The 61,828-nt window shown below is 57.4% G+C and overlaps 5 protein-coding genes and 2 pseudogenes across 5 annotated transcripts; all 7 read left to right on the top strand.

The window, feature by feature from the left end:
* Positions 1 to 10,369: 10,369 nt before the first annotated feature.
* LOC144948148 (histone H1.4-like) lies at positions 10,370 to 12,170 on the top strand. The gene is made up of 2 exons (XM_078877577.1): positions 10,370 to 10,388; positions 11,539 to 12,170. Exons 1-2 carry the CDS (start codon positions 10,370 to 10,372, stop codon positions 12,168 to 12,170), a joined length of 651 nt encoding a protein of 216 aa, XP_078733703.1.
* A 1,167-nt stretch (positions 12,171 to 13,337) lies between these two features.
* On the top strand, positions 13,338 to 13,649 carry LOC144948147 (histone H4). The gene has a single exon (XM_078877576.1). The coding sequence runs from the start codon at positions 13,338 to 13,340 to the stop codon at positions 13,647 to 13,649; it is 312 nt and encodes a 103-aa protein (XP_078733702.1).
* A 712-nt stretch (positions 13,650 to 14,361) lies between these two features.
* LOC144947990 (histone H2B type 3-B) lies at positions 14,362 to 14,763 on the top strand. The gene has a single exon (XM_078877418.1). The coding sequence runs from the start codon at positions 14,362 to 14,364 to the stop codon at positions 14,761 to 14,763; it is 402 nt and encodes a 133-aa protein (XP_078733544.1).
* Positions 14,764 to 23,990: 9,227 nt separating this feature from the next.
* On the top strand, positions 23,991 to 24,400 carry LOC144947989 (histone H3-like; annotated as a pseudogene).
* A 74-nt stretch (positions 24,401 to 24,474) lies between these two features.
* On the top strand, positions 24,475 to 25,672 carry LOC144947988 (histone H2A-like). Its single transcript, XM_078877417.1, has 2 exons — positions 24,475 to 24,496; positions 25,212 to 25,672. Exons 1-2 carry the CDS (start codon positions 24,475 to 24,477, stop codon positions 25,670 to 25,672), a joined length of 483 nt encoding a protein of 160 aa, XP_078733543.1.
* Positions 25,673 to 51,860: 26,188 nt separating this feature from the next.
* LOC144947969 (histone H3-like) lies at positions 51,861 to 53,508 on the top strand (annotated as a pseudogene).
* Positions 53,509 to 54,405: 897 nt separating this feature from the next.
* On the top strand, positions 54,406 to 54,786 carry LOC144948146 (histone H2A-like). The gene has a single exon (XM_078877575.1). It carries the CDS (start codon positions 54,406 to 54,408, stop codon positions 54,784 to 54,786), a length of 381 nt encoding a protein of 126 aa, XP_078733701.1.
* The last annotated feature ends 7,042 nt before the right edge of the window (positions 54,787 to 61,828 follow it).

Below are 61,828 nucleotides of genomic sequence, written 5' to 3'. Positions count from 1 at the left end.
GAGGCCCTACGTGGGTGCGTGTTTATGTGGGGGGGGTGATGGGGGGCAGTGCGGCGGTGGAAGCCGGGCGGCTCCCTGGCTCGGCCGAGCGGCCCCGTCGCTGTGGCACCACATAGCCCCCCGGGGTGCCAGTCCCCGTCCCGGGTTGACTGGAGCACCTCGCCTGGGTTGCCCCCACGAGGTATCGCCGCGGGGTCCGCGGGATTCGCCCGGCCCTTGTGGCTGGCCTCGGGGGTGGCGGCTCCGTCTCCTGGGGCTCCGGCGGTGGTCTCCTCCTCCATTTCAACGGCTCCCCTCGGTCTCCGGCACCTGCGGGCTGGGGGACAAACTCAGAGGCGGTGGGGTTTAAGGGTCGCCGTCCTCGTCGCCCCCGGCCCCGCCCGGGGCCCCTCGGAGCCCGGGGCTCCGTGGGGCCCATATACTGCGCGAGGCCCCCGGGCACGGGGGGTGGGGGGACCCCGGGGTTTCGGGGTACTTGGACGGCGGGGCTCCCCCCCTCGGGGGCTGCTCGCCACGGCTTCAGTCGGCGGATGTTGACCACCATCTCCCGGCCCCTCTCTCCTCCCTGAATCAGCACCGTCCATGGTGAGATCTGCCGTCTCACAATCCAGGGTCCTCGCCAGTAGGTGGTCAGCTTCCCCACCTGTCCGGCACCGACGCGGGGAGTGTACAGCCACACCTCGGAGCCCGCAGTGTAGAAGGGGGGCTCCATACGGGGTCGGGCGCCCTGCTCTTGCCGCTGGTGCGCGGCCTCTCTGTGCGGGTAGGCTCGGCCCCTGGCCTCTCGCAGGGTCTCCAGCAAGTGCTCCATGGGGTGGCTCCCTTCCTCCCGTTGCGGCGGAGGGACACCGAACAGCAGATCTGCGGGCAGGCGAGACTCGCGACCAAACATCATTAGGAACGGGGTCTGTCCTGTAGATGTGTGAACGGCGGTGGTGTAGGCGAACAGGGCATAGGGGAGGTGTTCGTCCCAGTCCTGTTGATTCGCGGCCGCCATGCGTTTAAGCTTCCCGGCCAGAGTCTGGTTCATCCTCTCTACCATCCCGTTCGCCTGGGGGTGATATGCCGTGGTTCGGTCCTTCTGGATCCCGAACTCTCGGCACAGCGCCTGGAATAGTTCGGCCTCGAATTCACTACCCTGGTCGGTAATGACTCGTTCGGGGATCCCGCACTTAAATACGTAGTTTTCCACGAAGGCCCGGGCCACTACGAGGGCTGTTTTATCCGGGATAGCCACCGCCACGGGGTAGCGGGTGAAGTACTCCACCGCTACAAGAATATATCGGTTGCCCCGGTGGGATCGTGGAAAGGGCCCCTGCAGGTCGATTCCGACCAACTGATTCGTCCGACTGACTCGGAACGGCCTCAGGGGTACCTGGTACCTCGCCGGCTTTTGCCCACACTGCTGACAGGCCCGGCAGCCCTGCACCCAGGCGGCCACATCTTGCGCTAATTTAGGCCAAAGATACTGGCGACGCAGAGTCTCCCGGGTGCGCCGTTCCCCATCATGGCCCCCGAGCGGGTGGTCGTGTACCAGTCGTAGTAGTTGGGGTCGCACATGGGCGGGAACGCAGATGCACCCCGGCTGCCCAGCGTCGGCCAGTTCCCTCACCACCCCGTTTTCTACACACAACCGGGCATACAAACCGCTCCAGGGCCCTGGTAGTGCATCCTTCCTCTCTCGCAGTGCCGCCTCCACCGCCGCCAGATCCGGATCCCGCTGCTGGGTTTGTCGCAGCTGCTCGTCGTCCAAGCCCGGGAAGGCGCAGCCGACATCCTCTTGGATCCGCCCGGTTGGGGTGGGATGATCCGTCTGTCCCCGGGCTCCTTCTGCAGGGGTTCCTGCGGCGCACACTGCACTCTCTCTCGGGGGGGGGAGTTTAGTTTCCGCGCGCTCCTTGGGTTCTGCTGCCTGGCGGCAGCGTCCCCCCGTGAAGCACGGGCAGGCGTCTCCCTCCCTCGTCTCAGCGCGCACCGCGGGCCGTCTTGACAAGGCGTCCGCGTTCGCGTGTGTTCGCCCCGCTCGGTACTCGATCTGCAGGTTGTACTCCTGCAGCTGTGCCAGCCATCGAGCCATCTGCCCCCGCGGTTCCTTGAATGTAAGGAGGAACTGCAGTGCATAATGATCGGTGCGCACACGACATTTCCTGCCGTACAAGTACGGTCGGAACTGTTTACACGCGAAAATTACAGCATACAGTTCCTGACGGGTTACACAATAGTTCAGTTCGGCCCCGCTCAGGGTCCGACTGGCGTATGCGATGACCCGCTCCGTCCCACCCTGCACTTGCGACAGCACCGCGCCCAGCCCACTGCTGCAGGCGTCAGTGTCCAAAATAAAATCGGTGGTGAAATCTGGGAAAGCCAAGGTGGGGGTGTGGGTGAGGTGGTCTTTGAGTGTGGTGAAAGCCGTCTGGCAGGCCTCCGACCACTGATAGGGGTTCTTAGGGGAGGTGAGTTGGGTGAGGGGGCGTGCAATCTCACTGAATCCCTTTACAAATCGACGGTAATAAGTGGCGAGTCCCAAGAATGACCTGATCTCCGTCAGGTTCCTCGGCCGCGGCCAATCCACTACGGCACGCACCTTCTCGGGATCGGTGCTCACCCCTGCCTCGCTGACTCGGTGTCCGAGGTACCCCACCTCGCGTTGCGCAATGTAACACTTACGTGGCTTGAGCTTGAGATGGGCTGCTCGCAGTCGCTGGAATACTTCCCGCAGCCTGGACCAGTGTTCGGACAGCGACCTACTGAACACTATTACGTCGTCCAGGTAAATCAGGCACTGTTCCCACTGCAAGCCCCGCATCACCAACTCCATCAACCGCTGGAACGTCGCGGGCGCGTTAGTGAGTCCGAACGGCAACACTCGAAACTCAAACAGGCCCATCGGGGTGGTGAATGCTGTTTTTGGCCGATCCTCCTCCGTCATCTCCACCTGCCAGTAACCGGACGCCAGATCGAGGGTGGAAAAATACCGCGCTCCTGCGAGACTGTCGAAGGTGTCGTCGATGCGTGGGATGGGAAAAGCGTCGCCGAGGGTGACTGCGTTCAATTTTCGGTAATCAACGCAGAACCGAGTCGATCCGTCCTTTTTCGTTACCAGTACCACCGGGGCAGACCAAGGGCTCGCGGAGGGCTGGATTATGTTATCGCGTAGCATATCCGTGACTGCCTCTTTGATCTGGGTCCGTTCAGGCGCGCCCACTCGGTATGCGGGAAGTTTGATGGGTCGGGCTGCACCTGTGTCAATTTGGTGCTTGACCAGGTCGGTCCGGCCCACGTCCGAATCGTGCTCACTGAACACGTCGGCGTACTCCCGCAATAACCCGCGCAGCTGATCGGCCTCCCCCTTAGGTAAGGCTGCCCAAGGCACATGTAACGCATCCTGCAGGGGAACAATCTCGGCTCGGGGGGTCGGGCCGACCCGCCAGGCCAGATCCTGGCTGTCCTCGGGGCGGCCAGGGTCCTCCGCCCAGAGTGCGAACACCGAGTCGTTCGAGTGGCGAGCGTGCAGGGGGTGTACGGTGGCTACCGGGGTGCGTCGTCGTATCATTGCCGGGGTACTGTGTGGGTTAAACACACGTATAAACAGCCGGCCCCCATCTGCGTTTACCAGTGTGGCTGATGTGGTGCCACAGCGACGGGGCCGCTCGGCCGAGCCAGGGAACCGCCCGGCTTCCACCGCCGCACTGCCCCCCATCACCCCCCCCCCACATAAACACGCACCCACGTAGGGCCTCGTGGTCGGGTCACCTACCCTGAGTTTTCACCCGAGGGCCCCCTAGGGGGGTTACCCCACGGTTTCTCAGGGCCAGGGAATTGGACAGGACCCTTCCCAGGCCAAGTAACACTGCGGCGCCGTGGGCGGATTTGAGATCGCACGACCACGGCGAGCTCAGAGAGCCCCGCAGTTAGAAACGCATACAAACACGGGTCAGCAAGGCAGATAGCTGGGATCAGGACCCGGGACGACTGATTGGTCGAAAGTTCAAAGGCCGGCGGGATCGCAAAAGTGCGGGAAATCCTAGGCTCAGGATTGGTCGAGAGACCAAGGCGGTCGGGACGGGGGCGCCTAGCCTTTGATGTGAATAGTTTAAAAGAAAACGCAGGGGCAGTAGGGAAGTCTCTTCTTCTGGAGTTTGGACACGGGGTCAGCGACGAAGGAGTCATCGGGCGAGCCGCTAGATTGTCTGCAGGACGATCTGAGCGCCGCAAGGTCACCAAGGACTACAGACGGTATCGTGTTGCGCGCCTTACAACACCTCAGAGCGGAGAGTAGGATCCGTGGGAGAGGGTTAGTTCGGGGTAAGGACGAGTAGGAAAGCGGTTTGGCAGAGAGCGCAGCATAGAATAGGGCTACACGGCACCAGAGTGTGGGTTAGAAGCGCCTTGCTGGCTCGCACACACACACGGGTGGCTCGGTTGGTTAGCAAGGGCTAATAAAATCTCGAGCGTAGTAACAAAACCGTGTTGTTGGGTGTTTTTGGAACGTGGTATTAGCGTGCACTGCATTCGCGAGTGTGTGGTCGTTCTATGCATAAAGGCCGTGGTCTCTGTACGATTGTGCGGGTACGGAGGTGTGTGCGTTAACGCCCGGGGGGAGCACTTTTGTGTGTTGGCGTGACTACGCAGCCGTGTGAGAGGAGAATCGTCCTTGTACGATATTTGTGTTGACGTGCACGCGCGAGTGGGGGAGGGGACGAGTCGTCGTGTCGGCGTGTGCCCCGCTTGCGTGTGCTCGTTACTTGCGTAAAGTGCGGCGCGGTGGTGGACCCCTGACCCCCGACCCCACGGCTCGAGCGCGTAATCGGCTGCGCATTGTTGTACGGTTTGTCTCGCGCGCACGGCGGCGGCGGCTTGAGTCGTTGTGTCGGCGTGTGCCCCGCTTGCGTGTGCTCGTTACTTGCGTAAGCTCTCGGCGTGCGTAATCGGCGTACACCAGGTGCGCAATCGTAACGTGAGCGGCCAGCGCGGCGCAGAGCGGCGCAAGAGTGGGTATCGCGTGTGGAGCTGTATGTGTGTGCGCGCACGTTCACGACGTGTGTAACACAGGTGCGCGATCCTAACGTGAGTGGTCAGTGTTGGGTGAGTGCCATGCAGAGCTGTGTGTGGGTGTGCGCGTACGTGGTTAACCATGCCTGCTACGCGGACCCGCGGTGGAGGGGAATCCTCGGGTGACGGCTCCCACACCATGGGTGAGGAGCCTAGCGGCGGTTCGCTTAGCAGCGGGGGGGCGATTGATGATGTTAGTCCGGCCATTAGTATTATCGAGGGAGGGATCTCGGGGGCTAGCGACCCCCACACTGACCCTACCACCCCGTATCGCGATGCCAACTCCGGGTGAGGAGTCAGCATTACCTCGCCCGATGGTCGGTGGGTTGGGTCGGTGGAGAGGGTTGCCACTGGCACCAGCATCTCGGCGAGAGGCCCGATGGTGACGGCCGACACCAGCGTAGCGGCCACGGGTGTGAAGCGTGGGCGATTCGGCTCCTGTCCTAGGAACGGAATCCGCTCCCCGCTGCCCTCCACCGTAGCGCATCGTTGCCGGGGCTGTACGTTAAGTCCCAACTTTTCCAGGAGGTCCGTTCCTGCAATGCACTCGTGGCACAACACACTCGAAACGTAGAATTCCTGTGTGCACACCTGGTTTCCTAGACGGACCTCGAGGGAGACCTTCCCCAGCAACCCCATCCCGGCTCCGCTTGCCGTGTGCAGCGCGCGATCCGGGGCCTGCAGGCAGCCCACGTCCACCCCGAGCATGCTGCAGTGCGCGGCGCTCATGAGAGAGGCCACGGCGCCCGTGTCCAACAGGATCCGGGTGCGCTGCCCGTTCACCTGGCCTTCCACCAGCGACGTGGCTCCCGTTATCCCTGCCACCAGCTCCCTCAGCCAATCGCCCGAGGTCCCTGCGCCCTTGGGTGTTGTCGTTGTAACCTGTTTATGGATCACTCGCTCGCCATTATTATTACAGCTGGTTTGGGTCGGGTCCACGTCGATTTCATCCCCCGGTGGTCCCCTCTCTAGGGGGGGCTTAGTGTTTGACCTATGCATCGGCCTCGCACGGGCGAGCTGAGGGCAGTCCCTCATGAGATGCCCTCGACGGTCGCACACATAACACGTCCTGGGAGGAGTGGCGGCTCTGTGGCGAACTTTCTGCCCACTCCCTCCTCCCCCCGTGCGCTGTTGCTCATACTCTGCTTCTAGTCGGGCTATCCTTCCAGTTAGCCCTCCTACCGCGGAGTCTAGGTCCCCCATTTCGGATCGGATGGTCTCAACGGAGGATTGCACCTGGGTTACCTGGCCGGCTATATCTCCCATGCCGGTCTGTAACCCAGCTACCCAACCCGGGGTTGTCTCGCGGGACACGGGAGGTTCTCTTTCCCGGCCCCTTACCGTCCTCGCGAGCTCCTGTTCCTCCTCCTCGTCTTCCGAGAGCAGGCTCGCAATGGCGCGCTCTCGTCCCAGCCCCCGGAGCTGCGCGCGTTCGCTGTGAATTCTTTCACACTTACGTGCGCGCTCGACAAGGGTGTTAAAGGGAAGACGTGGGCAGCTCATGTCTGGCTGCCACCACGCCGTGCGAGACAGGTACCGCTGGATTTTCTCGGCAGCCAGTTCCTCAATAACCTCAGTTGCGTACCCCGGGCGTGCGATCTTTGTTAACTCGCGCACATCCTCGGCGTAATCACGGAGATCTTCGCCAGGTTGGCGACGGCGCGCCTCTAAGGCCGATTTTGCTTCCTCCTCGTCACGTGTGCCAAAACGCTGATCGAGTCGGCGCATCAGCTCCTCTAGCTGTGTCTGTGCGCTCGCGGGTAACGCTTCTACAAAATCGGCTGCCCGCCCATCAAGATTCATATTAAGTTGACGTACTGCCTGCGCGTCCGTCCATCCATTAATTTCCTTGGCCCCTAAGATATTTCGGGCGAATGCCTTCCACGAAGGGGCCCCCCGGCCGGTAAATATCAGTCTTATTTTAGCGTGAGGTAACGCGGGGGTCCGTACCGCTTCCGACACCAATTTGTGGGGGTCGCTAGCCCCCGAGATCCCTCCCTCGATAATACTAACGGCCGGACTAACATCATCAATCGCCCCCCCGCTGCTAAGCGAACCGCCGCTAGGCTCCTCACCCAGGGTGTGGGAGCCGTCACCCGAGGATTCCCCTCCACCGCGGGTCCGCGTAGCAGGCATGGATAACCACGCACGCGCACACCCACACACAGCTCTGCACGGCACTCACCCAACCCTGACCACTCACGTTAGGATCGCGCACCTGTGTTACACACGTCGTGAACGTGCGCGCACACACGCATACAGCTCCACACGCGATACCCACTCCTGCGCCGCTCTGCGCCGCGCTGGCCGCCCACGTTACGATCGCGCACCTTGGGCACGCCGATTACGCACGCCGAGAGCTTACGCAAGTAACGAGCGCACGCAAGCGGGGCACACGCCGACACGACGACTCGTCCCCTCCCCCACTCGCGCGTGCACGTCAACACAAATATCGTACAAGGACGATTCTCCTCTCACACGGCTGCGTAGTCACGCCAACACACCAAAAGTGCTCTCCCCGGGCGTTAACGCACACACCTCCGTACCCGCACAATCGTACAGAGACCACGACCTTTATGCGTACAACGACCACACACTCGCGACTGCAGTGCACGCTAATACCACGTTCCAAAAACACCCAACAACACGGTTTTGTTACTACGCTCGAGATTTTATTAGCCCTTGCTAACCAACCGAGCCACCCGTGTGTGTGTGCGGGACAGCAAGACGCTTCTAACCCACACTCTGGTGCCGTGTAGCCCTATTCTATGCTGCGCTCTCTGCTAAACCGCTTTCCTACTCGTCCTTACCCCGAACTAACCCTCTCCTACGGATCCTACCCTCCGCTCTGAGGTGTTGTAAGGCGCGCAACACGATACCGTCTGTAGTCCTTGGTGACCTTGCGGCGCTCAGATCGTCCTGCAGACAATCTAGCGGCTCGCCCGATGACTCCTTCGTCGCTGACCCCGTCCAAACTCCAGAAGAAGAGAGTTCCCTACTGCCCCTGCGTTTTCTTTTAAACTATTCACATCAAAGGCTAGGAGCCCCCGTCCCGACCGCCTTGGTCTCTCGACCAATCCTGAGCCTAGGATTTCCCGCTCTTTTGCGATCCCGCCGGCCTTTGAACTTTCGACCAATCAGTCGTCCCGGGTCCTGATCCCAGCTATCTGCCTTGCTGACCCGTGTTTGTGTTTGTATGCGTTTCTAACTGCGGGGCTCTCTGAGCTCGCCGTGGTCGTGCGATCTCAAATCCGCCCACGGCGCCGCAGTGTTACTTGGCCTGGGAAGGGTCCTGTCCAATTCCCTGGCCCTGAGAAACCGTGGGGTAACCCCCCTAGGGGGCCCTCGGGTGAAAACTCAGGGTAGGTGACCCGACCACGAGGCCCTACGTGGGTGCGGGTGCGTGTTTATGTGGGGGGGGTGATGGGGGGCAGTGCGGCGGTGGAAGCCGGGCGGCTCCCTGGCTCGGCCGAGCGGCCCCGTCGCTGTGGCACCACATAATGCTGTTTTTGGCCGATCCTCCTCCGTCATCTCCACCTGCCAGTAACCGGACGCCAGATCGAGGGTGGAAAAATACCGCGCTCCTGCGAGACTGTCGAAGGTGTCGTCGATGCGTGGGATGGGAAAAGCGTCGCCGAGGGTGACTGCGTTCAATTTTCGGTAATCAACGCAGAACCGTGTTGTATTACATTACATTTCGATATTTTACTAGGTTATTTAATTTTAGTGTGTCTTTCTCCTGATTTTCAGGCTTGCTTGCTGTGCCATCGTACTCGCAGCACCACGTTTTCTTTTGGACCACTCATTGATATGCTAATTTTTTCTAACCCCCCTCCCTCTCTCTGCCTCCGCCCCCCCTCTGTCTATTTAAGGCCACCCCACAGAGACGATCACCCCTCTCTGTCACCTGTGTTGCTCTCGCTATGTATGTATCTTGTGATATCTGTCTGCTAATATGTCTGTCTATAGTTTTCTGGTTAGATATTATGTCGCTATTTCATTATACCTGATGATGATTGCTTGTGTTGCAATCGAAACGTCGTATTCTATTATTTAATTTAATTTATTATTTTATCTTTAGACGTGACTTAACCGAAAGAACCAAATAATAATTCCTGCAGTCACGAAAGTTCTAAAATTAAGATTGAACCACTTCTACGGGGAAGTTTTAAGCTTATCTTTTTTCTCTCTCTCTGGCGACTTGTTTTCTCTGCCTGTGTCCTCTTTAGAATGTTCACACTTAAATTCTAACTTAGCAATCTTTGAAATACGTAATCAACCAGGCTATGCGTTAATTGTGTGTTGACCGACCCTCTGTGTTGTATTACATTACATTTCGATATTTTACTAGGTTATTTAATTTTAGTGTGTCTTTCTCCTGATTTTCAGGCTTGCTTGCTGTGCCATCGTACTCGCAGCACCACGTTTTCTTTTGGCCCACTCATTGATATGCTAATTTTTTCTAACCCCCCTCCCTCTCTCTGCCTCCGCCCCCCCTCTGTCTATTTAAGGCCACCCCACAGAGACGATCACCCCTCTCTGTCACCTGTGTTGCTCTCGCTATGTATGTATCTTGTAATATCTGTCTGCTAATATGTCTGTCTATAGTTTTCTGGTTAGATATTATGTCGCTATTTCATTATACCTGATGATGATTGCTTGTGTTGCAATCGAAACGTCGTATTCTATTATTTAATTTAATTTATTATTTTATCTTTAGACGTGACTTAACCGAAAGAACCAAATAATAATTCCTGCAGTCACGAAAGTTCTAAAATTAAGATAGAAACATTTAAATTTAAAGCTTTTACATGAATCATTAAAACATTTAAATTAAAAATTAACTCACAGCGCCCTAAAGCATACAGCTAGGCCTAAAGCCTAGAACTAGGCCTCAATCTCTCCCTTCGTATCGTCCGATTAGGTGTAGCAACATCGCCCCCTACTGCAAACACTTGGCAGGACCCTACAAAAACCTTTTGACTCAGTGGGGCTTTCCTGGCTTAACAAGTGTAATAATACATTATGTTTATATTATTTGGTTATTCGTTCCTACCAGCCCACCCCGCAGGGTCCTGTTTAATAAGGACACCGTCGTCGAGTTGCCCTCGTCCCAAATTGCTCGCAATTAAAGGAATGCTCTGCTCATTCCAGATACCCTTTATGTCTAATTTAGGAACGGTATTTGAGCAGCATTCCAACATTGCATCAATCATGGAACATGGTTTAGAATAAATTGGGATGCCTATTGGAAGAAAGAATCGTGTTTTTTAAAGAATAAAACTCGCTCTTTTTGAGCGGTCAGAAAAGGGATCAAATGAGCACATCAGCTCAGGGTTGTGGCCGGTGTTAGCTGATAGTAAGCAAAAACGTACTGGTAAACGCTGGGGATGTCAACACTCGGTAAAGTATAATATTACTTGTCAAATAAGATGGTACAAATATGTGTAGTTAAATATTTTTTACATGGTTAATAACATCTTTCCAATGATTACTCATTCGTGTTACTTAGTGCAGTAAATACGTGTTACTTATTGCAGTAAAAACAACCCATCGGATGAACCATCCTGCGCTCCTAGAATATCAACTCTGTCGGTGCATTAAACGTAAGATTATATATTTTCTTTAAACATTCGACTGCAGAGTCACTTGAGTTGAATTTGAGTGGTGATGATTGTGCACCGTGCCTCGATCTTGTTCAAGGCGCGCGACCCTTCTGCAGTGCGTGAGCTACTCACCTCTTGCCACGTAAAATGTTAAACTTTCTATTTAATGTCGGTTAATTTTGAGTAATTTTCTTCAGTTTGTTGTCCATCTGAAAATCCATATATTTATTCATTTCAAAGTTCGATTAAAACGTCCAGTTAAAAGTTCGGTGACAAGGGACTGTTGACATGGCGCGCAGTCCTCACCATAGCGCGAGAGGAGGAATCGCGAGCGCGCGAGGCAAAACTTAAATAGAAAATATTTCGTTGGAATTAAATATGAGTAGTCTGTTGAAGCATCTTGTCTTGCAAAAAATTCGAGTGCGTTTTAAATAGTGTTCATCAGTAACACTTTTGAAAACCGACAATCGTCATATCATGCCCTGACCGAACAATGTCTCCCAAATGTTGGTTGTTCACTTGTTTTGAATTATAATTTATATCGTGAGCATTGTCGTATATTGCATAAGTAACGTACATTAAAGAAGTGATCTTCGTGATAATGTATCAACTAGATGCATGTAAGTATGAACGTTACGGGAGTAATCGAGCCCAAAGGCAGGCGTGATAAACACAGTGAGTATGGTGGCAACTCCCTCACCAGAGCTGAGTTCTGGATGATCTCAGCGACGTCCGCATTCAGTACGCCGCTTCTATAATAACCTCGGGCCTGGAGAACACTCGTTTCGAATTCGTGAGAGCGCTGATTTCGATTTCAAAGAGGCGAGGCGATAAAAGCGACGTCTTGAGATGGCGGAAACTGCTCCTGCTCAACCACCAGCTGCGGCTACTTCAGCGCCTAAAAGCCCCAAGAAGAAGCGCGCCGCTCCAAAGGCCAAGAAGGTCGGCCCCAGCGTGTCCGAGCTCATCCTCAAGGCTCTGGCCAGCAGCAAGGAGAGGAACGGCGTGTCTCTTCCTGCGCTCAAAAAGTCGCTTGCTGCCGGAGGATACGACGTGGAGAAGAACAATGCCCGCGTGAAGTTGGCCATCAAGAAGCTCGTGGCCAAAGACGCCGTGGCGCAAGTGAAGGGCAGCGGCGCGTCTGGCTCTTTCAAACTCAACAAGGAAAAGGCTGCCGCAAAGGCGAAGCCCAAGTCGTCAACGGCAAAGCCCGCAGCTAAAAAGCCCGCGGCAGCCAAGAAGGTGAAGAAGCCCGCGGCAGCCAAGAAGACCGCGCCCAAGAAGTCTCCCAAGAAAGCAAAGAAGCCCGCGGCTGCCAAGGCGGCCAAGAGCCCCAAAAAGGTGAAGTCGGTTGTTAAGCCCAAGAAGGCGGCGAAGAGCCCAGCCAAGCCCAAGGCTGCGAAGCCCAAGGTCGCTAAGCCCAAGACCGTCAAGGCCAAGGCCGCTAAACCCAAGGTGGCCAAGCCCAAGAAGGCCGCGGCCAAGCCCAAGAAGACTGCGCCAAAGAAGTGAATTCGATCGGACGACGCTCGATTCACTCCACCTCAACGGCTCTTTTCAGAGCCACCCACTTAGTTAAAAAAGTGAACCAGATGCTGCTGCGCTTCCATTAGTTCATCGGTAACACATGACAGTGTATTACGTTGCTGTTGAATGCGTGCCATATTCTGTAAGTCAAACCCATTTACGGCGTGGCGATGGTTGCTCGCCTTGCCTCGGCCCTGATCAAGGAGCTCGACGCTTGGTGCAGTTCAATCGTGAGGATTTGTGTAGATTGGATAAGTTACGTACATTCGCCAAATTAACTGTATAACGTTTTACCCACTCGATGTGTTTTAAGCATTGATGTGATGGGAGTAATCGAGCCCGAAAGCAGGGATCACAAACACAGTCGAGGCGGGTGGCATCTCCCTCACTCGAACTGAGTGCAGAGTAATCTCAGCGACGTCAGCATTCTCGCTGGCGATTCTAATCTAAATCCAGATTCAAAATCGATGCATTCTTGACGAACCTCCAATTTTGATTATGTGTTGCACCTCTTCATTCCGTCATCATGTTACTGGTGCCAAATATGGAATTTAGTCTAAAAATGTATTGATTCCAGACAGCTTTACTCAATTTGCCTTCATTCGCTCGTTCTCGCCTTTTCACTTTGTTTTTGTTTTGTAAACATTGCGGTGCACCATCTAAACTTCTCTATTAAAATTAATTTATATACGTAAATATCGCATTGTTTACAATGTCTTTCTTACTTTGGGAGAACTAGTTGGTGACGTTCACTCAACTATTGTGTTGGAAGCCGTTTAGCTTCACACGATTATAAAGTTAGTTCATCTTGTTCACTTGAAAACAAGACCTTACACCGATTATTCACTCCACGTGCAACCTTGCAACAGATCGCGTTCCTCTCGCGTTCGCTGCGGGTGTGCCAATATCATTACAGAGTGCTTCGAAGAAGGGTCATTGCCCAAAACGTCGCATATTATACATGTCAAGGAAGTGTTATTGACGACAGTGGAGGGTTTTCTTCGTCACAGAGGTTAAATGTCTAAGGTTTAAGGCGGAGCCATCGCGGAGGGCAGGGGTGGTCGGTGACGTCACCACGCTTCGGGTATAAAGGCGGCTGCTGCTGCAAGCTGAGCGCGCAGTCTCTCGCGAGCTTTGTCAGAAGTAGTCGGAATGTCTGGACGCGGTAAAGGCGGTAAGGGGCTCGGCAAGGGAGGCGCAAAACGCCATCGCAAGGTGCTGCGCGACAACATCCAGGGCATCACCAAGCCCGCCATCCGCCGCCTCGCTCGCCGCGGCGGTGTGAAGCGCATCTCGGGCCTCATCTACGAGGAGACCCGCGGCGTCCTGAAGGTCTTCCTTGAGAACGTCATCCGCGACGCCGTCACCTACACGGAGCACGCCAAGCGCAAGACCGTCACCGCCATGGACGTGGTCTACGCCCTCAAGCGCCAGGGCCGCACTCTCTACGGCTTCGGAGGCTGAGCGCCCATCTCTCGCACACTAAGCCAACCCAAAGGCTCTTTTCAGAGCCACCCACCTCTTCGAAACTGCTTGCGCCAGTGTTGCCAAACACTTTCTAAATGGAGCACATGTCCTGGGTTGTTGCGCGCCAATTCCTCGTGAGCGTGGTGGACGTTTGCTTGTTGAGTTGGCGAATCTTCATCTGCTTGCACATGAATGAAAGAAATCAAGGTATTCGCGACACGTCACATTTAACAAGGCGTGATTCTTGAACGCGTTAATACAGTACCCATTTCTGGTATTTCACCGAGCGCTTGTATTTTTCCAAATTGCGTTCATAAAACGCCCGTGCGCCGTATTAGACGAGTGGTGAAACAATCCCTCGTAAGAAACAAAAAAACCCACGCTCAAAACACAATATACTGTATTGGGTATTCTCGTCATCCTTTTTAAAACAAAGGCAATGCCATGGCTGCAATTCACTAATATACATGTTTGGACATTACATTGTGTTATATTTGCAGTAAAAATCGATATTAAAGTGAACATCGCGTCCGCGTTTCTCATTGGACGCTGATGGAGAGGGATGGTACTAAAAGAGCCACTCAGCAGCGCCGCGCACTACGATCCTCTGATTTGCATCTCGCCTCCTATAAAAGGAGCTCAACGCGCGACCGACATCCACATTCGCTTCCCGTCTGTTCTGACCTGAAGCTGCCTACGACGCGTCGACATGCCCGATCCTCCCGCATCAAAGAGCGCTGGGCCGGCCAAGGTTCCTGCTCCCAAGAAGGGCTCCAAGAAGGCTGTGACCAAGGCTACGCGCAAGGATGGCAAGAAGCGACGCCACCGCAGGAAGGAGAGCTACGCCATTTACATCTACAAGGTGATGAAGCAGGTGCACCCCGATACCGGCATCTCGTCCAAGGCAATGAGCATCATGAACTCGTTCGTCAACGACATCTTCGAGCGCATCGCTTCCGAGGCGTCCCGCCTGGCGCACTACAACAAGCGCTCCACCATCACTTCTCGGGAGATCCAGACCGCAGTGCGACTGCTGCTTCCCGGCGAGCTGGCCAAGCACGCCGTGTCGGAGGGCACCAAGGCCGTCACCAAGTACACAAGCTCCAAGTGAAGCCTCGACTCCACCATTAATTACAAAGGCTCTTTTCAGAGCCACCCACCTCTCCGAACCTGCTTGTACCAGTCCTAGCAGGAGTACAAAACGAAACTTCCAACAAAGCCCCGGTTCACGCGGGGACATTGTTCGCTCATTGAGTGAAGTGGAGAGATCGAACGCATTTTAACATGTTTCCACGTGAATAAAAGCGATAACAATATTCATGGCACATCATATTCACCAGCAGGCATTTCTTGGACTTGTTTGTCCATTGATTTCATCTGCAGCCCATTCAGATATTACATTGGATATTTGGAGCCAAAACCTTGCAATGCAATATATTTAATTCGTGGTTGTATTTTCGGGCAGGAACTAACATTTTGCACGTGTACATATATGTAAAAGTAAGCGCCTAGCATGGATGACTAGTGCAGTATAATTGATGATCATCATCTCAATGCCAAGAGAATAGATATCTATCCCTGTGATCACCTCTTTCCGACATTTTTACGTATTGCTGTTTCCAATGAAGTGCAGTTTCTTCACACTTTATTTAGATCATGCAGAGCACTGTAGAGTTGTTTTCGGAAAGGTGTTTGCTTGAGAAAATAACATCCGTTAAAGACATCGACGGCGCTCAAAGGGTACTGTGGGGGTCGCTAGCCCCCGAGATCCCTCCCTCGATAATACTAACGGCCGGACTAACCTCATCAATCGCCCCCCCGCTGCTAAGCGAACCGCCGCTAGGCTCCTCACCCAGGGTGTGGGAGCCGTCACCCGAGGGTTCCCCTCCCCCGCGGGTCCGCGTAGCAGGCATGGATAACCACGCACGCGCACACCCACACACAGCTCTGCACGGCACTCACCCAACCCTGACCACTCACGTTAGGATCGCGCACCTGTGTTACACACGTCGTGAACGTGCGCGCACACACGCATACAGCTCCACACGCGATACCCACTCCTGCGCCGCTCTGCGCCGCGCTGGCCGCCCACGTTACGATCGCGCACCTTGGGCACGCCGATTACGCACGCCGAGAGCTTACGCAAGTAACGAGCGCACGCAAGCGGGGCACACGCCGACACGACGACTCGTCCCCTCCCCCACTCGCGCGTGCACGTCAACACAAATATCGTACAAGGACGATTCTCCTCTCACACGGCTGCGTAGTCACGCCAACACACCAAAAGTGCTCTCCCCGGGCGTTAACGCACACACCTCCGTACCCGCACAATCGTACAGAGACCACGGCCTTTATGCGTACAACGACCACACACTCGCGAATGCAGTGCACGCTAATACCACGTTCCAAAAACACCCAACAACACGGTTTTGTTACTACGCTCGAGATTTTATTAGCCCTTGCTAACCAACCGAGCCACCCGTGTGTGTGTGCGGGACAGCAAGGCGCTTCTAACCCACACTCTGGTGCCGTGTAGCCCTATTCTATGCTGCGCTCTCTGCTAAACCGCTTTCCTACTCGTCCTTACCCCGAACTAACCCTCTCCTACGGATCCTACCCTCCGCTCTGAGGTGTTGTAAGGCGCGCAACACGATACCGTCTGTAGTCCTTGGTGACCTTGCGGCGCTCAGATCGTCCTGCAGACAATCTAGCGGCTCGCCCGATGACTCCTTCGTCGCTGACCCCGTGTCCAAACTCCAGAAGAAGAGAGTTCCCTACTGCCCCTGCGTTTTCTTTTAAACTATTCACATCAAAGGCTAGGCGCCCCCGTCCCGACCGCCTTGGTCTCTCGACCAATCCTGAGCCTAGGATTTCCCGCTCTTTTGCGATCCCGCCGGCCTTTGAACTTTCGACCAATCAGTCGTCCCGGCTCCTGATCCCAGCTATCTGCCTTGCTGACCCGTGTTTGTGTTTGTATGCGTTTCTAACTGCGGGGCTCTCTGAGCTCGCCGTGGTCGTGCGATCTCAAATCCGCCCACGGCGCCGCAGTGTTACTTGGCCTGGGAAGGGTCCTGTCCAATTCCCTGGCCCTGAGAAACCGTGGGGTAACCCCCCTAGGGGGCCCTCGGGTGAAAACTCAGGGTAGGTGACCCGACCACGAGGCCCTACGTGGGTGCGGGTGCGTGTTTATGTGGGGGGGGTGATGGGGGGCAGTGCGGCGGTGGAAGCCGGGCGGCTCCCTGGCTCGGCCGAGCGGCCCCGTCGCTGTGGCACCACATAGCCCCCCGGGGTGCCAGTCCCCGTCCCGGGTTGACTGGAGCACCTCGCCTGGGTTGCCCCCACGAGGTATCGCCGCGGGGTCCGCGGGATTCGCCCGGCCCTTGTGGCTGGCCTCGGGGGTGGCGGCTCCGTCTCCTGGGGCTCCGGCGGTGGTCTCCTCCTCCATTCCAACGGCTCCCCTCGGTCTCTGGCACCTGCGGGCTGGGGAACAAACTCAGAGGCGGTGGGGTTTAAGGGTCGCCGTCCTCGTCGCCCCCGGCCCCGTCCGGGGCCCCTCGGAGCCCGGGGCTCCGTGGGGCCCATATACTGCGCGAGGCCCCCGGGCACGGGGGGTAGGGGGACCCCGGGGTTTCGGGGTACTTGGACGGCGGGGCTCCCCCCCTCGGGGGCTGCTCGCCACGGCTTCAGTCGGCGGATGTTGACCACCATCTCCCGGCCCCTCTCTCCTCCCTGAATCAGCACCGTCCATGGTGAGATCTGCCGTCTCACAATCCAGGGTCCTCGCCAGTAGGTGGTCAGCTTCCCCACCTGTCCGGCACCGACGCGGGGAGTGTACAGCCACACCTCGGAGCCCGCAGTGTAGAAGGGGGGCTCCATACGGGGTCGGGCGCCCTGCTCTTGCCGCTGGTGCGCGGCCTCTCCGTGCGGGTAGGCTCGGCCCCTGGCCCCTCGCAGGGTCTCCAGCAAGTGCTCCACGGGGTGGCTCCCTTCCTCCCGTTGCGGCGGAGGGACACCGAACAGCAGATCTGCGGGCAGGCGAGACTCGCGACCAAACATCATTAGGAACGGGGTCTGTCCTGTAGATGTGTGAACGGCGGTGGTGTAGGCGAACAGGGCATAGGGGAGGTGTTCGTCCCAGTCCTGTTGATTCGCGGCCGCCATGCGTTTAAGCTTCCCGGCCAGAGTCTGGTTCATCCTCTCTACCATCCCGTTCGCCTGGGGGTGATATGCCGTGGTTCGGTCCTTCTGGATCCCGAACTCTCGGCACAGCGCCTGGAATAGTTCGGCCTCGAATTCACTACCCTGGTCGGTAATGACTCGTTCGGGGATCCCGCACTTAAGTACGTAGTTTTCCACGAAGGCCCGGGCCACTACGAGGGCTGTTTTATCCGGGATAGCCACCGCCACGGGGTAGCGGGTGAAGTACTCCACCGCTACAAGAATATATCGGTTGCCCCGGTGGGATCGTGGAAAGGGCCCTTGCAGGTCGATTCCGACCAACTGATTCGTCCGACTGACTCGGAACGGCCTCAGGGGTACCTGGTACCTCGCCGGCTTTTGCCCACACTGCTGACAGGCCCGGCAGCCCTGCACCCAGGCGGCCACATCTTGCGCCAATTTAGGCCAGAGATACTGGCGACGCAGAGTCTCCAGGGTGCGCCGTTCCCCATCATGGCCCCCGAGCGGGTGGTCGTGTACCAGTCGTAGCAGCTGGGGTCGCACCTGGGCAGGAACACAGATACACCCCGGCTGGCCGGCCTCGGTTAACTCCCGTACCACTCCGTTCTGTACACACAACCGGGCATACAAACCGCTCCAGGGTCCTGGTAGGGCGCTCTTTTCCTCCCGCAGTGCCGCCTCCACTGCCGCCAGATCCGGATCTCGCTGCTGGGTCTGTCTCAGCTGCTCGTCGTTTAGGCCCGGGAAGGCACAGCCGACGTCCTCCTGGGTCCGTCCGATCGGGTCCCGAGCCGCGGGTCCCGCGCTTGCCGGGCGGTCGACGGGATCCTCAGTGCCACCTGCGAGGGTCTCTGTGGCGCACACTGCACTCTCTCTCGGGGGGGGGAGTTTAGTTTCCGCGCGCTCCTTGGGTTCTGCTGCCTGGCGGCAGCGTCCCCCCGTGAAGCACGGGCAGGCGTCTCCCTCCCTCGTCTCAGCGCGCACCGCGGGCCGTCTTGACAAGGCGTCCGCGTTCGCGTGTGTCCGCCCCGCTCGGTACTCGATCTGCAGGTTGTACTCCTGCAGCTGCGCCAGCCATCGAGCCATCTGCCCCCGCGGTTCCTTGAATGTAAGGAGGAACTGCAGTGCATAATGATCGGTGCGCACACGACATTTCCTGCCGTACAAGTACGGTCGGAACTGTTTACACGCGAAAATTACAGCATACAGTTCCTGACGGGTTACACAATAGTTCAGTTCGGCCCCGCTCAGGGTCCGACTGGCGTACGCGATGACACGCTCCGTCCCACCCTGCACTTGCGACAGCACCGCGCCCAGCCCACTGCTGCAGGCGTCAGTGTCCAAAATAAAATCGGTGGTGAAATCTGGGAAAGCCAAGGTGGGGGTGTGGGTGAGGTGGTCTTTGAGTGTGGTGAAAGCCGTCTGGCAGGCCTCCGACCACTGATAGGGGTTCTTAGGGGAGGTGAGTTGGGTGAGGGGGCGTGCAATCTCACTGAATCCCTTTACAAATCGACGGTAATAAGTGGCGAGTCCCAAGAATGACCTGATCTCCGTCAGGTTCCTCGGCCGCGGCCAATCCACTACGGCACGCACCTTCTCGGGATCGGTGCTCACCCCTGCCTCGCTGACTCGGTGTCCGAGGTACCCCACCTCGCGTTGCGCAATGTAACACTTACGTGGCTTGAGCTTGAGATGGGCTGCTCGCAGTCGCTGGAATACTTCCCGCAGCCTGGACCAGTGTTCGGACAGCGACCTACTGAACACTATTACGTCGTCCAGGTAAATCAGGCACTGTTCCCACTGCAAGCCCCGCATCACCAACTCCATCAACCGCTGGAACGTCGCGGGCGCGTTAGTGAGTCCGAACGGCAACACTCGAAACTCAAACAGGCCCATCGGGGTGGTGAATGCTGTTTTTGGCCGATCCTCCTCCGTCATCTCCACCTGCCAGTAACCGGACGCCAGATCGAGGGTGGAAAAATACCGCGCTCCTGCGAGACTGTCGAAGGTGTCGTCGATGCGTGGGATGGGAAAAGCGTCGCCGAGGGTGACTGCGTTCAATTTTCGGTAATCAACGCAGAACCGAGTCGATCCGTCCTTTTTCGTTACCAGTACCACCGGGGCAGACCAAGGGCTCGCGGAGGGCTGGATTATGTTATCGCGTAGCATATCCGTGACTGCCTCTTTGATCTGGGTCCGTTCAGGCGCGCCCACTCGGTATGCGGGGAGTTTGATGGGTCGGGCTGCACCTGTGTCAATTTGGTGCTTGACCAGGTCGGTCCGGCCCACGTCCGAATCGTGCTCACTGAACACGTCGGCGTACTCCCGCAATAACCCGCGCAGCTGATCGGCCTCCCCCTTAGGTAAGGCTGCCCAAGGCACATGTAGCGCATCCTGCAGGGGAACAATCTCGGCTCGGGGGGTCGGGCCGACTCGCCAGGCCAGATCCTGGCTGTCCTCGGGGCGGCCAGGGTCCTCCGCCCAGAGTGCGAACACCGAGTCGTTCGAGTGGCGAGCGTGCAGGGGGTGTACGGTGGCTACCGGGGTGCGTCGTCGTATCATTGCCGAGGTACTGTGTGGGTTAAACACACGTATAAACAGCCGGCCCCCATCTGCGTTTACCAGTGTGGCTGACCCTACCACCCCGTATCGCGATGCCAACTCCGGGTGAGGAGTCAGCATTACCTCGCCCGATGGTCGGTGGGTTGGGTCGGTGGAGAGGGTTGCCACTGGCACCAGCATCTCGGCGAGAGGCCCGATGGTGACGGCCGACACCAGCGTAGCGGCCACGGGTGTGAAGCGTGGGCGATTCGGCTCCTGTCCTAGGAACGGAATCCGCTCCCCGCTGCCCTCCACCGTAGCGCATCGTTGCCGGGGCTGTACGTTAAGTCCCAACTTTTCCAGGAGGTCCGTTCCTGCAATGCACTCGTGGCACAACACACTCGAAACGTAGAATTCCTGTGTGCACACCTGGTTTCCTAGACGGACCTCGAGGGAGACCTTCCCCAGCAACCCCATCCCGGCTCCGCTTGCCGTGTGCAGCGCGCGATCCGGGGCCTGCAGGCAGCCCACGTCCACCCCGAGCATGCTGCAGTGCGCGGCGCTCATGAGAGAGGCCACGGCGCCCGTGTCCAACAGGATCCGGGTGCGCTGCCCGTTCACCTGGCCTTCCACCAGCGACGTGGCTCCCGTTATCCCTGCCACCAGCTCCCGCAGCCAATCGCCCGAGGTCCATGCGCCCTTGGGTGTTGTCGTTGTAACCTGTTTATGGATCACTCGCTCGCCATTATTATTACAGCTGGTTTGGGTCGGGTCTACGTCGATTTCATCCCCTGGTGGTCCCCTCTCTAGGGGGGGCTTAGTGTTTGACCTATGCATCGGCCTCGCACGGGCGCGCTGAGGGCAGTCCCTCATGAGATGCCCTCGACGGTCGCACACATAACACGTCCTGGGAGGAGTGGCGGCTCTGTGGCGAACTTTCTGCCCACTCCCTCCTCCCCCCGTGCGCTGTTGCTCATACTCTGCTTCTAGTCGGGCTATCCTCCCAGTTAATCCTCCTACCTCGGCCTGGACCGTCTCTACCATTGTCTCCAGCGCAGTCATGTGTGCCCGTACTTGGGTTACCTTGTTGTCTACTTGGGTTACCCTGTCACCTACCTGGGTTACCCTGTCACCTACCTGGGTTACCTGGCCGGAGACATCCTTTATACCCGTTTGTATACCGGCAACCCATCCCGGGGTTGTCTCGCGGGACACTGGAGGTTCTCTTTCCCGGCCCCTTACCGTCCTCGCGAGCTCCTGTTCCTCCTCCTCGTCTTCCGAGAGCAGGCTCGCAATGGCGCGCTCTCGTCCCAGCCCCCGGAGCTGCGCGCGTTCGCTGTGAATTCTTTCACACTTACGTGCGCGCTCGACAAGGGTGTTAAAGGGAAGACGTGGGCAGCTCATGTCTGGCTGCCACCACGCCGTGCGAGACAGGTACCGCTGGATTTTCTCGGCAGCCAGTTCCTCAATAACCTCAGTTGCGTACCCCGGGCGTGCGATCTTTGTTAACTCGCGCACATCCTCGGCGTAATCACGGAGATCTTCGCCAGGTTGGCGACGGCGCGCCTCTAAGGCCGATTTTGCTTCCTCCTCGTCACGCGTGCCAAAACGCTGATCGAGTCGGCGCATCAGCTCCTCTAGCTGTGTCTGTGCGCTCGCGGGTAACGCTTCTACAAAATCGGCTGCCCGCCCATCAAGATTCATATTAAGTTGACGTACTGCCTGCGCGTCCGTCCATCCATTAATTTCCTTGGCCCCTAAGAGATTGCGGGCGAATGCCTTCCACGAAGGGGCCCCCCGGCCGGTAAATATCAGTCTTATTTTAGCGTGAGGTAACGCGGGGGTCCATCCTACTTCTGACACCAATTTGTGGGGGTCGCTAGCCCCCGAGATCCCTCCCTCGATAATACTAACGGCCGGACTAACCTCATCAATCGCCCCCCCGCTGCTAAGCGAACCGCCGCTAGGCTCCTCACCCAGGGTGTGGGAGCCGTCACCCGAGGGTTCCCCTCCCCCGCGGGTCCGCGTAGCAGGCATGGATAACCACGCACGCGCACACCCACACACAGCTCTGCACGGCACTCACCCAACCCTGACCACTCACGTTAGGATCGCGCACCTGTGTTACACACGTCGTGAACGTGCGCGCACACACGCATACAGCTCCACACGCGATACCCACTCCTGCGCCGCTCTGCGCCGCGCTGGCCGCCCACGTTACGATCGCGCACCTTGGGCACGCCGATTACGCACGCCGAGAGCTTACGCAAGTAACGAGCGCACGCAAGCGGGGCACACGCCGACACGACGACTCGTCCCCTCCCCCACTCGCGCGTGCACGTCAACACAAATATCGTACAAGGACGATTCTCCTCTCACACGGCTGCGTAGTCACGCCAACACACCAAAAGTGCTCTCCCCGGGCGTTAACGCACACACCTCCGTACCCGCACAATCGTACAGAGACCACGGCCTTTATGCGTACAACGACCACACACTCGCGAATGCAGTGCACGCTAATACCACGTTCCAAAAACACCCAACAACACGGTTTTGTTACTACGCTCGAGATTTTATTAGCCCTTGCTAACCAACCGAGCCACCCGTGTGTGTGTGCGGGACAGCAAGGCGCTTCTAACCCACACTCTGGTGCCGTGTAGCCCTATTCTATGCTGCGCTCTCTGCTAAACCGCTTTCCTACTCGTCCTTACCCCGAACTAACCCTCTCCTACGGATCCTACCCTCCGCTCTGAGGTGTTGTAAGGCGCGCAACACGATACCGTCTGTAGTCCTTGGTGACCTTGCGGCGCTCAGATCGTCCTGCAGACAATCTAGCGGCTCGCCCGATGACTCCTTCGTCGCTGACCCCGTGTCCAAACTCCAGAAGAAGAGAGTTCCCTACTGCCCCTGCGTTTTCTTTTAAACTATTCACATCAAAGGCTAGGCGCCCCCGTCCCGACCGCCTTGGTCTCTCGACCAATCCTGAGCCTAGGATTTCCCGCTCTTTTGCGATCCCGCCGGCCTTTGAACTTTCGACCAATCAGTCGTCCCGGCTCCTGATCCCAGCTATCTGCCTTGCTGACCCGTGTTTGTGTTTGTATGCGTTTCTAACTGCGGGGCTCTCTGAGCTCGCCGTGGTCGTGCGATCTCAAATCCGCCCACGGCGCCGCAGTGTTACTTGGCCTGGGAAGGGTCCTGTCCAATTCCCTGGCCCTGAGAAACCGTGGGGTAACCCCCCTAGGGGGCCCTCGGGTGAAAACTCAGGGTAGGTGACCCGACCACGAGGCCCTACGTGGGTGCGGGTGCGTGTTTATGTGGGGGGGGTGATGGGGGGCAGTGCGGCGGTGGAAGCCGGGCGGCTCCCTGGCTCGGCCGAGCGGCCCCGTCGCTGTGGCACCACAGTACTACTGCATCGTGATGCGGCATTCTGAAATGATCCAAACTGTGAACATTTTGTTGATTAAGAAGAGTTGACGACTCGAGATCATTGCACGCTGCCAACCAATCAGCACGCTCCCCTTCTTCGCACGTCACGACTCCGCTGACCAGTGAGCGCGCGCTCTGGGCTACATAAGCCGCCTTCTCCCCGCCTGTGAGAATCTTTGCCCTCACCAAGCCATGGCTCGCACCAAGCAGACGGCTCGCAAGTCCACGGGCGGCAAGGCCCCCCGCAAGCAACTCGCCACCAAGGCGGCCGAAAGAGCGCTCCGGCCACGGGCGGCGTCAAGAAGCCTCACCGCTACAGGCCCGGCACCGTCGCTCTGCGCGAGATCCGCCGCTACCAGAAGTCCACCGAGCTGCTCATCCGCAAACTGCCCTTCCAGCGCCTCGTCAGGGAGATCGCGCAGGACTTCAAGACCGACCTGCGCTTCCAGAGCTCCGCTGTCATGGCTCTGCAGGAGGCCAGCGAAGCGTACCTTGTCGCGCTCTTCGAGGACACCAACCTGTGCGCCATCCACGCCAAGCGCGTCACCATCATGCCCAAGGACATTCAGCTCGCCCGCCGCATTCGTGGCGAGCGCGCTTGAACGCCCAGCTCGGCCCTCAAAGCACAACACAAAGGCTCTTTTCAGAGCCACCACTTACTCATGAAAACGCTTCCATGTGTGTTCTTCAAAGTTCGGGTGCCGGAAACCTTCGTTTGCTGGTCACGGCTCTCACGAGTCGTCAGGCGTAAGCGACAATGAAGTTCATTTTCTATACCCCGCCGCTCATATTTTTCAACATCACACGTTGGTGTCGTATATAAGCGTTGTGAAACCATGCTTACATAATGTTCAACAAAAGGGTTATTTTGGTGAAATATATTAACTATTAAACCCAAAGAAATTGGTTTATGTTGTTTCAAGCCCGAGCTGATAAGAAGTTCACATTTTGCAAACTAAGAGACTGAATTATTCACGCACATATATTTTTAGGCATTGCCCGAACAGGCGGTTAAAGGAAAATATATATACACCGTATAGGCACGTGGGCGATCAATCACGAGCTCAAGGCTATCACAATGATTTCTTATAACCAATGCGGTCCCTCAAAATGATTATAATCAATAATACATTGATATTTGCGGAATCCGCTTATAAGTTTGACTTGCCAGCACGTGCCCATAAATTAACTCTATCATGCTTAAAACTTGAACCTATTAAGTACGTGTATCGCATTGTTTCATTCATAAGATGCGTGTCCGCATTAAAATATATATGGATACAAATAATTAAAGTCAACATCGAATCCTCGCGTCCCGGCTTTTCATTGGTGGCTCAAGGAGAGGGCGGGACTCGACCGAGAGGAGCCAATCAGCAGCGGCGCGCTCTACGATCCTCGTCTCCGCTATAAAAGCCGCTCCGGTGGTGCGTGTTAACGTCACAAATCGTTCGTACTTTGTCTCCAGTGCTTTTTGCATCCTAGGTCGCTTAACAATGTCTGGACGCGGCAAGACCGGTGGCAAGTCTCGCGCCAAGGCAAAGTCCCGCTCTTCCCGCGCCGGCCTGCAGTTCCCCGTGGGTCGCGTTCACAGGCTGCTCCGCAAGGGCAATTACGCCCAGCGGGTCGGCGCTGGAGCACCCGTCTACCTGGCCGCCGTGCTCGAGTACCTTTCTGCCGAGATCCTCGAGCTGGCTGGCAATGCTGCCCGCGACAACAAGAAGACGAGGATCATCCCCCGACACCTGCAGCTCGCCGTGCGAAACGACGAGGAGCTCAACAAGCTCATGGGCGGCGTGACTATCGCCCAGGGCGGTGTGCTGCCCAACATCCAGGCCGTGCTGCTGCCCAAGAAGACCTCTCAGGCAAAGAAGTAAACGCGCCGCCGCCTCTACCACCACAACAACGGCTCTTTTCAGAGCCACCCACTTGCTTGCAAAGAGCTCGGACAGTCGTACACAGGGGTTTTGTTATTAATAAGGTCACCGTCGTCGAGTTGCCCTCGTCCCAAATTGCTCGCAATTAAACGAATTCCCTGCTCATTCCAGATACCCTTTATGTCTAATTTAGGAACGGTATTTGAGCAACATTCCAACATTGCATCAATCATGGAACATGGTTTAGAATAAATTGGGATGCCTATTGGAAGAAAGAATCGTGTTTTTTTAAGAATAAAACTCGCTCTTTTTGAGCGGTCAGATTACATATGAAGAGGAGTCGGAGAATGGTTCAAGCACTTTAAGGGATCTGCGAGCCACCCTCACGCACCACGCAAACACGACATCTCCGCTCTCACGACAACACGCACCAATCACACGCGCGGGGAAGAACTGGACGGGGGGGTCAGGGGTCAAAGGGCAGTGACGTCACCCGGACCAGGCGTGCTGGACACGGATGTGTATTGGGAGCGGAGATTGAAGAGTTAAAAGGGGCTGTGGGACGTGTGCCCGGGGTTGGTCAAAACACACACAATATTTTGTTATTTCCATTCTACGTGACTTTACCGAAAGAACCAAGAAGACAGCAAGAGGTTATTAAGTTTTGAGAACATTAAACTACATATTCTAATCCTACACGCTAATCTGAGTTCTTATGCGCTACGGAAGCTCATTAACTTTGCACTATAATCCACCATGCTAAGCGAAGTTAATTTCCTTTAACATGCCACGCTATTTATTACCTTTACACTATAATACCCCAGTAACACCACTTCGGCTGCCTTTGCTCTCAAAACGTGTTAAACTCTTGCTGGTAACAGCTTCTCTTCACAAGGCAGCAGACATCGCGATTAACACCTGAAGACAGGCGCTTGTGTTGCGTTTGAAACGTGATTTATTTTATTTTATTTCTACCTACGTGACTTTACCGAAAAAACCAAAGAGTATTGATTCCTGCAGTCACGAAAGCTTCAAATCAAGAAAGACCCTACAGACTTCAATTCACACGCCCCTACAGATTTGTTTTTGTCATGTGCCTACCTTTGCTATACTCTGCACTACTACGGTGTTAATTGTGTTGTGTTTGTTGTTGTGGCGTTCTGACCACGTGCCCCTACTGGACATCTGTGGGAAATAAAGAGCTTCACAGCTCATCGGATTCCTCCAGAATAAAAATTTAAAACTTAAAAACTGATGACGTCACTGCATGGTGACGTCACGCGTCTCGCATCCCCCACTCCCCCGTTACTCCCCCACCCTCCATTCCCCCCACCCTCCATCCCTCCCACTCTCCATCCCCCCCACTCCCCCAACCTCAATTCCGCCCCCACCCTCTATCCCCTCCATTCACCCGCACCCCCGATTCCCCCTCCTCCCCCCACTCCCACCACCCCTCCCACCCTCCATTCCCCCTCCCACCACTCACCAACCGCCATTCCGCCCACCCCCTCCTCCCCCCACTCCCCCGTTACCCCCCACCCCTCCCACCCCCACCCTCCATTCCCCCCTTCTCCCACTTCCCCAACCGCCATTCCGCCCCCACCCCCTCCTCCCCCCACTCCCCCCCACCACCACCAATCGCCGCCATTGGCCACTCAGTGACGGTGACGTCACCACGGCGCCTGTGCCAGGCTGGGTGCACTTCGAGGCTGCCGCGTGAAGTGTCGACGGCTCGACACTGAGGTGGTGACGTCACGCGAGCGTTGTGTTTAACGATTTAACCACGTGACGATATTACGATATTAGCGTAAAAATATGAGCATTAGCTGAAGTGATGTGAATACGTTCGGATTACCTCAAGTAATGTTACATTTACCTGATGTGACGTTACCTCCCGCGAGGTAAAGTTACCTCACTTGAGGTAAAGTTAACTAACGTGGGGTAATGTTACCTCTACCTGAGGTAAAGTTACCTCTACCTGAAGTAATGTTGCCTCAGGTGAGGTAATGTTACCTCTACCTGAAGTAACGTTACCTCACCTAAGGTAAAGTTATCTCACTTGAGGTAATGATACCTCAGGTGAGGTAAAGTTACTTCGCCTGATGTAATTTTACTTCACCTAAGGTAATGTTACCTCGCATGAGGTAAAGTTACCTCATTTGAGGAAAAGTTACCTCAAATGAGGTAACGTTATCTCGACCTGAGGTTACTAAGGGCACCACGGGGTGACCAGCCCCTCCCCACCCCTCCCACCCAGCCCCTCCCCACCCAGCCCCACCCTCCTTCCCTCCCCACCCAGCCCCTCCCTCCCTCTCCACCCAGCCCCTCCCTCCCCACCCTCCCCTTCCCACCCAGCCCCTCCCTCCCCACCCAGCCCCTCCCTGCACGACGGACGGACACAATAATCCCCTGTGGGCTGGTGTAACCAGGAGGTTCCTACCAGTAGTAAAGTGAGGATTGTATCTCACGCGAATTTTAAATTGTGTAAGATTTACGCTACGAGGCGACTTCACGTTACGATTACAGCTACACATCTCGTACAGTGTTGACATGAGCGACTAATTAATTGTGTGGGGGTCGCTAGCCCCCGAGATCCCTCCCTCGATAATACTAACGGCCGGACTAACATCATCAATCGCCCCCCCGCTGCTAAGCGAACCGCCGCTAGGCTCCTCACCCAGGGTGTGGGAGCCGTCACCCGAGGATTCCCCTCCACCGCGGGTCCGCGTAGCAGGCATGGATAACCACGTACGCGCACACCCACACACAGCTCTGCACGGCACTCACCCAACACTGACCACTCACGTTAGGATCGCGCACCTGTGTTACACACGTCGTGAACGTGCGCGCACACACGCATACAGCTCCACACGCGATACCCACTCTTGCGCCGCTCTGCGCCGCGCTGGCCGCTCACGTTACGATCGCGCACCTGGGGTACGCCGATTACGCACGCCGAGAGCTTACGCAAGTAACGAGCGCACGCAAGCGGGGCACACGCCGACACGACGACTCGTCCCCTCCCCCACTCGCGCGTGCACGTCAACACAAATATCGTACAAGGACGATTCTCCTCTCACACGGCTGCGTAGTCACGCCAACACACCAAAAGTGCTCTCCCCGGGCGTTAACGCACACACCTCCGTACCCGCACAATCGTACAGAGACCACGGCCTTTATGCGTACAACGACCACACACTCGCGAATGCAGTGCACGCTAATACCACGTTCCAAAAACACCCAACAACACGGTTTTGTTACTACGCTCGAGATTTTATTAGCCCTTGCTAACCAACCGAGCCACCCGTGTGTGTGTGCGGGACAGCAAGGCGCTTCTAACCCACACTCTGGTGCCGTGTAGCCCTATTCTATGCTGCGCTCTCTGCTAAACCGCTTTCCTACTCGTCCTTACCCCGAACTAACCCTCTCCTACGGATCCTACTCTCCGCTCTGAGATGTTGTAAGGCGCGCAACACGATATCGTCTGTAGTCCTTGGTGACCTTGCGGCGCTCAGATCGTCCTGCAGACAATCTAGCGGCTCGCCCGATGACTCCTTCGTCGCTGACCCCGTGTCCAAACTCCAGAAGAAGAGAGTTCCCTACTGCCCCTGCGTTTTCTTTTAAACTATTCACATCAAAGGCTAGGCGCCCCCGTCCCGACCGCCTTGGTCTCTCGACCAATCCTGAGCCTAGGATTTCCCGCTCTTTTGCGATCCCGCCGGCCTTTGAACTTTCGACCAATCAGTCGTCCCGGGTCCTGATCCCAGCTATCTGCCTTGCTGACCCGTGTTTGTGTTTGTATGCGTTTCTAACTGCGGGGCTCTCTGAGCTCGCCGTGGTCGTGCGATCTCAAATCCGCCCACGGCGCCGCAGTGTTACTTGGCCTGGGAAGGGTCCTGTCCAATTCCCTGGCCCGGAGAAACCGTGGGGTAACCTCCCTAGGGGGCCCTCGGGTGAAAACTCAGGGTAGGTGACCCGACCACGAGGCCCTACGTGGGTGCGGGTGCGTGTTTATGTGGGGGGGGTGATGGGGGGCAGTGCGGCGGTGGAAGCCGGGCGGCTCCCTGGCTCGGCCGAGCGGCCCCGTCGCTGTGGCACCACATAGCCCCCCGGGGTGCCAGTCCCCGTCCCGGGTTGACTGGAGCACCTCGCCTGGGTTGCCCCCACGAGGTATCGCCGCGGGGTCCGCGGGATTCGCCCGGCCCTTGTGGCTGGCCTCGGGGGTGGCGGCTCCGTCTCCTGGGGCTCCGGCGGTGGTCTCCTCCTCCATTCCAACGGCTCCCCTCGGTCTCTGGCACCTGCGGGCTGGGGAACAAACTCAGAGGCGGTGGGGTTTAAGGGTCGCCGTCCTCGTCGCCCCCGGCCCCGCCCGGGGCCCCTCGGAGCCCGGGGCTCCGTGGGGCCCATATACTGCGCGAGGCCCCCGGGCACGGGGGGTGGGGGGACCCCGGGGTTTCGGGGTACTTGGACGGCGGGGCTCCCCCCCTCGGGGGCTGCTCGCCACGGCTTCAGTCGGCGGATGTTGACCACCATCTCCCGGCCCCTCTCTCCTCCCTGAATCAGCACCGTCCATGGTGAGATCTGCCGTCTCACAATCCAGGGTCCTCGCCAGTAGGTGGTCAGCTTCCCCACCTGTCCGGCACCGACGCGGGGAGTGTACAGCCACACCTCGGAGCCCGCAGTGTAGAAGGGGGGCTCCATACGGGGTCGGGCGCCCTGCTCTTGCCGCTGGTGCGCGGCCTCTCTGTGCGGGTAGGCTCGGCCCCTGGCCCCTCGCAGGGTCTCCAGCAAGTGCTCCACGGGGTGGCTCCCTTCCTCCCGTTGCGGCGGAGGGACACCGAACAGCAGATCTGCGGGCAGGCGAGACTCGCGACCAAACATCATTAGGAACGGGGTCTGTCCTGTAGATGTGTGAACGGCGGTGGTGTAGGCGAACAGGGCATAGGGGAGGTGTTCGTCCCAGTCCTGTTGATTCGCGGCCGCCATGCGTTTAAGCTTCCCGGCCAGAGTCTGGTTCATCCTCTCTACCATCCCGTTTGCCTGGGGGTGATATGCCGTGGTTCGGTCCTTCTGGATCCCGAACTCTCGGCACAGCGCCTGGAATAGTTCGGCCTCGAATTCACTACCCTGGTCGGTAATGACTCGTTCGGGGATCCCGCACTTAAGTACGTAGTTTTCCACGAAGGCCCGGGCCACTACGAGGGCTGTTTTATCCGGGATAGCCACCGCCACGGGGTAGCGGGTGAAGTACTCCACCGCTACAAGAATATATCGGTTGCCCCGGTGGGATCGTGGAAAGGGCCCCTGCAAGTCGATTCCGACCAACTGATTCGTCCGACTGACTCGGAACGGCCTCAGGGGTACCTGGTACCTCGCCGGCTTTTGCCCACACTGCTGGCAGGCCCGGCAGCCCTGCACCCAGGCGGCCACATCTTGTGCCAATTTAGGCCAGAGATACTGGCGACGCAGAGTCTCCCGGGTGCGCCGTTCCCCATCATGGCCCCCGAGCGGGTGGTCGTGTACCAGTCGTAGTAGTTGGGGTCGCACATGGGCGGGAACGCAGATGCACCCAGGCTGCCCAGCGTCGGCCAGTTCCCTCACCACCCCGTTTTCCACACACAACCGGGCATACAAACCGCTCCAGGGCCCTGGTAGTGCATCCTCCTTCTCTCGCAGTGCCGCCTCCACCGCCGCCAGATCCGGATCTCGCTGCTGGGTCTGTCTCAGCTGCTCGTCGTTCAGGCCCGGGAAGGCGCAGCCGACGTCCTCCTGGATCCGTCCGATCGGGTCCCGAGCTGCGGGTCCCGCGCTTGCCGGGCGGTCGACGGGATCCTCGGTGCCACCTGCAAGGGTCTCTGTGGCGCACACTGCACTCTCTCTCGCTGGGGGGGGGTCAGTGGCCGCGGCCTCTCGGGGGTCCGTTGCCTGCCGGCAGCGTCCCCCCGTGAAACACGGGCAGGCCTCCTCCGCCCTCGTCTCGGCGAACACCGTGGGTCGCCTCGACAAGGCGTCCGCGTTTGCATGCGTCCGGCCAGCCCGATACTCGATTTGCAGGTTGTACTCCTGCAACTGCGCCAACCACCGGGCCATCTGCCCCCGCGGCTCCTTGAATGTAAGAAGGAACTGCAGAGCATAATGGTCAGTGCGTACGCGACATCTCCTGCCGTACAAATACGGCCGGAACTGTTTGCATGCGAAAATTACGGCGTACAACTCTTGGCGGGTCACGCAATAGTTCAGCTCGGCCCCACTCAAGGTCCGGCTGGCGTACGCGATGACTCGTTCCGTCCCATCCTGTACCTGTGACAACACCGCGCCCAGCCCGCTGCTGCAGGCGTCGGTGTCCAAAATAAAATCGGTGGTAAAATCGGGGAAAGCGAGGGTGGGGGCGTGGGTGAGGTGATCTTTGAGAGTGGTGAAGGCCGTCTGGCAGGCCCCCGTCCACTGGTAGGGGTGCTTAGGGGAGGTGAGTTGGGTGAGGGGGCGTGCAATCTCACTGAATCCCTTTACAAATCGACGATAATAGGTGGCGAGCCCCAAAAATGATCTGATCTCCGTCAGATTCCTTGGCCGTGGCCACTCCACTACGGCGCGTACCTTCTCCGGATCGGTGTGCACGCCTGCCTCGCTGACGCGATGCCCGAGGTACCCCACCTCGCGTTGTGCGATGTAACACTTACGTGGCTTGAGCTTGAGATGAGCCGCTCGCAGTCGCTGGAACACCTCTCGAAGCCTGGACCAATGCTCAGACAAAGATCTACTGAACACTATCACATCGTCCAAGTAAATCAGGCACTGTTCCCACTGCAAGCCCCGCATCACCAACTCCATCAACCGCTGGAACGTCGCGGGCGCGTTAGTGAGTCCGAACGGCAACACTCGAAACTCAAACAGGCCCATCGGGGTGGTGAATGCTGTTTTTGGCCGATCCTCCTCCGTCATCTCCACCTGCCAGTACCCGGACGCGAGATCGAGGGTGGAAAAATACCGCGCTCCTGCGAGACTGTCGAAGGTGTCGTCGATGCGTGGGATGGGAAAAGCGTCGCCGAGGGTGACTGCGTTCAATTTTCGGTAATCAACGCAGAACCGAGTCGATCCGTCCTTTTTCGTTACCAGTACCACCGGGGCAGACCAAGGGCTCGCGGAGGGCTGGATTATGTTATCGCGTAGCATATCCGTGACTGCCTCTTTGATCTGGGTCCGTTCAGGCGCGCCCACTCGGTATGCGGGGAGTTTGATGGGTCGGGCTGCACCTGTGTCAATTTGGTGCTTGACCAGGTCGGTCCGGCCCACGTCCGAATCGTGCTCACTGAACACGTCGGCGTACTCCCGCAATAACCCGCGCAGCTGATCGGCCTCCCCCTTAGGTAAGGCTGCCCAAGGCACATGTAACGCATCCTGCAGGGGAACAATCTCGGCTCGGGGGGTCGGGCCGACCCGCCAGGCCAGATCCTGGCTGTCCTCGGGGCGGCCAGGGTCCTCCGCCCAGAGTGCGAACACCGAGTCGTTCGAGTGGCGAGCGTGCAGGGGGTGTACGGTGGCTACCGGGGTGCGTCGTCGTATCATTGCCGGGGTACTGTGTGGGTTAAACACACGTATAAACAATCGGTCCCCATCTGCGTTTACCAACGTGGCGGATCCCACTATCCCATACCGTTTTGCCAACTCCGGGTGAGGAGTTAGCATTACCTCTCCTGATGGTCGGAGCGCGGGGTCGGTGGGGGATGTTGCCACCGGCACCAGCATCTCGGTGAGGGGGTCTATGGTGACTGCCGTCGCCAGGATAGCGACCACAGGTGCGAAGCGGGGGCGCGTTGGTTCTCGTCCCAGGAACGGTATCCGCTCGCCGTTGCTCTCCATGGTGGCGCATCGCTGGCGGGGTTGCACGTTGAGTCCCAGCCGTTCTAAGAGGTCGGTACCTGCGATACACTCGTGACACAACGCACTCGACACGTAGAACTCCTGGGTGCACACCTGACTGCCTATGCGGACCTCTAGGGTGGCTCTCCCCAGCAGCCCCATTCCGGCTCCGCTCGCCGTGTGCAGCGCGCGGTCCGGTGCCTGCAGGTGACGCACGTCGACCCCGATCGCGCTGCAGTGCGCTGCGCTCACGAGCGAGGCCACCGCCCCCGTGTCCAGCAGAATTCGGGTACGCACTCCGTTTACCTCCCCTTCCACGAGCGACGTGGCCCCCGTGATCCCCGCCACCAGCTCCCGTAGCCAGTCGCCAGGAGTCACCGTTTCCGTGGGCGTTGTTGTTGGAACCTGTGTGGAGATCACTCGCTCGCCATTATTACCGTCTTTTTGCATCGGGACCGCTTCGAATGCACCCCCAGATGGTCCACTCTCTAGGGGGCGTTGGGGTTTAACCCCGGCGCGTTTCTAGCGCGGGCGATCTGCGGACAGTCTCTCACGAGATGCCCTCGCCGGTCACACAGGTAACACGCACGGGGGGCCGTCCCGTAGGAGCCCCCCCGTCCGTTCCCTATCCCCCCTCCGGCACGCCGCTGCCCCGACTCTGCCTCTAGTCGGGCTACCCTCCCAGATAACCCTCCCACCGTGGCGCGTAGGTCCCCCATTTCGGATCGGATGGTCTCAACGGAGGATTGCACCTGGGCTACCTGGCCGGCTATATCTCCCATGCCGGTCTGTAACCCAGCTACCCAACCCGGGGTTGTCTCGCGGGACACTGGAGGTTCTCTTTCCCGGCCCCTTACCGTCCTCGCGAGCTCCTGTTCCTCCTCCTCGTCTTCCGAGAGCAGGCTCGCAATGGCGCGCTCTCGTCCCAGCCCCCGGAGCTGCGCGCGTTCGCTGTGAATTCTTTCACACTTACGTGCGCGCTCGACAAGGGTGTTAAAGGGAAGACGTGGGCAGCTCATGTCTGGCTGCCACCACGCCGTGCGAGACAGGTACCGCTGGATTTTCTCGGCAGCCAGTTCCTCAATAACCTCAGTTGCGTACCCCGGGCGTGCGATCTTTGTTAACTCGCGCACATCCTCGGCGTAATCACGGAGATCTTCGCCAGGTTGGCGACGGCGCGCCTCTAAGGCCGATTTTGCTTCCTCCTCGTCACGTGTGCCAAAACGCTGATCGAGTCGGCGCATCAGCTCCTCTAGCTGTGTCTGTGCGCTCGCGGGTAACGCTTCTACAAAATCGGCTGCCCGCCCATCAAGATTCATATTAAGTTGACGTACTGCCTGCGCGTCCGTCCATCCATTAATTTCCTTGGCCCCTAAGAGATTGCGGGCGAATGCCTTCCACGAAGGGGCCCCCCGGCCGGTAAATATCAGTCTTATTTTAGCGTGAGGTAACGCGGGGGTCCGTACCGCTTCCGACACCAATTTGTGGGGGTCGCTAGCCCCCGAGATCCCTCCCTCGATAATACTAACGGCCGGACTAACATCATCAATCGCCCCCCCCGCTGCTAAGCGAACCGCCGCTAGGCTCCTCACCCAGGGTGTGGGAGCCGTCACCCGAGGATTCCCCTCCACCGCGGGTCCGCGTAGCAGGCATGGATAACCACGTACGCGCACACCCACACACAGCTCTGCACGGCACTCACCCAACACTGACCACTCACGTTAGGATCGCGCACCTGTGTTACACACGTCGTGAACGTGCGCGCACACACGCATACAGCTCCACACGCGATACCCACTCTTGCGCCGCTCTGCGCCGCGCTGGCCGCTCACGTTACGATCGCGCACCTGGGGTACGCCGATTACGCACGCCGAGAGCTTACGCAAGTAACGAGCGCACGCAAGCGGGGCACACGCCGACACGACGACTCGTCCCCTCCCCCACTCGCGCGTGCACGTCAACACAAATATCGTACAAGGACGATTCTCCTCTCACACGGCTGCGTAGTCACGCCAACACACCAAAAGTGCTCTCCCCGGGCGTTAACGCACACACCTCCGTACCCGCACAATCGTACAGAGACCACGGCCTTTATGCGTACAACGACCACACACTCGCGAATGCAGTGCACGCTAATACCACGTTCCAAAAACACCCAACAACACGGTTTTGTTACTACGCTCCAGATTTTATTAGCCCTTGCTAACCAACCGAGCCACCCGTGTGTGTGTGCGGGACAGCAAGGCGCTTCTAACCCACACTCTGGTGCCGTGTAGCCCTATTCTATGCTGCGCTCTCTGCTAAACCGCTTTCCTACTCGTCCTTACCCCGAACTAACCCTCTCCTACGGATCCTACTCTCCGCTCTGAGATGTTGTAAGGCGCGCAACACGATACCGTCTGTAGTCCTTGGTGACCTTGCGGCGCTCAGATCGTCCTGCAGACAATCTAGCGGCTCGCCCGATGACTCCTTCGTCGCTGACCCCGTGTCCAAACTCCAGAAGAAGAGAGTTCCCTACTGCCCCTGCGTTTTCTTTTAAACTATTCACATCAAAGGCTAGGCGCCCCCGTCCCGACCGCCTTGGTCTCTCGACCAATCCTGAGCCTAGGATTTCCCGCTCTTTTGCGATCCCGCCGGCCTTTGAACTTTCGACCAATCAGTCGTCCCGGGTCCTGATCCCAGCTATCTGCCTTGCTGACCCGTGTTTGTGTTTGTATGCGTTTCTAACTGCGGGGCTCTCTGAGCTCGCCGTGGTCGTGCGATCTCAAATCCGCCCACGGCGCCGCAGTGTTACTTGGCCTGGGAAGGGTCCTGTCCAATTCCCTGGCCCTGAGAAACCGTGGGGTAACCTCCCTAGGGGGCCCTCGGGTGAAAACTCAGGGTAGGTGACCCGACCACGAGGCCCTACGTGGGTGCGGGTGCGTGTTTATGTGGGGGGGGTGATGGGGGGCAGTGCGGCGGTGGAAGCCGGGCGGCTCCCTGGCTCGGCCGAGCGGCCCCGTCGCTGTGGCACCACAATTGTACAAGATTTACTTTGCACTGAATGAGAATGCCGCGGTGAAGATTACCTTATAATATAACGTGATTTGATACGGATTGCATCACATTCTGATTAACTTACCCTCAGTGCCGGATAAAGTTAGTTCGGGGCCTGTAGCATGTGCTATAAAGGGGCCCAATTATTATTTTTTAAACGTAAACATTAAAACACATTTTTTACTTGCACAGTAAAGTATTTGTATTTTTTCATTTGCTATACAGCCGGATAATACGACTAATCGCTAACCTTAAACACCCAGTCGTTCATAAAAAAAAAAGTTGAAGGCGGTATAGTACTATAGTAATAGAGAAAGTGCAGAATCAATTAACCCGAATTGATATCTTGAAAACATTTAGCGCGGGGCCCTTGAAAGTGCGGGGCGTGCCCGTAGCATTTGTAGCAACTTTTGCGACTCCGATAATTATTAAACCCCACCCACTCCCCCCACCCCCCACTCCCCCCATCACTCCCCCACCACTCCCCAACCACTCCCACCACCCATCACAACCCCCACCCCCACTCCCCCCACTCCCCCCACCCCAGCCCCCACTCCCCCCACCCCATCACTCCCACCCACCCCATCACCCCACCCCCCACACCCACTCTTCCCACTCCCCCCACCCCATCACCCCAGCCCCCACTCCCCCCACCCCATGACTCCCCCCACTCCCCCACCCCATCACTCCCCCACCACTCCCCCACCCCCCACCCCATCACTCCCCCCACTCCATCACTCTCCCACCCCCCACTCCCCCCACCCCTCCACCCTCAATTCCCCCCTCCCACCACTCACCAACCGCCATTCCCCCCCACCCCCCACTCCCCCCCACCACCACCAATCGCCGCCATTGGCCACTGAGTGACGGTGACGTCACCACGGCGCCTGTGCCAGGCTGGGTGCACTTCGAGGCTGCCGCGTGAAGTGTCGACGGCTCGACACTGAGGTGGTGACGTCACGCGAGCGTTGTGTTTAACGATTTAACCACGTGACGATATTACGATATTAGCGTAAAAATAACAGGACCCTGCGGGGTGGGCTGGTAGGAATAATACTAATACCGGTACAGGGATATCGACCGCACACGCACACGCGCACACACGCGCATAAACGTACACACGCACACACACACGCACACACACCGCACGCACACACACATACATGCACACACGCACACGTAATGAAGTTGTGTTGCTACGCTTCCAGTTCGCCGTGAATAACGATCCGAAGCCCAATAGCGCCCATTCATCACGCCGCTCGAGTGGGCCGGACACGCACACACGCACGCACACACACGCACACAGTCACACATATACACACACGCACGCACACACAGACACGCACACGCGCATACACACGCACACACACGCACGCACGCAAACACACACGCACACACACACGCGCATACACACGCACACACACGCACGCAAACACACACGCACACACACACACGCGCGCAGGGGGAGCGGGCGGCCATCTTGTCGGACGGACGGACAAACGGACGCGGACGGACGGACGGACAAACGGACGCGGACGGACGGACGGACAAACGGTCGGACGATATAATCTATTGGTGGTCTGGTCCACTTCGTTCCTACCAGTATGAGCATTAGCTGAAGTGATGTGAATACGTTCGGATTACCTCAAGTAATGTTACATTTAACTGAGGTCACGTTACCTCCCGCGAGGTAAAGTTACCTCACCTAAGGTAATGTTACCTCGCATGAGGTAAAGTTACCTCATTTGAGATAATGTTACCTTACCTGACATAATTTTACCTCTGCCTGAGTTAATGTTACCTCGACCTAACGTTATATTACATCGCTTGAGGTAAAGTTACCTCACGTGAGGTAAAGCTACCTCGCCTTCCATTGCATTTCGATTATGTAACTCTGAGATAATAATCACACGATCATTGTGTTCGCGTGTGGAGCTGTATGGGTGTGCGCGCACGTTCACGACGTGTGTAACACAGGTGCGCGATCCTAACGTGAGTGGTCAGTGTTGGGTGAGTGCCGTGCAGAGCTGTGTGTGGGTGTGCGCGTACGTGGTTAACCATGCCTGCTACGCGGACCCGCGGTGGAGGGGAATCCTCGGGTGACGGCTCCCACACCCTGGGTGAGGAGCCTAGCGGCGGTTCGCTTAGCAGCGGGGGGGCGATTGATGATGTTAGTCCGGCCGTTAGTATTATCGAGGGAGGGATCTCGGGGGCTAGCGACCCCCACAAATGGTTCAAGCACTTTAAGGGATCTGCGAGCCACCCTCACGCACCACGCAAACACGACATCTCCGCTCTCACGACAACACGCACCAATCACACGCGCGGGGAAGAGCTGGACGGGGGGGTCAGGGGTCAAAGGGCAGTGACGTCACCCGGACCAGGCGTGCTGGACGCGGATGTGTATTGGGAGCGGAGATTGAAGAGTTAAAAGGAGCTGTGGGACGTGTGCCCGGGGTTGGTCAAAACACACACAATATTTTGTTATTTCCATTCTACGTGACTTTACCGAAAGAACCAAGAAGACAGCAAGAGGTTATTAAGTTTTGAGAACATTAAACTACATATTCTAATCCTACACGCTAATCTGAGTTCTTATGCGCTACGGAAGCTCATTAACTTTGCACTATAATCCACCATGCTAAGCGAAGTTAATTTCCTTTAACATGCCACGCTATTTATCACCTTTACACTATAATACCCCAGTAACACCACTTCGGCTGCCTTTGCTCTCAAAACGTGTTAAACTCTTGCTGGTAACAGCTTCTCTTCACAAGGCAGCAGACATCGCGATTAACACCTGAAGACAGGCGCTTGTGTTGCGTTTGAAACGTGATTTATTTTATTTTATTTCTACCTACGTGACTTTACCGAAAAAACCAAAGAGTATTGATTCCTGCAGTCACGAAAGCTTCAAATCAAGAAAGACCCTACAGACTTCAATTCACACGCCCCTACAGATTTGTTTTGGTCATGTGCCTACCTTTGCTATACTCTGCACTACTACGGTGTTAATTGTGTTGTGTTTGTTGTTGTGGCGTTCTGACCACGTGCCCCTACTGGACATCTGTGGGAAATAAAAAGCTTCACAGCTCATCGGATTCCTCCAGAATAAAAATTTTAAACTTAAAAACTGATGACGTCACTGCATGGTGACGTCACGCGTCTCGCATCCCCCACTCCCCCGTTACTCCCCCACCCTCCATTCCCCCCCACCCTCCATTCCCCCCACCCTCCATCCCTCCCACTCTCCATCCCCCCCACTCCCCCAACCTCAATTCCGCCCCCACCCTCTATCCCCTCCATTCACCCGCACCCCCGATTCCCCCTCCTCCCCCCACTCCCACCACCCCTCCCACCCTCCATTCCCCCTCCCACCACTCACCAACCGCCATTCCGCCCACCCCCTCCTCCCCCCACTCCCCCGTTACCCCCCACCCCTCCCACCCCCACCCTCCATTCCCCCCTTCTCCCACTTCCCCAACCGCCATTCCGCCCCCACCCCCTCCTCCCCCCACTCCCCCCCACCACCACCAATCGCCGCCATTGGCCACTCAGTGACGGTGACGTCACCACGGCGCCTGTGCCAGGCTGGGTGCACTTCGAGGCTGCCGCGTGAAGTGTCGACGGCTCGACACTGAGGTGGTGACGTCACGCGAGCGTTGTGTTTAACGATTTAACCACGTGACGATATTACGATATTAGCGTAAAAATATGAGCATTAGCTGAAGTGATGTGAATACGTTCGGATTACCTCAAGTAATGTTACATTTACCTGATGTGACGTTACCTCCCGCGAGGTAAAGTTACCTCACTTGAGGTAAAGTTAACTAACGTGGGGTAATGTTACCTCTACCTGAGGTAAAGTTAGGAAAGTTACCTCACCTGAAGTAATTTAATTCACCTGAGGTAAAGTTACCTCGCCTGAGGTAACGTTACCTCGCCTGAGGTAAAGTTACCTCTACCTGAAGTAATGTTGCCTCAGGTGAGGTAATGTTACCTCTACCTGAAGTAACGTTACCTCACCTAAGGTAAAGTTATCTCACTTGAGGTAATGATACCTCAGGTGAGGTAAAGTTACTTCGCCTGATGTAATTTTACTTCACCTAAGGTAATGTTACCTCGCATGAGGTAAAGTTACCTCATTTGAGGAAAAGTTACCTCAAATGAGGTAACGTTATCTCGACCTGAGGTTACTAAGGGCACCACGGGGTGACCAGCCCCTCCCCACCCCTCCCACCCAGCCCCTCCCCACCCAGCCCCACCCTCCTTCCCTCCCCACCCAGCCCCTCCCTCCCTCTCCACCCAGCCCCTCCCTCCCCACCCTCCCCTTCCCACCCAGCCCCTCCCTCCCCACCCAGCCCCTCCCTGCACGACGGACGGACACAATAATCCCCTGTGGGCTGGTGTAACCAGGAGGTTCCTACCAGTAGTAAAGTGAGGATTGTATCTCACGCGAATTTTAAATCGTGTAAGATTTACGCTACGAGGCGACTTCACGTTACGATTACAGCTACACATCTCGTACAGTGTTGACATGAGCGACTAATTAATTGTACAAGATTTACTTTGCACTGAATGAGAATGCCGCGGTGAAGATTACCTTATAATATAACGTGATTTGATACGGATTGCATCACATTCTGATTACCTTACCCTCAGTGCCGGATAAAGTTAGTTCGGGGCCTGTAGCATGTGCTATAAAGGGGCCCAATTATTATTTTTTAAACGTAAACATTAAAAACATTTTTTACTTGCACAGTAAAGTATTTGTATTTTTTCATTTGCTATACAGCCGGATAATACGACTAATCGCTAACCTTAAACACCCAGTCGTTCATAAAAAAAAAGTTGAAGGCGGTATAGTACTATAGTAATAGAGAAAGTGCAGAATCAATTAACCCGAATTGATATCTTGAAAACATTTAGCGCGGGGCCCTTGAAAGTGCGGGGCGTGCCCGTAGCATTTGTAGCAACTTTTGCGACTCCGATAATTATTAAACCCCACCCACTCCCCCCACCCCCCACTCCCCCCATCACTCCCCCACCACTCCCCAACCACTCCCACCACCCATCACAACCCCCACCCCCACTCCCCCCACCCCAGCCCCCACTCCCCCCACCCCCCCCACCCCATCACTCCCCCCACCCCATCACCCCACCCCCCACACCCACTCTTCCAACTCCCCCCACCCCATCACCCCAGCCCCCACTCCCCCCACCCCATGACTCCCCCCACTCCCCCACCCCATCACTCCCCCACCACTCCCCCACCCCCCACCCCATCACTCCCCCCACTCCATCACTCTCCCACCCCCCACTCCCCCCACCCCTCCACCCTCAATTCCCCCCTCCCACCACTCACCAACCGCCATTCCCCCCCACCCCCCACTCCCCCCCACCACCACCAATCGCCGCCATTGGCCACTGAGTGACGGTGACGTCACCACGGCGCCTGTGCCAGGCTGGGTGCACTTCGAGGCTGCCGCGTGAAGTGTCGACGGCTCGACACTGAGGTGGTGACGTCACGCGAGCGTTGTGTTTAACGATTTAACCACGTGACGATATTACGATATTAGCGTAAAAATATGAGCATTAGCTGAAGTGATGTGAATACGTTCGGATTACCTCAAGTAATGTTACATTTAACTGAGGTGACGTTACCTCCCGCGAGGTAAAGTTACCTCACCTAAGGTAATGTTACCTCGCATGAGGTAAAGTTACCTCATTTGAGATAATGTTACCTTACCTGACATAATTTTACCTCTGCCTGAGTTAATGTTACCTCGACCTAACGTTATATTACATCGCTTGAGGTAAAGTTACCTCACGTGAGGTAAAGCTACCTCGCCTTCCATTGCATTTCGATTATGTAACTCTGAGATAATAATCACACGATCATTGTGTTTAACGATTTAACTACGTGAGAATATTACCATATGGGCATTAGCTGATGTGATGTGAATACGTTAGGATTACCTCATATAATGTTACATTTACCTGAGGTAAATTTACCTCACTTAAGGTCAAGTTACCTCTATCTGAGGTCAAGATACCTCGCCTGAGGTGACATTAACTAACCTGGGGTAATGTTTCCTCTCCATTGTGTGATGCCGCCGCCACGAAGCCATTCAGCAGGCGCCCCATCCCCGACCTCGCCACCACCAAGCAACGGAGCCAACCCCTCGTCCCCCTCACCTCACCTCACATGAACACACCCGCACGCATTTCCCCCCCCCAAAGAGCTGGAAGGGAAGGTCACTTGATTGACCGGTTTTTATCCGAGAAACCCTTATCGGGAATAACTCTCACGGTTTCCGGCAATCAGGGAATTGGACGGCCTCCCCCGACGCTACGTTGCACCGCGGCGCTGCGACCCGCCTTAAGATGGTGTGGCCGCGGCGAGGGGCATTCGGCCACCGCGGTTGAAGCGCATCCCCCACACACACCACCCACGTGTCGACGGGGCAAGCAGGGGAGGGACGGGACAGCATGAGTAGCGGGACCGCAGGGGCTCTTGCGCATAGTCACAGATGGTTGGGATAATTACGCTTGAGCGCGCAGGCACCATTGTTAGGGAGGGAAAGGGATTAATTAGAATTTATGCCGCGCAACGCCGCACACTGATTAGCATATCACAGGCGCCCGGAACCGCGGTGCGCGTGCCAGAGGGGCGTGAGCCCATTGTTCAGAGCCGACACCCTTTGAGGTAGGGAGGATAAATAGTGGGCGCAAAGGGGAAATCGGGCTCTCTCTTACTCCAGCGCCAGGCGACCAGACGCAGCTCCAGCCAGCGACCCGGACGTCCGTGCGACGCACCGAGGTACGCTGTTAGCACAAGGATCAGCGGACCGCCGTGGACACTTAACAGTGAGTAAGAAGGTGAATTAGAATCATAGCAGATAAATCGGGAATAGGTATAAAAGTATCAGCGTAGGCCAGCCTCGTCGACTCACTGATTTAACACCTATTTCCAGGTAGCGGACAATAAATCCTTAATAGCGAAGCGTGGTCTCGCATGATCTTGTTGAGCAGTGTGTCGCGTGGGGAGCTGCATGTGTGTGCGTGCGTCCACCCCGTGCGCGATACAGGTGCGCGATCATAACGCGAGTAGTCAGGGGTGAGTGCAGTGCTGCGGCTCGCCTCGGGGGAGCGCTGCGCAGAGCGGCGCGAGAGCGGGTGTCGCGTGGGTTCACTCCGTGTATGATACAGGTGCGCGATCATAACGTGAGTTGAGTTGGAGTGCGCGGAGCGGCGTGTGTGGGTGCGCGTGTGTACACAGTGGTTCGCCACGTGAGTGAGCGCTGCGTAGAGCGGCGCACGAGTGGGTGTCGCGTGTGTGCAGGTGTGTGCGCTCGTAGTGTGGGGGGAGGGGTCGGTGCGCCCGCAGGTCCCCGCTCCGTCTGTCGCCGCCGGGACTCGCGCAGTGTGAGGGCAGCGTCGTTCGCCCTCCGACCCCTGACCCCCGTTTAATAGCGCGTGATCCGTGGAGAGGCAACGCAGCGTCTACAGGTGAACGAGGGCGTGCGGCGAGCTATGCCTCTCACACGAGCTCGCGGAGGGACGGACCAGGGAGGGGAGCCGTCGGGCGATGAGCCCAGCGACGGCAGCAGCTGCTCGCAGAGCAGCGAGGGGTCGGCGCACGGCGGAGCCCCTGCCATAGGCACGGAGCAGGGATGGACTTCGGGGACCAGCGGCCCCAACACCTGCATCACCAACTCCATCAGCCGCTGGAACGTCGCGGGCGCATTGGTGAGTCCGAACGGGAGTACTCGAAACTCGAATAGTCCCATCGGGGTGGTGAATGCGGTTTTCGGCCGATCCTCCTCCGCCATCTCCACCTGCCAGTACCCGGACGCGAGATCGAGGGTGGAAAAATACCGCGCTCCGGCGAGGCTGTCAAAAGTGTCGTCGATGCGGGGTATGGGGAAGGCGTCGCCGAGCGTGACTGCGTTCAGTTTACGGTAATCGACACAGAACCGGGTTGACCCATCCTTTTTCGTTACTAGTACCACTGGGGCTGACCAGGGGCTCGCCGAGGGCTGAATTATGTTATCGCGAAGCATGTCCCCAACTGCCTCTTTGATCTGGGTGCGTTCGGGTGCGCCCACTCGGTACGCAGGGAGTTTGATGGGTCGGGCTGCACCGGTGTCAATTTGGTGCTTAACAAGGTCGGTCCGACCCACGTCCGAGTCGTGTTCACTGAATACGTCGGCATACTCCCACAGTAACTCGCGCAGCCGATCGGCCTCTCCCTTAGGTAAATCCGCCCATGGTACATGTAACGCGTCGAGCAGGGGAACGACCTCGGCTCGGGGAGTCGGGCCGACTCGCCAGGCCAGGTCCTGGTCACCCTCAGGACGACCGGGGTCCTCAGCCCAGAGTGCGAACACCGAGTCGTTAGAGTGGCGTGCGTGCAGGGGGTGTACGGTGGCTATCGGGGTGCGCCGTCGCAGTATCGCTGGGGTACTGTGGGGGTTAAACATCCGCATAAACAATCGGTCCCCATCTGCGTTTACCAACGTGGCAGATCCCACGACCCCATACCGTTTTGCCAACTCCGGGTGAGGAGTTAGCATTACCTCTCCTGATGGTCGGAGCGCGGGGTCGGTGGGGGATGTTGCTACCGGCACCAGCATCTCGGTGAGCGGCCCGATGGTGACTGCCGTCGCCAGGATAGCGGCCACAGGTGCAAAGCGGGGGCGCGTTGGTTCTCGTCCCAGGAACGGTATCCGCTCGCCGTTGCTCTCCATGGTGGCGCATCGCTGGCGGGGTTGCACGTTGAGTCCCAGCTGTTCTAAGAGGTCGGTACCTGCGATACACTCGCGACACAACGCACTCGACACGTAGAACTCCTGGGTGCACACCTGGCTGCCTATGCGGACCTCTAGGGTGGCTCTCCCCAGCAGCCCCATTCCGGCTCCGCTCGCCGTGTGCAGCGCGCGGTCCGGTGCCTGCAGGTGACGCACGTCGACCCCGATCGCGCTGCAGTGCGCTGCGCTCACGAGCGAGGCCACCGCCCCCGTGTCCAGCAGGATTCGGGTACGCACTCCGTTTACCTCCCCTTCCACCAGCGACGTGGCCCCCGTGATTCCCGCCACCAGCTCCCGCAGCCAGTCGCCAGGAATCGCCGCGTTCCTTGGTGTCGTGGCTGGAATCTCTGTGGAGATCGCTCGCTCGCCATTATCATTACAGCTGGTTTGGGTCGGGTCTACGTCGATTTCATCCCCCGGTGGTCCCCTCTCTAGGGGGGCCTTAGTGTTTGACCTATGCATCTGCCTCGCACGGGCGAGCTGAGGGCAGTCCCTCATTCGGTGTCCCCGTTGGTCGCATATATGGCATGGAGGGGGAAGGTTGGCGGCTCTGTGGCGAACTATCTGCCCACTCCCTCCTCCCCCCGTGCGCTGTTGCTCATACTCTGCTTCTAGTCGAGCTATCCTTCCAGTTAGCCCTCCTACCGTGGAGTCTAGTTCCCCCATCTCGGATCGGATGGTCTCAACGGAGGATTGCATTTTGGTCATATTTTTATTCGTTTCCTCGTGTACTTGGGTTACCCTCTCACCTACGTGGGTTACCCTCTCACCTACTTGGTTTATCATATCTCCCATACCAGCCTGTAACCCAGCTACCCACCCCGGGGTTGTCTCGTGGGGTCTCTGGGGCTCTCCTGCCCGTCTCCTTATGGGGCTGGCGGGCTCCTCCTCATCCTCCTCCTCGTCAGGGATGAGGCTCGTCACAGTGCACTCCTGTCCCTACCCTCGGAGCTGCGCGCGTTCGCTGGAGAGCTCCTCACACTCCAGTGCTTGCTCGACTAGGGTATCGAAGGGGAGGCCTGCGCTACCCCTTTTGGGCTGCCACCATGCGGTGCGAGCTAGGTACCTGAGTAGCTTGTCTGGAGCTAGCGCGTCAATGACCTCCTTCGCGAACTCTGGGCGGGCGATCCGGGTTAGTGATCGCACGACCTCGGCGTAGTCTCGGAAGTCCTTGCCAGGATGGCGTCGGCGCGCCTCTAAGGCCGTCTTTGCCTGTATCGCGTTGCGCGTGCCGAAACGGCGATCTAATCTACGCATTAGTTCCTCTAGTTGGGTTTGCGCGCTTTCGGGTAGTGCCTCTACAAAGTCGGCTGCCCGCCCCTCCAGGTTCAACGTAAGATGTCGTAACGCCTGCGCGTCCGACCAGCCATTAAGCTCTTTAGCCCCTAAGATATTGCGGGAAAACGCTTTCCATGTAGGGGTCCCCTGGCCGGTGAACACATGCCTTACCTTTGCGTGGAGTAACGCGCTACCTTCCCGTGAAGATGTGAGGGTTCGTACGACTTCTGACACCAATTTGTCGGGGTCGCTGGCCCCCGAAGTCCCTCCATGCTCCATGCGTATGGCAGGGGCCCCGCCGTGCGCCGACTCCTCGCTACTCTGCGAGTAGCTGCTACCGTCGCTGGGCTCATCGCCCGACGGCTCCCCTCCCTGGTCCGTCCCTCCGCGAGCTCGTGTGAGAGGCATAGCTCGCCGCCCGCTCTCGTTCACCTGCAAACGCTGCGTTGTCTCTCCACGGCTCACGCGCTATTAAACGGGGGTCAGGGGTCGGAGGGCGAACGACGCTACCCTCACACTGCGCGAGTCCCGGCGGCGACAGACGGAGCGGGGACCTGCGGGCGCACCGACCCCTTCCCGCACACTACGAGCGCACACACCTGCACATACGCGACACCCACTCGTGCGCCGCTCTACGCAGCGCTCACTCACGTGGCGAACTACTGTGTACACACGCGCACCCACACACGCCGCTCCGCGCACTCCAACTCAACTCACGTTATGATCGCGCACCTGTATCACACACGGAGTGAACCCACGCGACACCCGCTCTCGCGACGCTCTGCGCAGCGCTCCCCCGAGGCGAGCCGCAGCACTACACTCACCCCTGATTACTCGCGTTATGATCGCTAAGTCAGTGAGTCGACGAGGCTGGCCCACGCTGATACCTTTATGCCTATTCCCGATTTATCTGCTGATTATAATTCACCTCCTTACTCACTGTTAGGTGCTCACGGCGGTCCGTTGATCCCCTGCTCGCAGAGTACCTCGGTGCGTCACACGGACGTCCGGGTCGCTGGGCTGGAGCTGCGTATCGTCGCCTCGCGCTGGAGTGAGAGAACCCGATTTCCCCTTTGCGCCCACTATTTATCCTCCCTACCTCAAAGGGTGTCGGCTCTGAACAATGGGCTCGCGCCCCTCTGGCACGCGCACCGCGGTTCCGGGCGCCTGTGATATGCTAATCAGTGTGCGGCGTTGCGCGGCGTAAATTCTAATTAATCCCTTTCCCTCCCTAACAATGGTGCCTGCCCGCTCAAGCGTAATTATCCCAACCATCCGTGACTATGCTCAAGAGCCCCTGCGGTCCCGTTACTCATGCTGTCCCGTCCCTCCCCTGCTTGCCCCGTCGACACGTGGGTGGTGTGTGTGGGGGATGCGCTTCAACCGCGGTGGCCGAATGCCCCTCGCCGCGGCCATACCATCTTAAGGCAGGTCGCAGCGCCGCGGTGCAACGTAGCGTCGGGGGAGGCCGTCCAATTCCCTGATCGCCGGAAACCGTGAGAGTTAATCCCGATAAGGGTTTCTCGGATAAAAACCGGTCGATCAGGTGACCTTCCCTTCCAGCTCTATGGGGGGGGGGAAATGCATGCGGGTGTGTTCATGTGAGGTGAGGTGAGGGGGACGAGGGTTTGGCTCCGTTGCTTGGTGGTGGCGAGGTCGGGGATGGGGCGCCTGCCGAACGGCTTCGTGGCGGCGGCATCACACAGGCACCATTGTTAGGGAGGGAAAGGGATTAATTGGAATTTGCGCTGCGCAACGCCGCACATTGATTAGCATATCACAGGCGCCCGGAACCACGGTGCGCGTGCTAGAGGTCGCGAGCCCATTGTTAAGGAAAAGCTGTGGGCCACCATCCCGCTCGGAGCCTTTGATGTATGGAGGATAAATGGGGAGCGCAAAGGGGAAATCGGGTTTTACTCCTGCGCCAGGCGACCAGACGCAGCTCCAGCTCTGCCTCCGGACGTCCGCGCGACGTGCCCCGACGGCATAGAGGAAAAGCCACAGGACGACCGAATACTTCGACCCGTGAGTAGCAAGGTGACAGGGTATCGTAAGCCGATAAATAGGGAATAGGTCCAGGGGAAGTAGGATAGGCCAGCCTCGTCGACTCATACTGACATAACATTAAATTACCAGGTAGCAGATAAAAAATCATTAATAGCGAAGCGTGGTCTCGCGTGATCTTGTCGTGCAGCGTGAGCGTGTGGGGGCGCGGGTGCACACAGTGGTTCGCCACGTGAGTGAGCGCTGAGCTGAACGCGTGGGGAAGCGTGTGTACGCAGTGGTTCTGTAGTGCTGCGGCTCGCCTCGGGGGAGCGCTGCGCAGAGCGGTGCGCGTGTGGGTGTCACGTGTGTTCACTACGTATATGATACAGGTGTGCGATCACAACGTGAGTGCTCCGTGGTGAGTGGGTGCCGCGGGGAGCTGTGTGCGTGAGTGCGCGTACGTTCGCTACGTGTCGGATACGGGTGCGCATTGGTAACGTGGTTATTCGACGTGGAGGCGAGTGCCGCACAGGGCTGTAGACGGGCGCACGCTCGCAGCGTGCGAGAGCTGTACGTAGCGGCGTAAAGAGGGGGAGTATGGCGTTTGATTGATGATGCCGTGCGCACGTATGCTTGCAGCGTGGGAGCGCTGCGTGAAGCCGTATGGGTAGGGGCGTCGCGTTCGAAGGCCGGCGAAACCCTAGCGGGTATTAGGAAGGTGGGGTACCAAAAACGGAATAGGGGATGATGGCGGGAGAGACCCCGGGGGCCAACGGCCCCCACAGCACCTCGGGGGGCTATGTGATGCCGCCGCCACGAAGCCGTTCGGCAGGCGCCCCATCCCCGACCTCGCCACCACCAAGCGACGGAGCCAACCCCTCGTCCCCCTCACCTCACCTCACATGAACACACCCGCACGCATTTCCCCCCCCCATAGAGCTGGAAGGGAAGGTCACCTGATCGACCGGTTTTTATCCGAGAAACCCTTATCGGGATTAACTCTCACGGTTTCCGGCGATCAGGGAATTGGACGGCCTCCCCCGACGCTACGTTGCACCGCGGCGCTGCGACTTGCCTTAAGATGGTATGGCCGCGGCGAGGGGCATTCGGCCACCGTGGTTGAAGCGCATCCCCCCACACACACCACCCACGTGCCGACGGGACAAGCAGGGGAGGGACGGGATAGCATGAGTAGCGGGACCGCAGGGGCTCTTGCGCATAGTCACAGATGGTTGGGATAATTACGCTTGAGCGCGCAGGCACCATTGTTAGGGAGGGAAAGGGATTAATTGGAATTTGCACTGCCCAACGCCGCACATTGATTAGCATATCACAGGCGCCCGGAACCGCGGTGCGGGTGCTAGAGGGCGCGAACCCATTGTTAAGGAAAAGCTGTGGGCCACCATCCCGCTCGGAGCCTTTGATGTAGGGAGGATAAATAGGGGGCGCAAAGGGGAAATCGGCCTCTCTCACTCCAGCGCCAGGCGACCAGACGCAGCTCCAGCCAGCGACCCGGACGTCCGTGCGACGCACCGAGGTACGCTGTTAGCACAAGGATCAGCGGACCGCCGTGGACACTTAACGGTGAGTAAGGAGGTGAAGTAGGGTCATAACCGATAAATAGGGAATAGGTACAGGTTTAGTGGAATAGGCCAGCCTCGTCGACTCACTGATTTAACATTAATTACCAGGTAGCAGATAATAAATCATTAATAGCGAAGCGTGGTCTCGCGTGATCTTGTTGAGCAGTGTGTCGCGTGGGGAGCTGCGTGTGTGTGCGTGCGTCCACCCCGTGCGCGATACAGGTGCGCGATCATAACGCGAGTAATCAGGGGTGAGTGTAGTGCTGCGGCTCGCCTCGGGGAAGCGCTGCGCAGAGCGGCGCGAGTGGGTGTCGCGTGGGTTCACTCCGTGTCTGATACAGGTGCGCGATCATAACGTGAGTTGAGCTGGAGTGCGCGGAGCGGCGTGTGTGTGTGGGCGTGCGTGCGTTCGCTCCGTGTGGGTTGCAGGCGCGCGATTAGGAAAGGGAGGTATCGTGGTAGCGTAAAGGGGGCATAATACTACTCGGTATCTAACCATGCCTACTACGCGGACCCGCGGTGGAGGGGAATCCTCGGGCGACGGCTCCCACACCATGGGTGAGGAACCTAGCAGCGGTTCGCTTAGCAGCGGGGGGGCGATTGATGATGTTAGCCCGGCCGTTAGCATCAACGATGGAGGGATCTCGGGGGCGAGCGACCCCCACAAGTTCATGCGGCGGCGTCCGTCACAAAGGCTCGCCGTGGGAATCTGTGCACGGGCTCCCCGCGCGCCTCCCCTCTCCCGATCTATTCATACCTTCAGCTCAATCATTTACCCTCCCCAACAATTGTGCCTGCGCGCTCAAGCGCAACTATCCCAACCTTCCGTGACTATGCGCAAGAGCCCCTGCGGTCCTGCTACTCATGCTGTCCCGTCCTTCCCCTGCTGGCCTCGTCGACACATGGGTGGTGTGTGTGGGGGATGCGCTTCAACCGCGGTGGCCGAATGCCCCTCGCCGCGGCCATACCATCTTAAGGCAGGTCGCAGCGCCGCGGTGCAACGTAGCGTTGGGGGAGGCCGTCCAATTCCCTGATCGCCGGAAACCGTGAGAGTTAATCCCGATAAGGGTTTCTCGGATAAAAACCGGTCGATCAGGTGACCTTCCCTTCCAGCTCTATGGGGGGGGGGGGGAAATGCGTGCGGGTGTGTTCATGTGAGGTGAGGTGAGGGGGACGTGGGGTCGGCTCCGTCGCTTGGTGGTGGCGAGGCCGCAGATGGGGCGCCTGCTGAACGGCTTCGTGGTGGCGGCATCACACAATCCCTCGTAAGAAACAAAAAAACCCACGCTCAAAACACAATATACTGTATTGGGTTTTCTAGTCATCCTTTTTAAAACAAAGGCAATGGCCATGGCTGCAATTCACTAATATACATGTTTGGACATTACATTGTGTTATATTCACAAGTTCTTTTTGCAGTAAAAATCGATATTAAAGTGAACATCGCGTCCGCGTTTCTCATTGGAAGCTGATGGAGAGGGAATGTACTAAAAGAGCCACTCAGCAGCGCCGCGCACTACGATCCTCTGATTTGCATCTCGCCTCCTATAAAAGGAGCTCAACGCGCGACCGACATCCACATTCGCTTCCCGTCTGTTCTGACCTGACCTGAAGCTGCCTACGTGCGTCGACATGCCCGATCCTCCCGCATCAAAGAGCGCTGGGCCGGCCAAGGTTCCTGCTCCCAAGAAGGGCTCGAAGAAGGCTACGCGCAAGGATGGCAAGAAGCGACGCCACCGCTGGAAGGAGAGCTACGCCATTTACATCTACAAGGTGATGAAGCAGGTGCACCCCGATACCGGCATCTCGTCCAAGGCAATGAGCATCATGAACTCGTTCGTCAACGACATCTGCGAGCGCATCGCTTCCGAGGCGTCCTGCCTGGCGCACTACAAGCACTCCACCATCACTTCTCGGGAGATCCAGACCGCAGTGCGACTGCTGCTCCCCGGCGAGCTGGCCAAGCACGCCGTGTCGGAGGGCACCAAGGCCGTCACCAAGTACACAAGCTCCAAGTGAAGCCTCGACTCCACCATTAATTACAAAGGCTCTTTTCAGAGCCACCCACCTCTCCGAACCTGCTTGTACCAGTCCTAGCAGGAGTACAAACCGAAACTTCCAACAAAGCCCCGCTCCCGGTTCACGCGGGGACATTGTTCGCTCATTGAGTGAAATGGAGAGATCGAACACATTTTAACCTGTTTCCACGTGAATAAAAGCGATAACAATATTCATGGCACATCATATTCACCAGCAGGCATTTCTTGGACTTGTTTGTCCATTGATTTCATCTGCAGCCCATTCAGATATTACATTGGATATTTGGCGCCAAAACCTTGCAATGCAATATATTTAATTCGTGGTTGTATTTTCGGGCAGGAACTAACATTTTGCACGTGTACATATATGTAAAAGTAAGCGCCTAGCATGGATGACTCGTGCAGTATTATTGATCATCATCTCAATGCCAAGAGAATAGATATCTATTCCTGTGATCACCTCTTTCCGACATTTTTACGTATTACTGTTTCCAATGAAGTGCAGTTTCTTCACACTTTATTTAGATCATGCAGAGCACTGTAAAGTTGTTTTCGGAAAGGTGTTTGCTTGAGAAAAGAACATCCGTTAAAGACATCGACGGCGCTCAAACGGTACTACTGCATCGTGATGCGGCATTCTGAAATGATCCAAACTGTGAACATTTTGTTGATTAAGAAGAGTTGACGACTCGAGATCATTGCACGCTGCCAACCAATCAGCACGCTCCCCTTCTTTGCACGTCACGACTCCACTGACCAGTGAGCGCGCGCTCTGGGCTACATAAGCCGCCTTCTCCCCGCCTGTGAGAATCTTTGCCCTCACCAAGCCATGGCTCGCACCAAGCAGACGGCTCGCAAGTCCACGGGCGGCAAGGCCCCCCCGCAAGCAACTCGCCACCAAGGCGGCCCGAAAGAGCGCTCCGGCCACGGGCGGCGTCAAGAAGCCTCACCGCTACAGGCCCGGCACCGTCGCTCTGCGCGAGATCCGCCGCTACCAGAAGTCCACCGAGCTGCTCATCCGCAAACTGCCCTTCCAGCGCCTCGTCAGGGAGATCGCGCAGGACTTCAAGACCGACCTGCGCTTCCAGAGCTCCGCTGTCATGGCTCTGCAGGAGGCCAGCGAAGCGTACCTTGTCGCGCTCTTCGAGGACACCAACCTGTGCGCCATCCACGCCAAGCGCGTCACCATCATGCCCAAGGACATTCAGCTCGCCGGCCGCATTCGTGGCGAGCGCGCTTGAACGCCCAGCTCGGCCCTCAAAGCACAACACAAAGGCTCTTTTCAGAGCCACCACTTACTCATGAAAACGCATCCATGTGTCCTTCAAAGTTCGGGTGCCGGAAACCTTCGTTTGCTGGTCACGGCTCTCACAAGTCGTCAGGCGTAAGAGACAATGAAGTTCATTTTCTATACCCCGCCGCTCATATTTTTCAACATCACACGTTGGTGTTGTTTATAAGCGTTGTGAAACCATGTTTACATAATGTACAACAAAAGGGTTATTTTGGTGAAATATATTAACTATTAAACCCAAAGATATTGGTTTATGTTGTTTCAAGCCCGAGCTGATAAGAAGTTCACATTTTGCAAACTAAGAGACTGAATTATTCACGTACATATTTTTAGGCATTGCCCGAACAGGCGGTTAAAGGAAAAAAAAAATATATATATACACCGTATAGGCACGTGGGCGATCAATCACGAGCTCAAGGCTATCACAATGATTTCTTATAACCAATGCGGTCCCTCAAAATGATGATTATAATCAATAATACATTGATATTTGCGGAATCCGCTTATAAGTTTGACTTGCCAGCACGTGCCCACAAATTAACTCTATCATGCTTAAAACTTGAACCTATTAAGTACGTGTATCGCATTGTTTAATTCATAAGATGCGTGTCCGCATTAAAATATATATGGATAAAAATAGTTAAAGTCAACATCGAATCCTCGCGTCCCGGCTTTTCATTGGTGGCTCAAGGAGAGGGCGGGACTCGACCGAGAGGAGCCAATCAGCAGCGGCGCGCTCTACGATCCTCGTCTCCGCTATAAAAGTTGCTCCGGTGGTGCTCGTTAACGTCACAAATCGTTCGTACTTTTTTCCAGTGCTTTTTGCATCCTAGGTCCCTTAACAATGTCTGGACGCGGCAAGACCGGTGGCAAATCTCGCGCCAAGGCAAAGTCCCGCTCTTCCCGCGCCGGCCTGCAGTTCCCCGTGGGTCGCGTTCACAGGCTGCTCCGCAAGGGCAATTACGCCCAGCGGGTCAGCGCTGGAGCACCCGTCTACCTGGCCGCCGTGCTCGAGTACCTTTCTGCCGAGATCCTCGAGCTGGCTGGCAATGCCGCCCGCGACAACAAGAAGACGAGGATCATCCCCCGACACCTGCAGCTCGCCGTGCGAAACGACGAGGAGCTCAACAAGCTCATGGGCGGCGTGACTATCGCCCAGGGCGGTGTGCTGCCCAACATCCAGGCCGTGCTGCTGCCCAAGAAGACCTCTCAGGCAAAGAAGTGAACGCGCCGCCGCCTCTACCACCACAACGGCTCTTTTCAGAGCCACCCACTTGCTTGCAAAGAGCTCGGACAGTCGTACACAGGGGTTTTGTTATACTGGTAGGAACGAAGTGGACCAGACCACCAATAGATTAATGTGTCCGTCCGTCAACTTCGCCCCTTACTGCAAACACTTGGCATGACCCTACAAAAACCTTTAGACTCAGTGACGCTATCCTGGCTAAACAAGTGTAACATTCCCTTATAATTCCCTCAGCTTTTAATTAAAACATTTAAATTCATGAGGCTTTCCTGGCTAAACACGTGTAACATTCCCTTATAATTCCCTGAGATAGCTTTAATTAAAACTTTGAAATTAAATAAAAAAACTCACAGCGCCCTAATAATTCCCTGAGATAGCTTTTAATTAAAACTTTGAAATTAAATTAAAAAAAAACTCACAGCGCCCTAAAGCCTACAGCTAGGCCTAAAGCCTAGAACTAGGCCTGAAACTCTCCCTTCGTATCGTACCCCCGCGTGTGTGAAAGGGAGTTATGTTTAACAATGTTACATTCCCTCATGTTTTTAAATAGAAACATTTAAATTTAAAGCTTTTACATGAATCATTAAAACATTTAAATTAAAAATTAACTCACAGCGCCCTAAAGCCTACAGCTAGGCCTAAAGCCTAGAACTAGGCCTCAATCTCTCCCTTCGTATCGTCCGATTAGGTGTAGCAACATCGCCCCCTACTGCAAACACTTGGCAGGACCCTACAAAAACCTTTTGACTCAGTGGGGCTTTCCTGGCTTAACAAGTGTAATAATACATTATGTTTATATTATTTGGTTATTCGTTTCTACCAGCCCACCCCGCAGGGTCCTGTTTAATAAGGACACCGTCGTCGAGTTGCCCTCGTGCCAAATTGCTCGCAATTAAACGAATGCTCTGCTCATTCCAGATACCCTTTATGTCTGATTTAAGAACGGTATTTGAGCAGCATTCCAACATTGCATCAATCATGGAACATGGTTTAGAATAAATTGGGATGCCTATTGGAAGAAAGAATCGTGTTTTTTAAAGAATAAAACTCGCTCTTTTTGAGCGGTCAGAAAAGGGAACAAATGAGCACATCAGCTCAGGGTTGTGGCCGGTGTTAGCTGATAGTAAGTGTTGGGGCAGCTGGTCCCCGAAGTCCCTCCCTGCTCCGTGCCTATGGCAGGGGCTCCGACGTGCGCCGACCCCTCGCTGCTCTGCGAGCAGCTGCTGCCGTCGCTGGGCTCATCGCCCGACGGCTCCCCTCCCTGGTCCGTCCCTCCGCGAGCTCGTGTGAGCGGCATAGCTCGCCGCACGCCCTCGTTCACCTGCGGACGCTGCGTTGTCTCTCCACGGAGCACGCGCTATTAAACGGGGGTCAGGGGTCGGAGAGCGAACGACGCTGCCCTCACACTGCGCGAGTCCTGGCGGCGACAGACGGAGCGGGGGCCTGCAGACGCACCGACCCCTTCCCCCACACTACGAGCGCACACACGTGCACACACGCTACACCCACTCGTGGGTCGCTCTACGCAGCGCTCACTCACGTGGCGAACCACGGTGTACACACGCGCACCCACACGTTCCCACTGCTCGACAAGATCACGCGAGGCTGTCATGCCGCTGCCACGAAGCCGTTCAGCAGGCGCCCCACCTACGACCTCGCCACCACCAAGCGACGGAGCCGACCGCGCGTCCCCCTCACCTCACCTCACATGAACACACCCGCACGCATTTCCCCCCCCCCCCATAGAGCTGGAAGGGAAGGTCACCTGATCGACCGGTTTTTATCCGAAAAACCCTTATCGGGATTAACTCTCACGGTTTCCGGCGATCAGGGAATTGGATGACCTCCCCCGTGCTACGTGGCACCGCGACGCTGCGACCGGCCTTAATATGGTGTGGTCGCGGCGTGGGGCATTCAGCCACCGCGGTTGAGGCGCATTTCCCCCCACACACGCGAGTATCGACGGGGCAGGCAGAGGGAATAATCATTGTGATGGAGGAGCATCATTAGAAAACGCGCAGCGCATCTGAACTGCAATAATAGCGAAGGCGCACGGTGCGTGAGAAAAGGATTGATTAGAATTTGCGCCGTGCAGGTCGCTCATTGATTAGCGAAACAAAGGCACCGCGGAGCTGCCTGGCCCGGGCGAGGGGGGCGCGTGCCATTGTTTGGAGTTTACGCCGCGCGGACAGAGTATTAATTAGCATAGCGAAGGCGCACGGTGCGTGGGAAGGGGGTAGGGGCCCGAGTCCGGGAATCAGGATAAATGGGGAGCGCAAAGGGGAAATCTCTCTCTCACTCCAGCGCGAGGCGACGATACGCAGCTCCAGCCCAGCGACCCGGACGTCCGTGTGACGCACCGAGGTACGCTGCGAGCAGGGGATCAACGGACCGCCGTGAGCACCTAACAGTGAGTAAGGAGGTGAATTATAATCATAGCAGATAAATCGGGAATAGGCACAAAGGTATCAGCGTGGGCCAGCCTCGTCGACTCACTGACTTAGCATCAATTCGCGAGTAGCAGATAATAAATCATTAATAGCGAAGCGTGGTCTCGCGTGATCTTGTTGAGCAGTGTGTCGCGTGGGGAGCTGTGTGTGTGCGTGCGGCCACCCCGTGCGCGATACAGGTGCGCGATCATAACGCGAGTAATCAGGGATGAGTGTAGTGCTGCGGCTCGCCTCGGGGGAGCGCTGCGCAGAGCGGCGCGAGAGCGGGTGTCGCGTGGGTTCACTCCGTGTGTGATGCAGGTGTGTGCGCTCGTAGTGTGGGGGAAGAGGTCGGTGCGCCCGCAGGTCCCCGCTCCGTCTGTCACCGCCGGGACTCGCGCAGTGTGAGGGCAGCTTCGTTAGCCCTCCGACCCCTGACCCCCGTTTAATAGCGCGTGAGCTGTGGAGAGACAACGCAGCGTTTGCAGGTGAATGAGAGCGGGCGGCGAGCTATGCCTCTCACACGAGCTCGCGGAGGGACGGACCAGGGAGGGGAGCCGTCGGGCGATGAGCCCAGCGACGGCAGCAGCTACTCGCAGAGTAGCGAGGGGTCGGCGCACGGCGGGGGTCCCTGCCATACGCACGGAGCATGGAGGGACTTCAGGGGCCAGCGACCCCAACAACATGGTGTCAGAAGTCGTACGAACCTGCACATCTTCACAGGAAGGTAGCGCGTTACTCCACGCAAAGGTAAGGCATGTGTTCACCGGCCAGGGGACCCCTACATGGAAAGCGTTTTCCCGCAATATCTTAGGGGCTAAAGAGCTTAATGGCTGGTCGGACGCGCAGGCGTTACGACATCTTACGTTGAACCTGGAGGGGCGGGCAGCCGACTTTGTAGAGGCACTACCCGAAAGCGCGCAAACCCAACTAGAGGAACTAATGCGTAGATTAGATCGGCGTTTCGGCACGCGCAACGCGATACAGGCAAAGACGGCCTTAGAGGCGCGCCGACGCCATCCTGGCGAGGACTTCCGAGACTACGCCGAGGACGTGCGATCACTAACCCGTATCGCCCGCTCAGAGTTCGCGAAGGAGGTCATTGACGCGCTAGCTGCAGACAAGCTACTCAGGTACCTAGCTCGCACCGCGTGGTGGCAGCCCAAAAAGAGTAGCGCAGGCCTCCCTTTCGATACCCTAGTCGAGCAAGCGCTGGAGTGTGAGGAGCTCTCCAACGAACGCGCGCAGCTCCGAGGGTCGGGACAGGAGTACACCGTGGCGAGCCTGATCCCTGACGAGGAGGAGGATGAGGATGAGCCCGCCAGCCCCATAGGGAGACGGGCAAGAGAGTCCCAGAGACCCCGCGAGACAACCTCGGGTTGGGTAGCTGGGTTACAGACCGGCATGGGAGATATCGCCGGCCAGGTAACCCAGGTGCAATCCTCCGTTGAGACCATCCGATCCGAGATGGGGGAACTAGACTCCACGGTAGGAGGGCTAACTGGAAGGATAGCCCGACTAGAAGCAGAGTATGAGCAACAGCGCACGGGGGGAGGAGGGAGTGGGCAGAAAGTTCGCCACAGAGCCGCCAACCTTCCCCCTCCATGCCATATATGCGACCAATGGGGACACCCAATGAGGGACTGCCCTCAGCTCGCCCGTGCGAGGCAGATGCATAGGTCAAACACTAAGGCCCCCCTAGAGAGGGGACCACCGGGGGATGAAATCGATGTAGACCCGACCCAAACCAGCTGTAATGATAATGGCGAGCGAGCGATCTCCACACAGATTCCAGCCACGACACCAAGGAACGCGGCGATTCCTGGCGACTGGCTGCGGGAGCTGGTGGCGGGAATCACGGGGGCCACGTCGCTGGTGGAAGGGGAGGTAAACGGAGTGCGTACCCGAATCCTGCTGGACACGGGGGCGGTGGCCTCGCTCGTGAGCGCAGCGCACTGCAGCGCGATCGGGGTCGACGTGCGTCACCTGCAGGCACCGGACCGCGCGCTGCACACGGCGAGCGGAGCCGGAATGGGGCTGCTGGGGAGAGCCACCCTAGAGGTCCGCATAGGCAGCCAGGTGTGCACCCAGGAGTTTTACGTGTCGAGTGCGTTGTGTCACGAGTGTATCGCAGGTACCGACCTCTTAGAACAGCTGGGACTCAACGTGCAACCCCGCCAGCGATGCGCTACCATGGAGAGCAACGGCGAGCGGATACCGTTCCTGGGACGAGAACCAACGCGCCCCCGCTTCGCACCTGTGGCCGCTATCCTGGCGACGGCAGTCACCATCGGGCCGCTCACCGAGATGCTGGTGCCGGTGGCAACATCCCCCACCGACCCCGCGCTCCGACCATCAGGAGAGGTAATGCTAACTCCTCACCCGGAGTTGGCAAAACGGTATGGGGTCGTGGGATCCGCCACGTTGGTAAACGCAGATGGGGACCGATTGTTTATGCGGATGTTTAACCCCCACAGTACCCCAGCGATACTGCGGCGGCGCACCCCGATAGCCACCGTACACCCCCTGCACGCACGCCACTCTAACGACTCGGTGTTCGCACTCTGGGCTGAGGACCCCGGTCGTCCTGAGGGTGACCAGGACCTGGCCTGGCGAGTCGGCCCGACTCCCCGAGCTGAGGTCATTCCCCTGCTCGACGCGTTACATGTACCATGGGCGGATTTACCTAAGGGAGAGGCCGATCGGCTGCGCGAGTTACTGTGGGAGTATGCCGACGTATTCAGTGAACACGACTCGGACGTGGGTCGGACCGATCTTGTTAAGCACCAAATTGACACCGGTGCAGCCCGACCCATCAAACTCCCTGCGTACCGAGTGGGCGCACCCGAACGCGCCCAAATCAAAGAGGCAGTTGGGGACATGCTTCGCGATAACATAATTCAGCCCTCGGCGAGCCCCTGGTCAGCCCCAGTGGTACTAGTAACGAAAAAGGATGGGTCAACCCGGTTCTGCGTCGATTACCGTAAACTAAATGCAGTCACGCTCGGCGATGCCTTCCCCATACCCCGCATCGACGACACCTTCGACAGCCTCGCCGGAGCGCGATATTTTTCCACCCTCGATCTCGCGTCCGGGTACTGGCAGGTGGAGATGGCGGAGGAGGATCGGCCGAAAACCGCATTCACCACCCCAATGGGGCTATTCGAGTTTCGAGTACTCCCGTTCGGACTCACCAATGCGCCCGCGACGTTCAAGCGGCTGATGGAGTTGGTGATGCGGGGCTTGCAATGGGAACAGTGCCTAATTTACTTGGACGATGTGATAGTGTTCAGTAGATCTTTGTCTGAGCATTGGTCCAGGCTTCGAGAGGTGTTCCAGCGACTGCGAGCGGCTCATCTCAAGCTCAAGGCACGTAAGTGTTACATCGCACAACGCGAGGTGGGGTACCTCGGGCATCGCGTCAGCGAGGCAGGCGTGCACACCGATCCGGAGAAGGTACGCGCCGTAGTGGAGTGGCCACGGCCAAGGAATCTGACGGAGATCAGATCATTTTTGGGGCTCGCCACCTATTATCGTCGATTTGTAAAGGGATTCAGCGAGATTGCACGCCCTCTCACCCAACTCACCTCCCCTAAGCACCCCTATCAGTGGACGGGGGCCTGCCAGACGGCCTTCACCACTCTCAAAGATCACCTCACCCACGCCCCCACCCTCGCTTTCCCCGATTTTACCACCGATTTTATTTTGGACACCGACGCCTGCAGCAGCGGGCTGGGCGCGGTGTTGTCACAGGTAAAGGATGGGACGGAACGAGTCATCGCGTACGCCAGCCGGACCTTGAGTGGGGCCGAGCTGAACTATTGCGTGACCCGCCAAGAGTTGTACGCCGTGATTTTCGCATGTAAGCAGTTCCGGCCGTATTTGTACGGCAGGAATTGTCGTGTACGCACTGACCATTATGCTCTGCAGTTCCTTCTTACATTCAAGGAGCCGCGGGGGCAGATGGCCCGGTGGTTGGCGCAGTTGCAGGAGTACAACCTGCAAATCGAGTATCGGGCTGGCCGGACGCATGCAAACGCGGACGCCTTGTCGAGGCGGCCCATGGTGTACGCCGAGACAAGGGCGGAGGAGGCCTGCCCGTGTTTCACGGGGGGACGCTGCCGGCAGGCAACGCACCCCCGAGAGGCCGCGGCCACTGACCCCCCCCCAGCGAGAGAGAGTGCAGTGTGCGCCACAGAGACCCTCACAGGTGGCACCGAGGATCCCGTCGACCGCCCGGCAAGCGCGGGACCCGCGCTCGGGACCCGATCGGACGGATCCAGGAGGACGTCGGCTGCGCCTTCCTGGGCCTAAACGACGAGCAGCTGAGACAGACCCAGCAGCGAGATCCGGATCTGGCGGCAGTGGAGGCGGCACTGCGGGAGGAAAAGAGCGCCCTACCAGGACCCTGGAGCGGTTTGTATGCCCGGTTGTGTGTGCAGAACGGAGTGGTACGGGAGTTAACCGAGGCCGGCCAGCCGGGGTGCATCTGTGTTCCTGCCCAGGTGCGACCCCAGCTGCTACGGCTGGTGCATGACCACCCACTCGGGGGCCACGATGGGGAACGACGTACTCGAGATACCCTGCGTCGC

This window comes from Lampetra fluviatilis, chromosome 48 (assembly GCF_964198595.1).
Source record: "Lampetra fluviatilis chromosome 48, kcLamFluv1.1, whole genome shotgun sequence".
Lineage (NCBI taxonomy): Eukaryota > Metazoa > Chordata > Hyperoartia > Petromyzontiformes > Petromyzontidae > Lampetra > Lampetra fluviatilis.
This window is presented reverse-complemented; position numbering and strand designations above follow the sequence as displayed.

What these genes read in the sequence shown, in the direction of transcription:
- LOC144947990 (XM_078877418.1), top strand. Translation starts at nt 14,362, where the DNA reads ATGCCCGATCCTCCCGCATCAAAGAGCGCTGGGCCGGCCAAGGTTCCT.
- LOC144948146 (XM_078877575.1), top strand. Translation starts at nt 54,406, where the DNA reads ATGTCTGGACGCGGCAAGACCGGTGGCAAATCTCGCGCCAAGGCAAAG.
- LOC144948147 (XM_078877576.1), top strand. Translation starts at nt 13,338, where the DNA reads ATGTCTGGACGCGGTAAAGGCGGTAAGGGGCTCGGCAAGGGAGGCGCA.
- LOC144947988 (XM_078877417.1), top strand. Translation starts at nt 24,475, where the DNA reads ATGTGTGTTCTTCAAAGTTCGG. An exon ending in GTGTGTTCTTCAAAGTTCGG is followed by an intron (nt 24,497 to 25,211) that starts GTGCCGGAAACC and finishes CCGCTATAAAAG; the next exon opens with CCGCTCCGGTGGTGCGTGTT.